This window comes from Adiantum capillus-veneris, chromosome 14 (genome assembly GCF_014529385.1).
Source record: "Adiantum capillus-veneris isolate H3 chromosome 14, ASM1452938v2, whole genome shotgun sequence".
Lineage (NCBI taxonomy): Eukaryota > Viridiplantae > Streptophyta > Polypodiopsida > Polypodiales > Pteridaceae > Adiantum > Adiantum capillus-veneris.
In genome coordinates, this window is record NC_140944.1 from 85,604,711 (window position 1) to 85,676,799 (window position 72,089).

Here is a 72,089-nt window from a genome sequence, read left to right on the forward strand (position 1 = left end):
GCAGTGCTAAAGGCAAGAGTGACATAGAATGCTACCATTGTGGCAAGAAGGGTCACATGAAAAGAGACTGCATAGAATGGAAAGTAGAAAAAGGCAAAGAGAAAGCTGAAGACCATGGTGAGAAGAACAAGTCCTCAGTGAAGATTCAAGAAATAAATGTGACAAACACTGTTGCAGAGGATGACAGTCTAGTGTCAGGAGACATCTACTTCTTGAAGAATACAATGGACTCAGCTCTTCTTACAGCATCTGATGGAAATGCATTGAGTGACTGGATTATAGACTCAGGGGCATCACTTCATGTGTCTCGAAACAAGGAGTGGTTTACCTCTTATGTGACCACTAAAGATCATGTTCGGCTAGGCAATGGGTAGACATGTGAGATCTTAGGTGTTGGAGATGTTCAATTGAAGTTTCAGAATGGCTCTTCTTTCACGCTGAAGAATGTGAGACATGTTCCTACAATTACAAAGAGCTTGATCAGCACAGGTTTACTTGATGATGCTGGCTATGTCACCACTTTTGGACAGAACATGTGGAAGATATCCAAGGGTTCTGTGACAGTAGCACATGGAGTAAAGTCTGGAGGACTTTACATGATTTATGCATCAAATGTCTCTAAAAATGTAATCAATGTAACCGAGCAGCCGAACGTTTCTTGTGGCATAGCCAGTTAGGACATATGTCCAAGAAGGGAATGAAAATCTTGTCTCGTTCTGGCTATTTGCCTGGCTTTTCATTTAATGATTTTGAATTCTGTGAACATTGTCTGTATGGTAAGCAAACACAGCAGCCACATAAGCATAGAAGCAGTAGAAGAGATACACAGTTGGCACTTGTTCATAGTGATTTGTGTGGACCTATGCCTAACCTATCTCTAGGGGGAGCTTCTTACTTCATGACATTTATAGATGATTACTCGAGGAAAGTATGGGTTTAATTTCTCAAGCACAAGGATGAAGCGTTTAGTGTTTTCAAAACGTTTGTGACACTTGTGGAGAATCAGAGTGGCAAGAAGCTTAAATGCTTACGCACTGACAATGGTGGAGAGTATGTTTCAAAGGACTTTCAGGACTTTTGTGAGTCAAAAGGTATAAAACGTGAACTTACTGCTCCTTACAATCCTCCTCAAAATGGTGTTGCTGAGAGATGAATAGGACCATACAAGAGAAGGTCAGAAGTATGTTGTCTAATGCACAACTGCCAAATGGGTTTTGGGCTGAAGCTGTATCAACAAATGTTCATCTTGTAAATAGATCTCCTAGCAAGGTTTTGCATAAGGATTCAGTGCCAAAGATGGTATGGTCAGGCAAAATGCCCTCATACAAGCATCTCAGAGTCTTTGGCTATGAGGCATATACTCACGTTCCAAAAGAATTTAGGAACAAACTTGAGCCAAAGAGTAGAAAGTGCATCTTTCTAGGCTATGGTAATTCTTGTGAGATGGGGTACAGACTTTGGGATCCCGAATCCAGAAAGGTTATCCGCAACAATGATGTTCACTTTATTGAATCCAAATATCATTCTAAACCAGAGAGGGTTGAGGAGATTCGAAGAGTTGTCTTCCAAGAAGATGGACCTGCACGTGCAAGACAAAATGTCAGGGCTCAAGAGGAGCAAGGACATGATAGATTGGAACCACAGGTTGTGGCTGAGCCTGAGCCACCTATTGTGCGTCGATCTGGACGTATCACGCGACCTCCTGATAGGTTTGTTCCATCTATGAACTATGTCATGTTGACTGATTGCAATGAACCTTCATGTTACAAGGAAGCAGTGCAAATGAAGGACTCCGGAAATTGGCAATTGGCCATGCAGTCAGAGATGACAGCTCTGCATAAAAACCAGACATGGAAGCTAGTTAAATTACCACAGGGAAAAAATGCTCTACCTTGTAAATGGGTTTACAGGTATAAGATCACCGCTCATGTTAGTCAGCCAAAGTACAAAGCAAGGCTTGTTGCCAAGGGCTTTAAGCAAGAACAAGGCATTGACTTTGATGAAGTCTTCTCTCCGGTGTTCAAGATGACTACATCGAGATGCTTCCTTGCATTGGTTGCCATATTAGATTTGGTGTTGCACCAAATGGATGTCAAGACAGCGTTCTTGCATGGTGATTTAGATGTGGAAATTTACATGCAGCAGCCAGAAGGGTTTGTTGAGAAAGGCAAGGAAGATTTGGTATGCTAGTTGTTAAAGAGTCTTTATGGCTTAAAACAATCACCGAGGGCATGGTACCATAAGTTCCACAAATTTATGCTTTCTCAAGGCTACAAACGTAGTGAGTTCGATCACTGTCTATATACAAAGAAGGCTAAGGATGGCAGTTGGCTGATCCTTATTTTGTATGTGGATGACATGTTGATTGCTGGCAAGCACTTGGAAGAAATTTCAGCTTTGAAGTCAAAGATGGCAAAATCGTTTGACATGAAAGACATGGGTGAGGCAAGTCATATACTTGGTATGCGCATTGAGAGAGACAGATCAAAGAAGCTGATTTGGTTATCTCAAACAGAGTATATTGACAAGGTTTTGCAACGTTTCAATATGGAGAAGGGAAAGGCATTGAGTGTTCCATTGCCACCATATGTGAAACTTAGCAAACAAGATTGTCATGTGTCTGAGGAAGAACAGGCTGAAATGGATAAGATTCCATATGCGTCTGCACTGGGTAGTTTGATGTATGCAATGATTGCTACTCGCCCAAACATTGCATTTGCAGTGGGAGTAGTAAGTCGATACATGTCAAACCCAGGCAAGAAACATTGGGAGGCAGTGAAAGGAATATTGAGATACTTGAAAGCTACAAAGAGTATGCGTATATGCTATGGGAGTCAAGAGCTAAGTGTAAAGGGTTTTACAGACTCAGATTATGCTGGTGACTTAGACAACCAAAGGTCTATGTCAGGGTATGTCTTTACATTGGCTGGTGGAGCAGTATCATGGCGTTCTAGATTACAAGATTGTGTTACTCAGTCTACTACAGAGGCTGAATATGTTGCAACATCAGAGGCATGCAAAGAATCAATTTGGCTTAATCGATTAGTAACAGATTTGGGAATCAAAGAAGAGCTGCCTGTGTTATATTGTGATAGTGAAAGTGCTATACAATTGGCTCGCAATCCAATTTATCACTCAAAGACAAATCATGTGGATGTGAAGTATCATTTCATCAGGGAAATGCTCAAGGATAAGCAACTTCAGCTTGTCAAAGTTCACACCACATAAAATCCTGCTGATCTACTTACAAAAGGACTTCCCTCAGAGAGCTTTGCGCATTTCCGCAAGCAGTTAGGTGTAGGGTAGTACATCACTTCTCTACATCTCTTGTATATTAGCTTGTATAGTAGCTTCTCTCACACTTAAAGTACCACATTGGACTTTAAGTGGGAGGTTGTTGGGGTATAAAGCCCAATGTGGTCGCCCAGGTAAGTGGGCGGGCCGCCAGGTATGTACACAAATTCTTTTGTAAAAACCTAATAAGAACTCACTATGCTCTACACATTACAGTAGAGCGAGTTCACCATATCGTCGTGCTCTTCTTCTCGCACTCTCTCTCGCGTCACACTTCCGCTCGTACTCCTTCACAACTAAAGGGGGTCACTACAATAAAAAAAACATGTTATGTGGGTTCAACGTTATGGATTATTTTATTACACACTTTTTTTCAGAATTTTATATACAAAAGGGTATTGAAAAACTATATATTCTTGAAAAAAACTTTACAAATTGAATAGAAAAATGCTCCCTTGTATAGGTGAGAAATTCATAGCTAAGGGTTTTATATATAGTGCTTGAACACACGTGATATAGGTTTTACATATAGTGATCTCCCCCCGAGGATTCCACCCTTCATCAAGCAGTGTTATGCTTTCAAGGCTCCTCTCTCTCTCTCTCTCTCTCTCTCATGTTAGTGTTGCACGTGAGGATCTAAAAGATTTTCAACAGGTACTTCCCTCCTCTCTTTGCAAATCATGTCCTCGGGGTGGGGAGAGTAATCTTGGATGTATCAAGCATCCAACTTTTCTACATCTATCATCCACCTTCTATTTTGGGGCTATTCAAAAACAATGTTCACAAAAAACCAAGGTTTATTATGTTTCTTAACCAGCTTAAATTGTAAAATCCCAGATAGTTTCAACTCAAGGGGGTCACTATAGTGAAAAAATACCTATCACGTGGATTCAACGTTGTTGATTTTTTTATTATATACTTTTTCACCATTTTACATACAAAAGGGTGTTGAAAAACGATTCTTGAAAAAAACTTTATAAATTGAATTAAAAAATGCTCTCTTTTACTGGTGAGAAATTCACAGCTAAGGGTTTTATAAATAGTGTTTGAACACACGTGATATAGGTTTTACAGATAGTGACCTCCCCCCGACGATTCCAAGTTTGCCTTGAAGAAAATCATCAAAATTCTGCAAGTTTTAGTAAAATATGATCAATTCTTCAAAAGAGTTATTTCGATCACGAAAAAAGATTTGGTGCCCTCTTTGAGAATCCCCCCCCCCCAACACACACACGTGTCCTTTCATTTGAAAATGTTCAAGTCTGGTGTTGCATAAAAAGTAGGCTTTAGTATATTTTTTATGGTCTAAAATTACAAAATCCTAGCTAGATTCCAAGTTTGCTTTGACGTAAACCGCTAAAATTTTGCTAGTACACATACGAACAATTCCTTGAACTTTTAATTTTTATAGCCATTGGCCTTTGAAAAGCAAAGTTAAACCACCTAAAATTGGCTTTCACAAGGATAAGTAAAGACCTTAAAGTCTGCCTTAAAAGAAAAATTAAAGTCAATCTCTCTTTTTTTAAAAAAACTTGTCAGTTTGAAAGCTGAAATGGTTCACAAGTTCCAAGGTTCAGAAAAATGAACATTTTGCAAAGTTTTCTTTCAAGTGAACTTAGGAATGACATGTGGATGAACTTAGGAATGACATGTGGATACCTTCTCCTTGCTTGAAAAATTTAAGCTGCTTTATATATAGTATAGATTCTCACAACAATTTCCACATTGTGACTTACCTCAACTATCAACATCATGAGATTTTGTGAGGGCGGCACCACATACCTAGTTAGGTAGTGGGGGGGCCGGTGGTCCCTGTCACCAATCGCACCTAGCTAGGTATGCGGTGCCTCTCGAACAAAAGCTCATGATGTTATGCAATGTATGAAAATCACTCACAAAGACTCCATTTTTCTACATGAGAAAATTTCTAAATCTTCTTTTGGTATGGGAAAGGCGATTGGGATGTCGTGAGGGCAAGGTGGCAATTGTAGAAGAGTCTAGGAATCTCGACAACTAATGGTTTTAATTTCACTCTTTTGGTTATGCTAGAGATGTTTTAATAATTATAACATTGACAAGAGTCATTCTTGGTTAATGATAGCAAATTTTTATGGTCATTATCCTATCTAACAAGAGCCAAAATAGGCATTGCCTATGAACAATGCATATAAACAACATGATGATATCATTGCTATGGTCAATGATGTAATGCAAATAGACCAATGCAAAAACAATTTCTATATGGGCTCACATGTTCGAGCAAAGTTGAATGCACCAAGGTCCAAGCTTGCATAGATGCCTATTCCCCACTTATAGCCCAAGACATAAACTCCATGACTCATGAGTCTGAATCCCTAGACAAGCTTACTGAGAGTTATTTTCAATGACCTAATAAAATGCAAAGGAGAAAATATTCTTGAAAGTAAGCAATGTGTACAACATTTTTTCTATTTTTGGCTTGCCCAAGGAGCGCATCCTTAGCATTGCTTCACTTTTTTGGCTTTGGCTTGAAAGACTTTTGATATATTTTCAAAAAGAGACAATTTTGATTGGACACAAAAGACTGGTGATGAACATGGAATTGATGGAAAGGATGGATGCTCTTCTTTCCCAAATTCCTCTCTATCTTTCTTTATTTGTTTGGGTAAAAAGATGTCATTGATTGAGATATGTTTTGTTTTGTTGGATTTTAAAAGAGTACCTTGCCTTGTTTTCAATGAAAAATAAATTGGTTGAACATTAAAATGAGAACCATTCATCCAATAGTGCACCATGTCACAAATTCAAACCCAATTTTCAAAATGAAACAAGGTAAGGAGTCATGATGGCCTGCTGAGGGTAAGGGGAGAGGGGGAAGATTTATCAAAAGTAGGTATCAATCAATTGTGCAATTGTATTGTTTTAATATAGAATTGTATTGTCCATATACACACATAATTAGGTCCCTGTCACATTGAGCCGTGTGCCCATCATGAGTTGGTTGGATGACCTGTTACATTGAGTCGTGTGTCCATCATGAGTTGGTTGGATAATCATGACCAGCATGCCCTTGCGTGAGAAGAGTTTGGATTATTGCAGTCAACACAAATAATTTCACACTAAGCGCATGCGAGAAATTGAAAAGTTGATACGTCTCTAATCAAATTGCAGGATTAGTGTTGGGGTTGAAGTTGGGCAGGCATGGGAGGTCGATACACTTTTGGAAAAAGTGTACCGATGATTTGGACGGCCAACTAAGTTGGGGAAACATGGACAGGGCCCTAGTGTAACAGGTGACTCCGTCGGCACAGCCGTTGATTGGTTTGAAAGAGAATAAACGTCGTCCGTATGTCCCAATGTGACAAGGGCGTTAGAAACTAGAGGTTTCAAACCGAATTGCTGATCGGTATGGTCTCCACCACTGCCTTCAATGACGGATTATGGATTTGAAAAATGCACTTTCCCTTTGTCCCCAGTCCCACACACATAAATGCACACACATTTACATAGAGATGAAATTGTCAACAAATAGTGAAGTTAAAGTTTGTGTCAATGTAGAAAGAAAAGGGGAGTTTTTTTATGACCTTCAAAATGAAAAAAGTGAAATCACCCTTAATATTACACTTGTTTTTTCTAAACTCCATAAAGAAGTAGTAGAGATGTCTTGTCTGTTACGATGGGCCCATTTAAACAAGGTGAAACGATCACATTGAAATTTTAAGACAAAAGTAAAATAAAAACAATAAAAATAAAAACAAACTAAACAAGGTGAAAGATCACAGGGGCCTGCAGGGTGATAAATGAATGGGGGCTGGCAATGTCAAAGGTCGGCAATTGGTAGTAGAATGTATGTTGCGGAGTGATCGGACCAGTACGTGTAGTTGGATCCTGATTCGTATTTGGATATTGCCGAGGTAGCCCAAATATGGTCTAAAGAGGAGCCGTAGATTGTTGTAACATCTTTTATCAATTGTCTGATGTTATATTTGTGCAGGAAACAGAAGAGGTGGTTGCATGAACTGTTAGGAACTTTAGTGTCAATGTTGAAGTCACCCAGGATAATGATTGGAATTTCCATATTGTGTTGTTCAAGTAATGATTTTAATGCATCTATTAAATTTGGTAATCGTGTCGAAGGTGAGTTGTAGAGGGAAACTATCTTGATGATTTTTTTGTTTGTAAATTTGATGGTTGTATGTAGCATCTCAATTCCTGGACGAGAGATGTTCCCATTGGCAAAGTGGGTTAGTGTTTCTTTGTGGAGAATCGAGACACCCACTTTCGCATTAAGTTGGTGATATAGAAAGCCTGGTATTGCATGCGGTATTGTTTTTGTTAGTCTTGTCTCTTGCAAACAAAGCACATGTGCTGTCATAAGAATGGAATTTGTTGTAATCTTTCTTATGTGTTTATTAAAGGACACAATGTTGAGAGACTGAATGATGATATGTGTGTTTGAGTAAGATTGCAACAAGTTTTGGGTGGAGAGCCATTTAGCTTGCACTTTCAGGCGATTCAATTCTTGTAGCACAGTTTGGTCGACTTTGATATGGGAAGGTTGTATTGTTTTGAGCAGGTAAAGATTTGCTGGGTCTCGAAAACGTGACAATGCTGTGTATGCAAGACCATGTGTTCGTATGTTTCCAGGATTGAAGGCTAGTGTTTGCAACGTAAGGCCTTGGGATCGATGAATTGTTCGAGTACTAGCTGCTTGCAACGGGAACTGGTATCTGGAGATTACGTTCAAGTAGTTTTTGCTGACCTGGAATTCACGAACGAGATGTTCTATTGGGGTCCATCGGCTATTAATGGTTGGTGAATACAATGTTTGGTTTTCATAGCGTTTTTTATTTCCAATCACAGGGTTAGAGAAGTGAACCCATATTATTGTTTTTTCACTGGCTTGTGTGAAGGTTTTGTACTCGCCTTCTGCTCCATTAACCAACCCATAAAGAATATCCAACTTTCCTGCGCATAGCTCGATAACAATACCTGTTTTTAGGCTTAGTGTTGAGTGCAATCCTCCAGTGAATTAGGGATCTGTAGGGATGTTAATTGTTTTGTTGCATGAGTTATTTCTTTTATCAATAGCGATGAAAGTATGGGGTGTTCCCTCCATTTGATTGAAAACAACAAGATTATGAGCGTCCTTTTCTTTGTTGGAGTAAAATAGATGAGAAACTTGATGGCTGATTGGAACGGGTCTGTAGTAATTGTTGTTAAGGTATTCCAAATCCTCAGAAGTATGTTCTGCAACGCGAAGTTTGTTAAGAATGTCTACAAACGTTGGATCGTTTTGTCGCATTGTTAGAGTAAGCTCGTAGCATTGTGGGTGAGTGTGCCAATACGATGGAGAAACTGCTTCTAAAAGTGCATGTTTTTTGCGTGAAGATCCAACTATCCTTAACAGGGCTTGCCTGACATAGATCACCACAAAGAATGACATCAAGACCACCGAATGGTTTATTGTGGACACGCTTGATTGCTCGCAAGCGTGAGTCGGCCATTGAAAACACGCTTGACCCTATCAAAGACACCTCATCAAAAACTTCAATTCTCAAGTCTTTGTAAAGGAGAGAAAGGGAATCTAGCTTTTCGGCACTCAATCTTGTTTGTGCAGAAGTAATTAGAGGCAAGTGAAGCGCCGAGTGGATTGTTGTGCCACCAATACTAAAAGCTGCCTTTCCTGTGTACGCCATGAGCAATGCTATTGGAGATTCTGGATTTGAAGCGTTTCTATGGTTGTAAAATCTTTGTAGTCCTTCTACTAACAATAGCAATGTGAATGTTTTCCTTGTTCCTGCACCTCCTGTGAGGAAGAGGTGTATTTGTTTGCTGGGTTGAATTCTTTTTTTCAACATGATGTCGTCAAATATGTGTCGTTGCTGCTCATTTAATTTTTTTGATCCCTGCGTGGAAGTCGTCATTTGTCATGGAGGTGTACTTGAAATGCTATAAGTTGAAAGGGTTTCTTGAGTGCATACTTATTTGGAAGTCATTAAGAATGTCTGCGTGATCTGAAGCATGTGAGTCATTGTTGGTTGTAGTAGTTGTGCTTGGGGTGGAAGTGCAGTGCATCTCTAATTTGTCTATTGGGCTTGAGTCTTTATTGAACTTGATTTCATTTGATTTTATGAGTTGTAGATGTTGGTTATATACATCACTCCATGTAGACAGTTCTATCAAATGTTGGTTTTCATTATTGATCCAAAGAGATATAGCAAGCATTGTTCTGTATAGTGGTCTTCTGGGTTTTTAAGAAGGTTATATTTGACAAATCTTATGATCCTAGGTTTGCGCAATTCTTTGTATGTTGTACCCTCTTGCTTAATTTTTGATGCATATTCAGCCAAACATAGATGATGGAGGCTTTGTGGTCTTTCAGCATATTTGTCAATAATGTTTCGGAAGAATCTGTCTGTGTCGGATGAGTCAAGTTTTTGTAGAGATGATTTTCTTTTGAGGACCAATGCACGTTGATCAGGAGGGTTAGTACTTATGTATACAAAGTCATGAGTTGTGGAATGGAGTGGCAACGATAATGCTATGTAAGATGCTTGTTGTGCGCTAATTTACTGTGTGTTGAGAATAGTGTTGCCAAGCTTACGCATTCGCTCAATTGTTGTTGCGTTGTTGGTGACACAAATATCGAATTGAGATTTTATTGCTCCTATCAATGTGTTGTCGATTTTTGTCATGTATGATGTGCAATAACTTGCTGCGCCATGTGCGTTCAAAAAGAATTGAATGTCGGTGTTTGTGTCCCATAGTGTGGAAATCGTGGGGTTGAAATTGTTTGTGTAAATGTCTGTTATATCTCGTTTCAAGAAGATTGTTGTTGTGGATAGTGAGTTTGCTATTGCCAAAGTATATTCTTTGAATGTCAAATGGAGGTTTCGTATCCATTCTTCAAAGGAAATGGTAGTTCCAGTCGGAAGTGTGTCAAGACTGTTCTTAATGCGTTTCAAAGTTTTCTTGCTTCTCTTTCGATTTTCGTAGTCATTGATGGATGGTATGAGAATGATTGTGAATGGCATGGGGAATCTTGGAAAAGTGAAGCGGCAAGAGTTGCCTTTCTTGAGACAAGTTTTTCTATGGTGATGTGTTTGTATTTCACGAAGGTCTGATGGTAGCTTAGAGCTGTCTGTACTTATGTACTTGTCCACAAATGTCACAATACTATCATCTGTATCATGGTCTAATACAGGAGCTTCTTCAACCCATAGAAGACCATGGTCATGCTGGCTGCCACGACTTTGGAACTCTGTAACAAAGAAATAGTCAAGGATTTTTCCACATAATGTGGTATCGTTAAGTAGTATTCTTTTCATGGCTGTGAAGCGGTTAAGGTAAAAGCGAGCTGTTGTTACTGGATCTGCTCGTACCAAACGTCTACGGAAGCATCTATCGCTCTCATTGCTATCTTGTTTCAGCGGGACTAGTTGTTGCAAGGCATCGAGAAGCTTGTTCCGACGTTTCTCAGGAGAGGAAAATGTCACAAAGAAAGTTGGGGACCCTATTTGTTGAATCATGGAGAAAATCCTTTTTTTTTACTTTTCTTTATAATCCGGAGAGGTACGGAGCGCTTCGAAGTCTCTGTAGCCGAGTCGAGACGAGACTACCTTCTCTATGTTTGTGTCATGACTAACCTGTCCGGCACACAGCGTTGCTCCCTCGAGTTTCGCTTTGCGGAGACGTATCCAAATGGAGGATAGTATTTTTTGTGTCATGATCTTCACTGATTTGAAAAACAAGTTTTCGATGTTGAGCGTGAAATGTCTATCTTTGTGCATTAGCTCCCATTTGGCGACTGCTTGGTAATTTTTAGATACGTGCTGGTGGTATTTTCTAGGCTCTCCAAAGAAGATGGTAGGAAAACTAAGCTCCTCACAAAACTCATCAGCAAACAAACCAAGTGGTGTGTTGCTCTCCAATGGTGCAACGTGCAAAATTTTATCGTTATAATCAACGACCTGCTCAGCGGTAGTGATGCTGTGCAAGAGTACATCAGTGTCAATACTTTCCTCATCCTCTAGCTCATATGTGCTTGTGTGTAGGGGAAGTGATGAGTGCGAGATTTCTTGAAAGTGTGCAAGCCATTTATCATTTATGGTTATGTTTTCCTTTTTATACAAAGAGGTGTGAAGAAGAGCGTGTGTGGCCTTCATTGTCAGTAAAGGTCTAACTAGGCCAGACAAGTAGCAATGTGTGTACTCGAGCTTGCGTTTGAGGCCTATCAAGACTGAAGCCTCATCGTGGATAAAATGAGGAAGCACTTGCTATGTTTTTTCGATATTTGCAAGAACATTGACGACACTCCCTCGCAAACCGTATTGGCCATCATAAGTTAGCTCTCGAATCTTTGCAAACGGTATGCGAATGAAGACTAGGCGTGCCTCGACATTGTTTAGTTGCATGATTGGCAACAGCGGGTCGTTGAAGCCCGATGTATGCAAGCTCTCAAATGGGACCCTAGATTTTTTTGGTTTGCGTTTGCATGCGCGGCAATAGAATAGAGAACAACATCTTTTTCGTTTTGCATCTCCAGCATGTGAGGATGGTAGAGGAGTGAATTGTGTGACTTGCGAGCGGAAAAACAAACGGCCACATTTTTCGCATGGATATGTAGATGTGTCATTCAACCTCTTGAGGAATTTGTTCAAAATTTTGGTTTTTTGTTGTGGAAGAATGGAAGCATGTTGCTTCGATGAGGTAGTCTTTGTCAGCTCTACATGTCGTAGTCGCTTTAGTTTTGTTGTAATTGCAAAGTGTGTATGGACACAAAGTGGTTCCTTTTCGAGAAAAATATTTGCGATTTGAGTAGCCGGCTTATCCATGTTCTCCCTCCATAAGCGCGTTAATTCATCACACTCTACAATTGTCCAGTGGACAAGCTTACGACACGATCTTAAAGTTACGAAAGGACAATAGATTAAGCCCATAGTAGATGCATCCATAATTAGAAGCCCTTTTCTAAATTGCTCGATTGATTTTCCAATTACTTCTCGTTTGCTGTCGCCGCTTGTAGCATTGCGAAGGATTACAACAAGTGCTTTTTCGAATTTGTGAGAGAAAATATTTATCACTTCCATTGTGAGAGTCATTGATGTTTTGCAAGTTTCATATAAAGCATTCAATTGCATAGCTCTTTCACTTAAGGACTCCAACTGTGAAGCAACGAACAATGAAGCTGAAGAGTGCGTGATAAAATTCGTTAAGTAGTTCTCGAACAAGCATTGTTGCATCGTAAGCCTAAATGATCCAAAGCTTAACTTTGTTTGCAACACACTAGGGAGTGCTAGAAACAATTCTTGATTAAAAGGATGTGTCTGCATGAATATCATGTCAACGTCTATCTCTTTTGGAATACTCAAATCAGTAGCATTTTCCATGTCTAGTGGAAATTATGTGCGTGTGTTTGTTTGTTTCTGGGTGTGTGTCTCTATCTTTTCACACGTATGTATGCAAATATCGATATGGCTATTTGTCTATGTGTTTGCGTTTGTATGTATGTGTGTATGAGGGGAGAGAGAGAGAGAGAGAGAGAGAGAGAGAGAGAGAGAGAGAGAGAAGAGAAATAGACAATCTTTTGAGCAACAACCACAATAGTTAGGAGCACAGCTAAAATTGTGCGAAAGCACCTACAAAAAAGTAGAGGATGGGAGCATTGGTTACATCCAATCACAATAGTTAGAAGCACAACCAAAATTGTGCAAAAGCACTTACAAAAAAGCAGGGGATGGAAGCATTCGTTCCATTCAAGCATATAGTTAGAACAAGCGTGCAAAATAATGGACAGCTAATAATGAAAGATGGACATTCGGAACACTAAGTTTCGGTTTGGTACGCCACCACATGCCCACTTGCATTGATTTTGAAGCGGCCAAAGTGTGAGGTTGTTGCCAAGGTGTCTCTTGCCTCAAAAGCAGACTCAATGTAGATTTCGTTGAAGGTCCTATCCAATGCAAGGACTACATCAATTGCTGCACCAATGACTTGCACATCGAGAAGCTTTTTGTCTTTTGTTGCAATACATGCCTCCAACTTTGGTGTCGTGATTATTGTGGTGTTTTTATTGCAAGATCCGCAATAAGGTGCTTGTCTTAGTCTGTAGACTTTTATGGATTTGCAATTTGAACAATGCTTCTCCAACAACACACTATTGAAGTTGACGAATCGAAGCGTGCCAACAACCTGCAGCAGATAACTATGTTAGAGTTTGAGAGGAGGGACTTGGAATATGTCACTTTATTCTACATGAGCACACCTTACGATTGTACCCCAAATTTTCGGTTTGAGTCTGGAAGACAACAGTGAGGCAAACTTTTCCATGCATGGGAACCCCCCATATTTTTTTTTCTCTTTTACCAAAAATATTTCCTATTATATAAGTTACTTTTGATTTTTTCTTCCCTTTTTCACAAACGTTTTAGCCTTTATTAAATAAATAAGACTTATGCTAATCAATCACGATGTAGCACAAATAAGTAAGCTTTTTTTGTTGATCTCTCTTTTGACCTTAAATATTAAATATATATATTCTGAATTACATTATATATTTTAGTATTTTCTAATATATTTTTCATGTATGTATATTATTCCACCCTACCAAATATTTTATTCACTAGTTTTCATTTTCAAACCTCAACCCCACTTTCAAATTTCAATAATACCTCCATCTAGATGATTGCCACTCTTTTCGAAACTCTAGGTCATGTTTTCATACACATGAAGGAGCTTACACTTGAAGGCAAGAGAGAAGTCCACTCAAAGGGGACCACCAAAAGACCTTTGCAGCCACAAATAATACATTATTTGCCTGACTTTTTTAAGTAAAGAAGAACGCTGAATCTGAAGGAGCGTTCAACATGAAAGATGTAGCTCATGATCTCAACTTTTAGCTCAATTTTTTTCAGAATTTTTGGAGTTATGAACACGGAGATATGATTTTTGTAGTGGACCCCAGTTTTCTCGTGTAATGGTGACACAGGCCATCCTCTAGAATTTTTGTAGTGGACCCCAGTTTTCTCGTGTAATTTTCTTCCCTCTAGAATGGCTATGGTTCTACAAGTCTTCAAGCATGATTACAAGAGACAAGGCTCTTTTAATGAGGTATTGGCAAGTCTAGAGTGATTCTATCACTATTTTTGGAGGATCCATCCTCATCAACAACTATCCACCTTTGACAATATCTCTTGTAAATTTCTTACCTCTCTCTTCTCTCCCTAATAAGCTTATGTTTAGCCAAAGCTAGACTATTGTAAATATCTCCTATCCTCTACATCCTACCCACATTCTCTCATCTTCTCTCTCTATTGACTCTGGTATTTTAAATAATGAGGAGACAAGATGGGAGCCACAGTCACATGCACCCCATTTTCCTAGTCATCAAAGTGGGACACTCACCTCAAATAGAAATATTGCTAAATCTTCCCCTCCTTCCCTCTATAAGGAGGCCATGAGAGCTCACTTAAGAGACACACACACACACACACACACACACACCTATCCATACACACTCTTGTGCTACATGCTTGTAGCATGAACCCTAATCACATGATCACAACACCATCATCATCACCATCACCATGCACAAAAGATGAGAACCACACCTCCACACCACTTGTAAGTAAGGGTTGAAGGCACAATTTCAAGAAGAAGAAGGGTGGACACACTCATGATATTCCTCGCCATCAACTCCCATCTCTCCATTATGCCTCCTACGATCTTGTCCCCTTCTCATTTTCCTGCCATACGCTACCTATTGTATTCATCTTTTGCAAGCAATCAACACACTCCATCTTGGTGCCATACTTTGTGTCGCTTTGGATACATCTCATTGTGAGTATGGTATATGCTTGTTCATTGCCCTTTTTTTTTCTGCTTATGTAAAGGTGTGCGGATTCGCCACCTCTTGTATGATAAGTGAGAATACTCGCAAGTTTCCCCTACCTCATTATCTTCCTTACTAACATGCACGAGTAGCGAGCCCATTCTCACTCACTCACCACTCCTCTCACCTTATTCTCCGACCACCCCATTCCACATTTGGGCGTGGATCTTGAAATTGTTTTCCATGGCATGCTTCATTGTGTATATGTATGCGTCCTAGCCGCATATCTTGCTAGGTGGTGCCCCTATTGTGTATCCCCCATGATGAGGCCATTGTGCATAGTCTTGGTGTAGAGGCCACCGGGTCTATTTTTCACTTCCGCCTCTCAGCAGCAAGCTCCTCTCTGAGGCACACACTACGAACGGGCACTAGAATTGTGACATCTAGTATCGACAAGGTGTTTGGTTTGTCGAGGAATGCTCCAATGTTTCTTGCGACACACATTACAGGGCCATCAACAACCATTTCTTGAAGCAACTGTTGACAATCATCTTTGCGAGAGTTCACAAAACTCAGCTGCAAGAGAATATTGAGTATGTAAATCAAATCAAAAAGAGCATGGCTGTATGATGGAAGATTTAAAATCTATAATAGAAGACTAGAAAGTAATAAGCAAGGTAGGTCAATTCTTACAAATGCCCTATCTGATGGGAGAGGACCATCTGTAACTAGAAGGTCACCGACAGGTCCACCAAATCTTGATTGTGAGTTGTGCTTTTGTAAAATAACAAAAGCAAGTGTGCTTAACTGAGAACGTCCGGTTAAAGATTGTTGTGCACCTATGTCATCAAGAAATGCACGTATCTTGCAATCAGGGGCGAAGGTGAGGGACACTGGGAAAGGTTCTGCTGTGCTTACAACAGTTGTAGCATCAATGTACAAGGAATACAATGTTGATCCCCCATCTGCTCTATTTTTGCGCCTAACAATTGGGTTGTCGATGTGAACAAAGTCACCGAGGTGGAGCTTGTCGACGTAGAGCTCTATGTATGGATCATTCACCACCACCGTGATTGTGTCTGTGCATTCTTCATCGACCAGGTCGACCTTCAAGTAGCGGTTGTACTTCAACTGGTCAAGGCCAACTTTGTAGGTGCCATACAGATTCAATATCTTGTCCTTGATACAGAATCGCAGGCTAGAATCAGAGATGTCAGTAATCAAGAATTGTGGTAGAAGACTTTGAGCAAATGGAACAATACTAAGATCAATAGAGTTGCTATGTAGTTGAGGTGATTCATCTGGTGCATATAGCCTAGAATCTTGAATAGAAGGCTCGACTTCAATTGGGCTTGGATCATTAGCAATGTTCAGAGGTGTGCACTCAATCACGTTTAGGCCGATTTTTCCTTGCAGTGGCACAAGAGGCTCAGTAGACAAAGGCGAAACAGGTATTTCAAGATATGCTTCCTTCTTGACATTAATGGGGTCCTCCACAACTTGGTCGCCTACATAATCCGAAAGATAGTAAAATCAGGAAATAGCTCTACGACTCGATAAAACGACTCTCAAAGAAAGGCACTTTCAAAAAACGAAAGGCTCACATCTAGAGTTCACGGAGTCGTTCAAACGAAACAATGCGCGTGCAATAGGCTTGTGGGGCTTATTCAGCTCTTCCTTCGATGTTTGGCGAGGCGGCGATGATGTGCATGCAATTGAGGACACGTCGACACATTTACGACTCGAGCTCGGAGTACCTTCTGTCAACCTTCGAAGCTCTGTAGAAGATCAATTATGAGGACGTAATGCATTTCACATATAAGGAAAAGTTCGACAACGATAGGTAGAAATAGAAGCACTCATTTGCGATAGAAATTTCCTTGCGTGACAACCTTTTCGTATGGTTACTTCTTGCATACTAAAGAAACTAGAAGGTAGAGACGTGCTTGCAATTATAGGAAGATGGGCAATCATAAGAGAGCGGTGAATGTGCTTGTGGTAAAGGTCTACGTACACTTCTGTGTATTACACACACACACACACACGCGCACACACACACACACACATAGAGAGAGAGAGAGAGAGAGAGAGAGAGAGAGAGAGAGAGAGAGAGAGAGAGAGAGAGAGAGAGAGAGAGAGATTCGATGGCTATGTAATGAGAATGAGCATGTAAGCATATTGTGTGCATGTGTTACGCGTGCAAAGCTACTGTGTTGGAGAGAATGCACAATGCAAGGATGCAAAATAAAACCTAAGTGTTTCAAAATCTCATTGTGCATCAAATGGTGTATTCAAGAGGTAGTGCTCATAGGCTCAAGTACTCGAAATATTGGTATGGGAGAGCGGCCTACGCGCTACACATGCGATGTGCTCGATCACTGTTTTCAAAAGCAATGCATTTGACTTTTTCTAAAACCCCCTAAAATGTAAGCCTTCCTCTACTTGTTGAGGTAAACCAATTGATTAGAGCAAGATTACAATTGACCTACTGCTGCATTTTGACTATTTTTTGACAATGTGAGTAGCGATTGAAGACAAGAGAAGCCCATGGAAGGATTCAAGCGTAGTATGACATAGAAACAAGAGAATGACCAAAACAAACATTACATTTGTAAAAGAGTAATGGAAGTAATGATTATCGAATAACGACACTCGCCAATTGATATTCCCCAAATTCAGAACTAGCACCACATTCGCAACACAAGTTAGAGATAGATTTCACAATACAAATTCTTCGAAAGTTTGATGAACCAAAATGAGCAACTACAACACAAAAGGCGTCAATAAGCCTCACCGCCTTCGAAGTCTATGCTGTCAGCACCATCGGAGTCTCCACTGCTTACAAACCATTCTCGTCCTTCGACAACAAGAGAATTCTCACTATGTTCTTTGGAAGCCATTGGCAAGCAAAGCTAAAGGTAATTTATAAGTAAATGAGCTCACAAATTCTGAGATGCACAAAGGTAGAAGAAGGGCTGCTCTTTCACAATTTCATAAAAGCCATTGGCAAGCAAAGCTAAAGGTAATCTATAACTATATGAGCTTACAAATTCTGTGAGATGTAGAAAGGCAAAAGAAGGGATTCTCTTATAGAAGTTGATAACATAATATGATTTTAATATTTGCCTCCACACAGCTTTTGAAATGCACAAGCTCAAATTGAAGTAGTCATCTTCACATTAACTTTCATAGGTGTCATTTCAAGCCTTAGTATATGCATTTGAACATTTTTATTATGGAAATGAGTGAGTGTGTGGGTGTGTGCGCGCGTGCACGTGCATCTCTCTCTCTCTCTCTCTCTCTCTCTCTCTCTCTCTCTCTCTCTCTCTCTCTCTCTCTCTGTGTGTCTCTCCCTACTAAAGTGTTCAGGAAAAAATATCTTTATAGACGTACAAAATTTCTTTTCTTGAATATGCCTAGAGAAAATGTTGAGAATTATATTTATTTTCTAAGTTTTTACATTATTTTCCTCTATTTCGAGGTGGAAATTCTCCTTTTCCGCTTGCTCTCAACTGACATTTTTGAGGTTGAAAATGGCACTAGCGCCAGGAAAAATACGGAACCTAGTCTGCTTTAAATGGTTAAATTTGGAAAATCCCGACTAGATTTCAAGCTTGCCTTTAAGAAACTCGTCAAATTTACACTAGTTTTAGTGTGATTGACGCACGCACGTGCATCTCTCTCTCTCCCTCTCCCCCGATTTGATAATATAATTGTGCAATCAGCTTCCCATCAAGCATTCAATGTCGATGTGAGAGCGGTGTTGTCACGCATGCGCTGTAGAGAACCCCGCGTGCTGCCCTGTAGAAGAGTCGCCTCATGGGTCGGGTCCTGTCAGCGGGCGTGCATCCTGGCGGTCCGAACTTCAACGGCCCAAAAAATGCACGTTTTTGCAACACCTTCTCCTATGGCCTCTGCATGCCAAAAATCGGAAGCTAGTGTATTTTGACCGGTTAAAATTGGAAAATCTCCACTACATTTTAAGGTTGCCTTTAAGAAAACCGTGAAATTTACACAAGTTTCGTTGTAATTGCTCGCTCTCAATTGACATTTTCGAGATTGTAAACGGCAGTATCGTTAGAAAAGAACCGGAATCTGGTCTACTTTAACCGGTTAAAATTGGAAAATCCCGACTACATTTTAGGCTTGCCTTTAAGAAAACCATGAAATTTACACAAGTTTCGGTGCAATTGACGGAAAAAGATTCAAATTTTGAGCTACAAAGCGAGATAATTTCAAGTTTCCTCTTATTTTCATTGTCTAGGAAAAATATATTTTCCTGGCCATGAACACAAAGACATTAAGTTGCAACACATTTTTCTTTTTATACATTATCATACTGTTCGACTACAGAACTTGGTACCATGCATTCAATGCCACAGAGGCGGTGAGGGCCGTGCAGGCAGGCATGCGGTATGCATTCAATGCCACAGTGCGGTTAGGCTCTGAGGCGCTGCGAGCGCCGTGCAGGCATGCAACCAGGATGTGAGAGAGCGCAGTAGCCTTGGTATGCACGTGTTGCACACTGTGAAAGCAGTAGAGACGTGGACTCTTGAAGTAGGACCTGCAGGAACGCAGGGATTGCAAATTTGCATGGACTGCTTATCTTAGGTAGACGCTGTGAGAGTGAAGAAGTCGACGGGCTGCCAGGCTGCACTATGGACGAGGGGCCAGGCCTTCCCCATGCGCTGCAGACAACTCACATCGCCCTGTACTCTCAATCCACCTGGGAGTCGTCCAACCGTCGAAAACAAACGGCCAAAAAACTGCACGTTTTCTCCACATCGTCTCCTATGGCCTCTGCAGGCCAAAAAGTAGATTTAATAAGCATAGATAATAATAAAATAATTTCTTAAGAAAAAGATACGTTTAATAAGAATAAAAATTAAAAGAACATTTTTGTGAAATGTCCTTTTAGGAAGTCTTACATGAAAAGATTCTTTTACAAATCAAAATATTGCATTATTTCACATCACTGGATCAAAATTCTATGAATGTACTACTAGTGCTTTGTTCTTTAAGGCTTTTTTAAGCAATCCAAAAGAACAAAGACAAAAAGAAAAAGAATTCAAGGGAGCTCTTAAATGAAGGTGCCAAATTACAATGGTATAAGGACCCATTCACAATTTAAAAAGAAGATAATACTTTCTTTTTAGGACACGTATCCACCATCGACAACCTCTCCATCAATGGCTTAGAAATTGCACCATTTCTCCACCACCCCGCTATGGCCTTCTTCAGGTCAAAAATCAGAGCATCCTTAGAAATAAAAGCATAGTGGCTCCCCTGATATTCACATTGTTGTGTCCACTCATCAAATAAAGGGAACTTCCATATAATGCATAAGAACTCTACTCTAAAGTAACCTAACATTCATATCTTCCACATTCGTAATTTCTCTCCTTGTTAATCGGCAGGCCTCATGAATTCTTCACTTGTTTTCTTCAAGTTATATAAGCCAACAATCTTCCAATGCAATGTGTTGCGGTGTCATATTCCACAACTCCTGCATTGGCTCAAGCCTCATTCTGGAAGGTGATTGCCAAAGAATAAAAATTTTGAAATACAGAAGATAGCTCTAGATATCAAACATGGGTCCTTACACACCCACACTTTCACTGTGAGAGACTCGGAACTAGCACATGCACATGTCATAAAATCTAATATCTAACCAACCCAAATGATTTTCTCATATTAAATTGATCATTTAATGTGGGAGAATAAATGGGAACAAGGGTTAGAATATAGACATGTGCTTACAAATCTATCTCAACACGGGGCCAATGGTAAAGGGGTCCAAATGAGAGATGGTCTGTCAAAGAGAAAGGCTAGCCAATGGAGCTTAAAGAACTTAGGGTTAGCTTCATTGAAGACCTCCAAAAGTTAGTGTTAAAATTCCTATGACCTTAGGTAAGCTAGGGTTGTGCTTGAGGTGGGAACCTGGCCCAAGCTTGAGGTGCTTGTCGTGCTTGTTGACTAAGATGCTTGAGGTGCTTGTCATGCTTGCGACTAGGGAGCTTGAGGCGCTTGTGGGAGCACTACCCAAGCTTCATGTGCTTTGTCATGCTTGCTGACTAAGGTGCTTGTGTTCCAAAAGTCAACAAATCCCTACAAAGAAGGGGGCGAGCCCTAAAGATAGGGGATTGAGAGAGAACACCCACACACACACAAAAGGTAAGCCCAAGCCTCAAGAGGCAGCAAGGATACATTTGAAGCCCCTACCCGTGTTGCCCTCATGGTGTGCCTAAAGCCTATTGGTTAGCCTCCCAGGGGATCCAAAGATAATTTATTGATTTAATTAATTGTTTTTGCATTATCAAGTCCTCTCTCTCAAAGGGGAAAGGGGGACACTTGTCCCAAGACTACCCTTGTTGCTTGATATGCATTCTGCATGTGATTGGCTAGGCTTGCAAGGGTCCAATGAGCTTCCAAGTTGAGCTAGAAGAGGGGATCGATCAAAGCAAGAAGGGGGGTTGCTTGGCGGGTATACTCTCCCATACACACTCACACACACTCTCATTGTGTGAAGTGCAAAATGCAAGAGCCCATCTCCCTCTCCAAGCTAGTAGGAAAGTTGAGAGTCTACACCAACACTCTTGGCTATGGAATCCAAATCCAACCAAGAGCCATGCTTCAATGCTTAAGATCTCCATCTTCTCCATCTTCATTACTATGCTATTATAGATGCTAGCAAGAAGAGTGATGATAAGTAAGGAATTGCTTCTTTCTCCTATGAATGTTTCTTCTTCCTCTTCCCTACCCTCATTCCCCGCTAGCTCTCTCCACCTTTGAAGGTGTTTGAGGCATTGGGACTGAGGCTTGGAATAGTTAATGCTTTTTACAAAGTCTATGTTATGCTCGTGATGCATGAAGCTTTCCATCTTCATTGCATCACCTAGGTCACAAGGAACACAAAGATTGTATTGTACCAAGTCTTTCTTGATGGGAGAAATTATAATACAAAAGCCTATTGGAGGGGGGGGTGGCTCCACATAAATCCCGTCCTCAAATGTTGTGAATGTCTATAATTTTGAGCTAATTCTCTCTCTCTCTTTTCAAGTTATTGCTCATGCCATGTTAGCTAGGAAATGTGTTTAATGTTGCTCTCTCCATTCAAGCACTCTCTCTACTACAAGAAGGATTTCCTTAACGAAATGCTCACAATGCTATTCTCTTTCCGCTGCAATCTAAGCTAATAGGCCAATTCCATTACATTGGTATCAGAGCATTTGGTTCCTTTTTTCTTGCTTGAGAAAAGAGGTCCTTAAGTAGCCTATTAATGGTTGGTTTTGTTAATTATAGAATAAGTGGGGTTGGGATCTATTATGAGTTTTGTTGAGCCCACTATGTGAGATATGGTGCACACCTCGAGAACTTTGGTCTTAATAATGGGGTCTTTTTAGACTTGCCTACGGCTTTACCATTATTGAGCCATAAGAAGTATGAAAAGAGCTATCCCTCGGCAATTATGGAATATTAGATACACTCCACTACTCTTTATAATTAACCAATTCGAGCCATGGGTGAGATGCTTAAGTGCTGATTTTCAAAGGCTAAGAGGAGTAGCAACTAAGGTTTTGAATTGCCAAAGAATACACTAAGTAAGCACACAAATTTTGTTAACATGGTTGACAATAACCAAGAGAGTAGAATGAACATTGATAAACTTGATTTTTCACATGAAGGTGCTAATGATGATGCCCCCATGTTTGTCAATTATCTTATTACTAGGTTGCAGCAAGCTATGAGCAACCTTACTTTGCAAGCCGAAGTTACTTAACAACTTCATGCTCATGGGATTTCCCTTCCTCTCCAAGAGGAGAGAGAGAGAGCCTAGAAGGCCTCTTGATGAGACCCCAAAAAGAACACTCTCTCCCATTGACGGACGCAAAGCGGACCCAGAACCCCGACGGCCTATAAAACGCTGGGGGCCGAATGGCTCGCCACGAGCCTGCCACAATAAAGCGAACAGGAGGGGCACCACCTAGCTTTGAGCGGCCAGGACACAAAGCCCACGATGATATGAACACCGCAAGCCTACATACCGAGAGAGAGAGAGAGAGAGAGAGAGAGAGAGAGAGAGAGAGAGAGAGAGAGAGAGAGAGAGAGAGAGAGAGATAGATTTTATTATCGTCCTCGGAGGTCAAATATGACCTATGGGACCAAAGTTACATGTGATGTAGTATGTGTATGGCTGATGAGTGACTCTCGATGCTCCAAAATTGTAGTGATGAGAGTCGCAATGGAGAGCCCACACTTTGGCTGGGAGAGGAAAGTGTGTAGGTCTAAGTTATGGCTGAAAATGTGAGAGAAGCAAGTTTGGATGTGATCAAAAGCTGAGCACTCTAGTAGTGTGTGGTACTCAGACTCTCGAACTTGCAGTGAGCATAATGTGCACAATTGATTTGACTCTTCTCCATTGCCCCAACGCCCTATCTCGCATCGAAGGAAATGGGAGCTAAGACGAATTGCTGCGATAGTGCGTATCGCGGACAAGGGAATAGGCTCAAGCATGTAAGTGTGAGTACGGTTTCCTCTCTCAGCGAAGAACATGGTTTTGTAGTTGGGGGCAATATAGGTGGTGTAATGTATGAAGCGTGACCCACCGGATTTCTCCCAAGCCGTAATACATTGGCGTTGTAGAAAAGCTTCATTCACTTGAGAGTCAATTGAAGCATCATGTAGCAAGTGTAATGCATCCCATCTCCCAAACCACTTCTTTATGTCTTGCATCCATCCTGTGCTCAAGATCTTGCTTTTATGCGTCTTTTGAACTTTTTTGCTTGCTTCCCATGCAATTGTAGGAAGTCGATGTGAGGGGTTTTGACGCATCTTTATCATGTACTCCACAACCCTTTCCATGCCCATAACCTCAATTGGAAGAGATCCCGACTCAAGAAGTAGGAGCATATATGGTGTTTGTGTCTTAACTTGGAGAAAGTTTGTAAGAAAACGCTTTTGGACATTCTCAAACTCTTTCCAAGTAGACTTTGAGATGCTCCCGCCCCACACTTCAACTCCATAAAGAAGAACCGGTGTCACCAATGCATCAAAAAGATACTTCTTGAGAACCCAACACTTGATGTTTCCCGCATTACACATGTTCTCAAATGCATAATATGCTCTCTTTCTCGCTTACAAACGACGCATAGCACATTCATGCCACTTGTGATTGGATGGAACCTCAAGGCCAAGGTACTTAAAGCTCTCAACAACTTCAAGTGTCTCGTTGTTGTACACAATGCATGGCTTCTCCTTATGGTTGGTTTTCACAAGCATAACCTTTGTTTTGGATTCATTTACAATCAGCCCACTATGCAAGCAAAAGTTCTCAAGGACAACCATAAGCTTTTGTGCATCTTCTAAAGTGTGTGCTAGAAGAACTACATCATCCGCATACAACAAAAGCATGATCACCGCATTGCAAATAGTGACCTCTTCAATGCCTTCTTCTTGCATAAAGTCAAGTACCATTTGTTCCAATTGATCAATGCATAGACCAAAGAGAGTTGGTGACAATGGACATCCTTGTTTAACCCCAATAGTGCTTACAAATTTTTTTGAAATTTCTCTTTCCATGCGCAATTGACAAATCACCTTCTCATAGATTCGAGAAACCGCAAGCATAAACTCACTTGGCACTTGGAGTTCTTCCATCCTTCTCCACAAATTGTTACGTGGAATCATATCAAATTCTTTCTTAAAGTCCACAAAACAACAATACAATCGCTTTCCTTTCAACCGACTTTCCTCCATGAGAACACGAAGAGTGACAAGATGATCAATGGTGCTATGGCATCGACGAAAACCCGCTTGTCCCTTTGCACGCTTGTCATTCTCTTCAGCCCAATCACTCAATTTCATCTCCATTATGCACCCAAACAACTTTGCCATAAGAGACCCAATCATCATAGTCCGGTAGTTGCTTACATTCTTTACATCCCCTCCTTTATGCAAAGGCTTAACCCAATTAGTACTCCAATCATAAGGCATACCATGTTGAAGTGCAAGGTTGAACATATCACACATCCACTCATGGGTAAAATCTCCCGTCCATTTGATCATCTCCGGCTTGATACCTTGAAGATCTCCCGCTTTGCGAGTGGCCAACTTTTCAAGCCCACCGCATACATCCTCAATAGTAAAAAAAGACGACATACATGGGAGTGAACCATAAAATGGCATTTTTTCAGTATTTGCTTTCTCATATAATTGCCTACAATGTGTGTGCATATCCACTAGACTCAAGTTACCAAAATCTCAACCCGCTTTCCTCTCAAGTTTCTCCAAAATCTTCCACATGCATGTGCCTTTTCTTGGACTTGAAATTCTTGTTGCTTTACTTCCCATCTTCTTCTCTTCTTTTTAATCAATGCCTTGTATGTATGCAAATGACTTTGATAGTTGTCTTTGTCCATAGTTGCATCAAGCTTTATCAAGGACTTTCGAGCATCTTGACATTCTTTATCAAACCACCTTTTGCGTGATCTATCTTTGTTGATACCATGGAGATGCTTTATGGCAAAGCATTCTTCCGCACAAGAACAAATAGCTTTCTTGAAAGCTTCCCATTTAGTTTCCAATGGTGCATCACATTGAAGCTTTGTCATCCATAATTTTTGCTCAACCATTTCAATGTACATTGGTGCCCGTTTGAAATCCATACATAGTGATAACTTCTCTTTCCTTTGGCTGAGATTATCATGCTTAGTTGCTTCTCCACATGAAAGGTCGATACATAAGGTGCGATGGTCGGATTCCGGGTTCCATTGACCAAACATAAAACCCTTTATGCGATACATGATGGCTTCAGAGAGTAGCATATAGTCAATCACGCTATCCCCATTATGTCTCCTACATGTAAATCCATTGGTTCCACTCCACAAAGATACACCATTGGCAATGAGCATACCCGTGCTATTACACATGTGTAAAAGTAACTTTCCATAGTGATCCGGCTCTTTCTCATCCATTGAAATACGATCATACAAGTGAACTTCCTCCAACTCCCTTGAAATGTATGGCATATCAAATTGTTGAGTATCATGTTGCAATGTTTTTGTGCGAGCATTCATATCCCCAAATAAAATAATATCACCTTCACCTTTGAAATAAGCAATGTCCTCTTCCAAATCAGAAAATGGTTGATCTCTATCCATGCAAGCATAAAAGGGAGAATCATGATGAGGAATGTAGCAACCGGCTACAAAAATGGGTGCTCTTTTTGGTGTCATAATTTTCAGCCATACATAACGTTTGTACTTGTCATCTTTCACAATTGATAGAGAGAGAGAGAGAGAGAGAGAGAGAGAGAGAGAGAGAGAGAGAGAGAGAGAGAGAGAGAGAACACTCGCAATTGATGAAAACAACCTTGGGGGTGTGAGGGTGAGTTATTTCTGCAATATTTACAAGGTGGCATGCCGTGATGGTAGATAGATAGATAGTTCTATTATCGTCCTGGGAGGTCAAATATGACCTATGGGACCAAATGAACATGTCACGTGGTGTGAGTGGAGTTCATAAGTGACTCTCGATGCTCAAAAATGGCTGAAATGAGCGTCGCAATAGAGAGTCCACATCGTGGGTGGGAGAGGAAGGTATGTAGGGAGAGCTCATGGCTGAATATATGGGGAAAAGAGGACCTAATGTGGTCAAAAGCTGAGCACTCAAGTAGTGTGTGGTACTCACTCTCTCGCACTTGACAAGGGCATAAGGTGCAAAGTCGATGACACTCCTCGCCAGTGCCCCAACGTCCTGTCTCGCAGCGTAGAGAATGGGAGCTAAGACGAATGGAGGCAATGGTGCGGATCGCACTCAACGGGATGGGCTCAAGGATGTAGGAATGGGTTCGGTTACCTCGTTCCGAGAAGAAGAGAGATTTGTAGTTTGGGGCAACGTGTGTGGTGTAATGGCTGAAGCGAGAACCTCCGGATTTCTCCCAAGCCATGATACATTGGCGTTGTAAGAAGGCCTCATTAACTTGGGAGTCGATCGACGCATCCTTGACCAAGTGACATGCATCCCATCTTCCAAACCATTTCTTGATATCAAGCATCCACCCCGAACTTAGTATTTTGCTCTTGCATGTCTTTTGAACCTTTTGACTTGCTTCATATGCGATTCTAGGAAGTCGATGCAAAGGGCTACGTTGTGTCTTACGCATGTACTCCACAACCCTTTCCATGCCCAAGACCTCAATGGGAAGCGATCCGGACTCAAGAAGTAAGAGCATGTAGGGTGTTTGTGTCTTGACTTGGAGAAAGTTGGTGAGAAAACGCTTTTGGACATTCTCAAACTCTTTCCAAGTAGACTTCCCGATGCTTCCACCCCACACCTCCACTCCATAAAGAAGCACCGGTGTCACCAATGTGTCAAAGAGGTACTTTTTGAGAGCCCAACACTTGATCTCTCCTGCATTGCACATGTTCTCAAATGCATAATAAGCCCTCTTTCCGGCTTCCAAGCGACGCATTGCACAATCCTTCCATTTATGATTGGATGGAACCTCAAGGCCAAGGTACTTGAAGTGATCTACCACTTCAAGTTTCTCATTGTTGTATACAATGCATGGATTTTCGTCATTGAGGGTCTTTACAAGCATAACCTTGGTTTTGGATCCATTCACGATCAGCCCGCTATGTAGGCAAAAGCGTTCCAAGACACTCATAAGCTTTTGTGCATCTTCTAAGGTATGTGCCAAGAGCACTACATCATCGGCATAAAGCAAAAGCATGATCACCGCATTTCCAATCTTAACCTCTTCTATGCCTTCTTGCTGCATAAAATCAAGAACCATGTATTCCAATTCATCAATGAGTAGCCCAAAGAGGGTTGGGGAAAGTGGGCATCCTTGTTTGACACCAATAGTGCTTGCAAAAAATTCTGAAATTCCGTCTCCCATACGTAATCGACATATCACTTTTTGGTAGATGCGAAAGACTGCATGCATAAATTCTCTCGGCACTTGAAGGCTTTGCATACGTCTCCAAAGATTTCCTCGCGGTACCATGTCAAAAGCTTTCTTGAAATCCACAAAGCAACAATACAACTTTTTTCCTTTCAATCGAGACGCTTCCATAAGAACTCGAAGAGTGACAAGGTGATCAATAGTGCTATGATGCTTTCGAAAACCTGCTTGGCCAAGCGCACGTTTGCCATTCTTTTCAGCCCATTCACTTATCTTCATCTCCATGATACATCCAAATAACTTTGCCATCAAAGAACCAACCATTATAGTGCGATAGTTGTTCACATTGTTTACATCTCCTCCTTTGTGCAAAGGTTTGATCCAATTTGCACTCCAATCATGAGGCATGCCATACTGAAGTGCAAGGTTAAACATATCGCATATCCAATATCGTGTTTTCTTGCTTGTCCATTTAATCATTTCAGCCTTGACACCTTGAAGGTCACCTGCCTTGCGAGTAGCAAGTTTCTCAAGCGCGCGGCATACATCTTCAATGGTAAAGAAGGGAGACATAAATGGAAGGGAGCTACAACCCTCCATCTTATCAACATTGGGTTGCTCATAGAGGTTCTTACAATGCATATACATATCCTCAAGAGTCAAGTCACCAAAGCTCTCAACGCGCTTGCCTTTTAGATTTTGCCAAAACTTGCCACATGCATGTGCTTTCTCTTGTGCTAAAAGAAGTTGTTTTTCGACTTCCCACCTTCTCCTCTTCTTTTGAACAAGTGCTTTGTATGTGTGTGAACATTCCAAGTAAACTTCCTTGTCTTTGATTGCATCCAATCTTAGCAAGTGTTTTCGGGCTTGACTACATTCCATGTCAAACCATTTCTTCTTGGTGCTACCCTTCTTAGACCTTTTGCAAGACATGTGTTTCACCGAAAAGCATTCCTTCGCACAAGAGAAAATTACTTCTTTGAAAACTTTCCACTTGCATTCTAATGTTGGGCTCCCTTGATGCTCTATCATGCTTAACATTTGGTCCACCATATCAGCATATATAAGTGCTCGTTTGAAGTCTAGACGTAGGTACAAATGATTCACATCATGATTGGAGGCTACATGCTCGGGCCGTTTACCACACTTGAGGTCAATACATAACATCCTATGATCCGATTCCGGATTCCATTCACCAAGTGTAAAGCTTTGTATGCATTCTAGAGTGGCTTCTGAGAACAACATATAGTCAATCACGCTAGCACCATTGTGCTTTCTACATGTAAAGTCATTGGTGCCTTGCCATAGAGATACACCATTTGCAATGAGCATTCCGGTACTATTGCACATATGTAGAAGTGACTTTCCATAGTGATCCACTTCTTTTGCATCATTAGAACTTCGATTATACATGTATGAGTCATCCACTCTTCTTGATACATGCGGCATGTCGACTTGTTGTGTGTCGTGTTGTAACATATTTGTGCGAGCATTCATGTCTCCAAAAACAATGACTTCACCTTGATCCTTGTAATGAGCAATGTCTTCCTCTAGTTCAACAAAGGGCTGATCTCTATCCATATTCAAGCGAGCATAAAAGTTGGAGTCATAGTGAGGAATGTAGCAGCCGGCCACAAACATGACTTGACCATTTGGTGGGTTGATTTTCAGCCATAAGTAGCGTTTATACTTATCTTCTTTGACAATGGAAACATCTTTCAAACCCTTTTTGGTCATACATGCTACGCCTCCTTGGCCTCTTCGTTGCTTTGCATTTTTGGCCCACATCAAAGAATGTACATCGTATTTGTCAAATCCAAGAATTCGTTGCGCATCATGCTCCCATGTTTCGACAAGAAGTATCACATCGGAGTCATTGGTAAGCTCATCAATGCCAATTCCCGCATTCCATGGATACCCGTTACAATTCCAAAAGCTTATTCGCAAGCGTGAGTTGGTCTCATAGATCATGTGTCCCTATTTTTTGGATGGACTTGCATCCTCCTCAAGTGACTTTTCTTCTTGAGATGATACCTTAACCTTCTTGCTTCTTTCCTCGTATGCTTTGCGACGTACATTTTGTTGCATAAGAGTGCGGTCCTCATATACATTACAACCCGTTCCTTTGAGGTAGATCCAACCATTGTCAAGGATGATCTTTCTCTTTACCTCATCAGCCATGGTACATACAATAGGTCTTTCTCCCGAGCGAGGGACTCCTTGTTTTCCAACTCGATGTGCACCATAAGCCATGATTCCTGACATGCCAAAGTGTGTAGCAAAAAACTCTTCAATAGCAACCGCAAGAGATTGGGGTGTTTCCATGCTTTCCTCCTTGATTCCACGAATGACGATGTTCTTTGAGCGTTTTTGTCGTTCTTGCAATTCTTGAGTGTCCACATTCTCTACATTCTTTGCTTGGACAACGGCTTGCGTGATAGGAGATGTAGAAACCACATTATCCTTACATATATCAGCCCATGATTTGGATGCATTTCTCATCTCACATACATCATGTCGTATTGTATCTATCGTTTCCTCTTTCAATACATGATCACTCTCAACTTTGCTCAAGCGCTCTTTCACTACATTCATGTCCACAAGAGAGCGTTTACATTCTTGAACTTCATTCTCAAGATGCATCAAGCGTGTTGTTTGCATTTCAAGAACCTTCTTGAGGTGCTCATTCTCCACAACGAGAACTCTTAAAGTACCATTCTCCATTGCAAGTGCGCGCAACTCTTCACCTTGCTTGTTGACGGTTTCTTGTAACGAGATCAAGTAAGCCATGATCATTGCTTCCGTTGTTGTAGACGATGTGGTTGGATTAGCATCCAAATTCCTTGGAGATTTTGCATCAGTCTCCATGGCGAGTGTGGCTTTTCCACCCTTGCGAGTTTTGTCTGACATTGCCTTCAAGTCGGCAACAAAAACGCAAAGTTTTGACAGTTTTTTCAGTTCTGAGATGCTGTTACAGCAAAGCCTTCCATTATACAGAAAAATTCTGTCTTTACATCAATGCGTAGAGGGCTTCGTGCTCTTCGATTGAGGCTATAGATCACCTAAATCGGAGTTCGGATGAGCAAGTTATGGTCAAAAGAGTGAACTGCTGCCTACTAGGTCAAAAAACGGCTGTGAGAGAGAGGTAGGGAGAGGAGATGGTGCAACCTACTTGGTGCGTTCTCTAGGGCGACTCAATGGCTGTGAATACTCATTGCCAAGAGCGTGCATACGTGTGTGCATCGACCATTGGAGTTGAGAGATGGGTGTGGTTCCCTTCGCATGGTGCAATTTCCAAGGCAAACCCAACACACAAGACCCCCTCCCCGTGATGGTGATGGTGTCAATCCCTCCTACTACACTGTACCCAATTCTTGGTTCCACATAAGTTGCCCCCTCGATAGTGACCTCTCAGTGCCAATTTATAGGTGTTGGCTGCTTGGATTATGGTAATCCCAGTGTGGTTAGGGTAATCTTAATCGGGGAGACAAAGCAAGTGGTGGGCCCGGTGTGGTTGACCCTTGCTTTGTTTTGGGGAAGGTTATTAAAAGATGGGAATCTCTAGGTGGGCCTTTGTCACCATCACCTAGAGAGAGGATATTTACAAAATGGAAATTTACAATGGCTCGGGTGAAAAACTGAAGATAACGGTAAAATAACCTAAAAATTACTGGGATGGCGTCGTGGTTGCGTGTTGCCGGCGAATGGCGTGCTGTCGGTGCGTCGGTGTCGAGCGTACTTCTTTTCGAAGTCGGCCGGGGCATGCCTTCGACGCATTTCTGTTTTTTGTTGTTGGCGGCCCGTGCTTTGGATCCTTCTTCCTTTTGTTTGTTGATGTCGTAGCCTTTTCCTTCGTATTGCCGTGCGGTGCGTATATACGTGTGTGTATGTATTTGTGCATGAGGCGGGTGTGTGTGTGTTTTGTATAGGTATGTGTGTGCGAAAGCGTGCGTGGGAAGGGGGGCCATATATATATATATAATGTATATATATAAATTTTTTTATTTTTTTTTCCTTCTGCGGATGGCCGGCGGCTTACTCTTCTGCGCAAGGCGGAAAGGGGGGGGGGGTAGGATAGGGGTGTGGGTGGTGTGATGTGTGGGTGGGTGAGTGTGTGTGTGTGTATGTGTGTGTGTGTGTGTGTGTGTGTGTGTGTGTGTTGTGTTGGCGTATTTGCTGCTGCCCGCATGGTGTGTGTGTGTATCGAATGCAGCGTGCGGCGCACAGCGCATGGGGAGAGAGAGGAGAGGGGGGGGGGGTGTTGTGGGGTGTGTGTGTGAGTGAGAGGGAGTGTGTGTGTGAGTGTGGGACTGCAGCGCTGCCTGCGAGAGAGAGAGAGAGAGAGAGAGAGAGAGAGAGAGAGAGAGAGAGAGAGAGATTTGTGTGGTCTATGGCATCCGGATGAGAGAGAGAGAGAGAGAGAGAGAGAGAGAGAGAGAGAGAGAGAGAGAGAGAGAGAGCTTGGCGTGGCCGTGAGAGGGAGAATGAGGGAGAGGGGGAGGGGATAAGAGATAGAGAGAGTGTGTGAGGGAGAGTGAGGGGAGAGGGGGAATGGCGGGGTATGGAAGATGTGTGGGTGAGAGGGAGTGGGGGGGGGGGGGGGTGTTGTCTTGCATGGGGCTTGAGGACGAAGGGGAAATAAGTCAATGGGGGGGGGGGGGGGGGGGGGGGGGGTGTAAGGGAATATATCTGCGGGCCAAAGAGGGGGGGGGGAATGAGGCCTAGGGAGGGTGAGGCGAGCGGTGAGGGGATAAGAGGGAGGAGGGGTATGGGGAGGGAATATTGGCGGCCCAAGGAGAGGGGGGGGGGAATGAGGGTAGAGGGTAATGGGAGAGGGGTGATTAGGGTGAGTGTAAGAGTGAGGGGGGGGGGGGGGGGTTCTCACGCGGCTCACACCGAGGGAGCATGAGAGAGGGGTTGGGGGTTCCTTCTCTGAGTTTCTGCCTGGCCGGGGAGGGTGAATCGGAAGAGAGAGATATTAGGGAAGGGGGTATGCAGGGAAAATGGGGGGAGAGAGTGCGAGGGTTTTATCTGATGCCCGAAGGACGGGAGGGGGGAAGAATGAGTTACGGTGGGGGGGTACTGAGAGTGGGGGGGGGGAGGTGAAATGAGTTTTTTTTCTTTTTTTTTTACTTGATTTCCGAAAGTCGGCTATCATTAGCCCTCTCTCTTTTGGCTAGAGGCATTCATGCTTCTAGCCCTTCTTCAGTTTCTTCAGTTGTAGAGTTAGAGGGTTCTCCCTCTTCTGGAATGTCTAGCACGAATTCTGGGTCAAACCTAAGGAAGTACCTCTTCAGTCTCCATCCATTGACTTTAGTCTTGTGAATTCTCCCATCTGCTTCCATCAGCTTATAGCTGCGTTGTCGTAGCGCTTCTTGATGATGAATGGCCCTTCCCATCTGGGTTGAAATTTGTTATCCTTCCTGGTATCAAATCTATTGTCGTATCGCAGCACTAGCATGCCTTTTTCCAGTCCTTTCTCTTTAAGCCCTTGATTGAAAGTGAGTCGGCGTTGTTTTGCCTGTGCTGCATAGTGATTGATTGCTTCTTCCCTATCCAGTTGGAGTCTCTCTAGATCCAAGATGTGGTTTCGAAGGACCCCGAACCCCGGCGGCCTCTAAAACGCCGGGGGCCGAATTGCTCTCCTCGAGCCTGCCATGGTAAAGCGAACAGGGGGGGCACCACCTAGCTTTGAGCGGCTAGGATGTAAAGCCCACAATGATATGAACACCGCAAGCCTACATACCGAGAGAGAGAGAGAGAGAGAGAGAGAGAGAGAGAGAGAGAGAGAGAGAGAGAGAGAGAGAGAGAGAGAGAGAGAGAGAGAGAGAACACTCGCAATTGATGAAAACAACCTCGGGGGTGTGAGGGTGAGTTATTTCTGCAATATTTACAAGGTGGCATGCCGTGATGGTAGAAGTTTTTATGCATGTGCTTCAAACAATTTTTGGCTATGGCTGAAAATGTCTCAAAATGTACTATGGGCACCCTCCGTTCCGATCGAGGGGGAGAGTATATGTCTCATGAATTTAATGCATTTCCGGCTAGTCGTGGGATAAAACACCAATGTACAGTGCCTTATACACCTCAGCAAAATGGTGTTGCTGAGAGGAAAAACAGGTCACTAACGGAAATGGCACGATGTATGGTCAAAAGTCAAGCTTTGCCGCATTCTTTTTGGCTTGAGGCCATCATGTGTGCCACTTATGTACTTAACAGGTGTCCTACGAAAGCTTTGCAGTCTATTACTCCATATGAAGCATGGCATGATAGAAAACCTTCTATTGAGCACATGCGTGTTTTTGGCTGTTTGGCATATGCTTTGGTGCCACAAGTGCAGCGCAAAAAATTGGATGATAAGGCTGTCAAATGTATTTTTGTTGGTTATAGTGCTGAAAGCAAAGGTTACAGGTTGTATCATCCGCAAACAAAACGTATTCTGGTTTCACGAGATGTAGTGTTTGTGGAAGATTCTGTTCAACCCTTGCTGTCATGTACTAGAGACAGTAATGTAAGCTCACAGGACATTTATGACACTTTGTTGCCTCTTTTCAGTGGTGGAAATACGAATGTAAGTTCCAATGAGGCAAATGTACAGCCTATGGGGGTTTCTAAAAATGTTTTAGAACAGCCTATTACTGATGCAGATGTACATGATGTACTTGATGAGGAAAGGGCTGAAAATGAGCAGGCTAGAGGTATGCCAAAATGGCTGGTGCACACTTTGCGTGACAGTAAATTGGATGCACCTTTATCTAGTCGTACTCGTTCAGGCTCTCGCCATGCATCTTATGCATCAGATTGTTATGCTTTGGCTGTGTCTAGTTTACATGATGCTGAGGAGCCTCTGTCTTTTGATGAAGCACAGAATTCAGAAAATTGGATTGCTGCCATGAAATCAGAATATGATGCACTTATAGAGAATGACACATGGACTTTATGTGATTTGCCTCCTGGCAAAAAGGCCATTGGTACGAAGTGGGTTTACAAGTTGAAACGCAAGCCGGATGGTGAGATCGATCGCCATAAGGCTCGACTTGTTGCAAAGGGTTATGCACAACAAAAAGGCATAGATTATGAAGAGACTTTTGCTCCCACTTGTCGTATGACTACTGTGCGTTTTCTGTGTGCATTGGCAGCTCATTTTGGTTGGGATGTACATCAATCAGACATTGTTACTGCTTTCTTGAATGGTGACATATTTGAGGAAGTTTATGTAACGCAGCCTCGCGGTTTTGTCATAAAAGGACAAGAGGACAAAGTGTGCAAATGTAAGAAGGCTTTGTATGGGTTGAAGCAATCTCCTCGTGCTTGGTATGAGAAAGCTGACACTCATTTGGTTAAACGAGGCTTGCGTAACAGTCCAACAGAAAGCACATTGTATGTAAAGCGTGAGGATGATGTATTTCTCATTGTGGTTCTTTATGTTGATGATTTGCTGATCACTGGACCAAATGAGAGACATATTGCTGAATTTAAGGCTGATTTGAATGCTACTTTCAAGATGAAAGATTTGGGGCTGTTGCATCATTACTTGGGTATACAGTTTAAGCAGTGTGATGGTGGTATTGCCTTGTGTCAGAAAAGTTACATAGAGACATTGCCATGTAAGTTTGGACTTGAGGATTGCAAACCTATTGCCACTCCCATGGAAACAGGTTTGAAGTTGAGTCTACATGATGCTGGCGATCCTGCTGATGTCACTCTTTACCAAACTGCTGTTGGCTGCCTCATTTATGTATGCAACACGAGGCCATATATTCAGTTTGCAGTCTCGCAGGTCAGCAGATTTATGCATAGCCCAGGGTCTAAGCATTGGCAGGCTGTCAAGAGGATTTTCCGCTACCTTAGTGGCACTTTACATCTTGGCTTGTTTTATCCCAAGGGGGGATCATTGCCGCCAGACTTACATGCTTTTTCGGACTCAGATTGGGCTGGTTGTTTTGACACGCGAGTGTCCACAAGTGGTTTTTGTTTCATGCTTGGCAGTTCATGTATATCATGGTTGAGCAAGAAGCAACCTACTGTGGCCACTTCGAGTTGTGAGGCTGAGTACAGGGCAGTCTTCACAGCTACGGTTGAGTGTGTATGGCTCAGACGCCTTATGGCTGACTTGGGTGTTGGACAGGACACTGCCAACACTATCTACACTGACAGTCAAAGCGCATTGGCAGTTGCGAGGAACCTAGTTTTTCATGCTCGCACAAAGCACATTGAGGTGCATTACCACTATGTCAGGGAGAGGCTCTCAGCAGGAGAGATCAGCTTGGCTTATGTGCCAACACAGGACAACCTTGCAGATCTTTTCACAAAGGCATTGTCTCGTGAGAAGCTTGAAGCTTTCCGCAAAGCTTTGGGCTTACTCCCCTTTGTGGACTAATCCTGTCCTCAGGGCATGGCACTTCCCTTTACTCATGTGCCAGCTCTCGTTCACCGCATCACTCCAGGGGGGATTTGTTACCATATACATGTGGTAGTGATGTGTGTGAACACACTAGGACTTCCGGGGCATTTTTTCCCTCTTTAGGAGGTTTTTTCCCCCGTGCATTGTATATATGCCCATCACTCTAGGGCTATCTATCTTTCCATTGCACACTAAGTAACACACTCTCTATTGTGTGCCTTGAGCTCCCTTCGTCTTCTCCAAGTTGTGTGTGTTTCTCTGCAACCCTAATTCCAACAATAAGTCAATGGGGGGGGGGGGGGGGGGGGGTGTAAGAGAATATATCTGCGGGCCAAAGAGGGGGGGGGGGGGGGGGGGAATGAGGCCGAGGGAGGGTGAGGCGAGTGGTGAGGGGATAAGAGGGAGGAGGGGTCGGGGGAGGGAATATTAGCGGGCCAAAGAGAGGGGGGGGAAAAAATGAGGGTAGAGGGTGATGGGAGAGGGGTGATTAGGGTGAGTGTAAGAGTGAGGGGGGGGGGGTTCTCACGCGGCTCACACCGAGGGAGCACGAGAGAGGGGTTGGGGGTTCCTTCTCTGAGTTTCTGCCTGGCCGTGGAGGGTGAATCGGGAGAGAGAGATATTAGGGAAGGGGGTATGTAGGGAAAATGGGGGGAGAGAGTGCGAGGGTTTTATTTGATGTCGGAAGGGCGGGAGGGGGAAAAATGAGTTACGTTGGGGGGGTACTGAGAGTGGGGGGGAGGTGAAATGAGTTTTTTTTCTTTTTTTTTAACTTGATTTTTGAAAGTCGGCTATCATTAGCCCTCTCTCTTTTGGCTAGAGGCATTCATGCTTCTAGCCCTTCTTCAGTTTCTTCAGTTGTAGAGTTAGAGGGTTCTCCCTCTTCTGGAATGTCTAGCACGAATTCTGGGTCAAACCTAAGGAAATACCTCTTCAGTCTCCATCCATTGACTCTAGTCTTGTGAATTCTCCCATCTGCTTCCATCAGCTTATAACTGCCGTTGTCGTAGCTCTTCTTGATGATGAATGGCCCTTCCCATCTGGGTTGAAATTTCTTATCCTTCCTAGTATCAAATTTGTTGTCGTATCGCAGCACTAGCATGCCTTTTTCCAGTCTTTTCTTTTTAAGCCCTTGATTGAAAGTGAGTCGGCGTCGTTCTGCTTGTGCTGCATAGTGATTGATTGCTTCTTCCCTATCCGGTTGGAGTCTCTCTAGATCCAAGATGTGGTTTCGAAGGTTTACGATTGGACGGTGGGTCTGGCTGGCCAAGACTCGTAAGCTGGCTATTTGTACCTCAATGGGTAGAATTGCCTCCTTCCCATAAACTAGATGGAAAGGGGTGAAAACTAGTGATGTTCGGAACGTTGTTCTGTAGGCTCAAAGAGCTGCCATGAGATGTTTATCAATCTTCTGTATGGTTGTTCACCTGTTTTGTGATGATCTTGCAAATCATTCCATTTACCTTCTCTACCAGACCATTGCATTGTGGATAGTATGGTGTGGAATGCCGACGTGTGTTGCCTAACTTCTTCATCAATTCTCCTACCACATCACCTTGGAATCCTGGTCCTCTATCTTATATTATCTCAAGAGGAGTGCCAAAACGGCAAACAATATGCTCAAAAATGAACTTTGCCACCTCTTGGGCTGTAATGCGGGTGGTGGCCGTTGCTTCTGCCCATCGCGTCATGTAGTCTACACCCACTATGATGTATAGTTTACCTGATTGGGCCCTTGGTAAGGGACCAATTGCATCTATTCCCCATTTCTCAAACGGACCGTATGAAATGATAGGGGTTTGTGGCTCGTAGGTTAGTGTGCGATCACTGGCCACTTGACAAGCCCTACATGTTTTACACCAATGGTGTACATCTCTGTTCAAACTAGGTCAAAAGTATCCTGCTTGTAGAATCTTCCTACTAGTGATATCTAGAGCATAATGACCACTGCAGACGCCGTCATGGCAGCTTGAAATTACCTCTGTGATTTCACTGGAGGTTGGCACCCGCCTGAGAATTTGATCCTTGCCCTTACAATACAAGTGGTCATCTATAAGGCGGTACCTAGTAGCCTTCCTTACCAGCCATTGTTTTTGGCCTTTAGTGTGTCCTGTTGGACATTCCACTGTATTCAGAAAGCTAATGATATCAGGCATAGCGTCACTACCTTGGAAGAGGGGTAGATTTAATTTGATTTCTCCTATGGAAACATCTTGTATTCTTTCTTTATCTAGTGCATCTGCCTCTTGATTTTCTGCTCTGGGAATATGGAAGAGTTTTACTGCTTCAAACTTCTTCAAAAGGTCCTTAACTTGGCGAAGTTGACCAAGTAAAACTTGATTTTTGCACTCCCAGGTGCCATTTATTCGCCTAATCAAAAGCAAAGCGTCGCCGAACACATTCAAGTGCTGAATTTTTTGTGAAATACATTGTTCCAACCCAAGGATTAGGGCTGCATACTCTGCCTCATTGTTAGAGTGAGAGTGTAATAACTGTCCCATGGAGAGTACTCTTTCCTGCTGTTCATTGAAAATGACCATGCCTGCTGCAGACTGATCCATTGTTCTCTTGTATGCTCCGTCAAAGAAAAGAGAGTGAGATCTCCCTAGCTTAGGGCTCTCTTTATCTGGTATTCCTTCCTTTGCTTCCGTGTTGACCTTCAGCTTCTTCTCGTAGTGGCGATGAGTGAGAATTCCTGCTAGACTAGCCCTGGTGGAGTTTTCTATTTGTATGGTGTAATCAAACTCTTGTAGTCTAATTAACCACTTTGAGATCCTAGATGAGACATCCATGTGTCGCATTACATATGGAAAAACCTCTTCCATTGTCAGGATTACAAATGGTCTAGGCAAGAGATAGGAGCGGAATTTCGTGGTAGCAAACATTAGTGCCAGAACCATGTGTTCTACTTCGGTGAATCCCTTTTCTGATGGGGTCATGACTCGACTAGAGAAGTAAATAGGGCGCATGAAAGAAGTTTTGGGATCCTTTTGCATTAGCACTGCTCCCAGAGTATCATTTCCCACACTAGGGTTCACATAGAATGGCTCATCCCACTTAGGAGGTGAAATAGTGGGAAGCTTAGATAGGACTTGCTTTACCTCAGTAAACTGCTGCTCATTCTCTTCACTCCATGAGAAAACATCCCTTTGGGTGAGTTGTTGTAGGGGAAGGACCACTTGAGATAGCAGGTGAATGAACCTGCTTAAATATCTTACCTTCTGAAGGAAAGAAACCAACTGCTTGGCGGTGGTGGGAGATGATAAAGATACCAGAGCTTGAATTTTTCTGGGGTCAGCCTCGATTCCTTTCGCTGAAATTACATGACCAAGGAGAGTGACCTTGCTCTCACCAATGTGACATTTGTCCACGTTGAGTTGGCCACCTAGGGTTTGTAGCCTGGTTAAGCCGTCATAGACTTTGCTTAGATGAAGGGCTCGTGAGCTATAGATGCAAATATCATCTATGAAAACCCGTATTGATGTTCCAAAGTAGGGTTGGAAAACAAATGTCCCATAGCGTTGAAATGTGGCTGGGGCGTTGGTGAGGCCAAATGGCATCACTCTGTAAGAAAAACATCCCCAAGGTGTGATGAAGGTTGTCTTCTTCTGATCCTCCTCCGCAATGCTAATCTGGAAGTATCCTGAGTAGCCATCGCATACTGTGTAGCGTTCGTGACCTGCCACTTCATTGAGTATTTCATCCTGGAATGGGAGGGGAAAATGGTCCCTCTTCGTGGCTGCATTGAGAGGTTTATAATCCACACAGAGTCTCCATTTACCATTTTTTTTTGGTGTGACTACTACTGGGGAGACCCATTCTGAGTCTTCGACAGAGTAGATGAAACCTGCTTGTAGCAAACTCCTTACTTCTTTAAGCAATGCCTCTTGTTGGATTACTCCAAGTCTTCTGAGCTTCTGTACTACGGGTTTACTGCCTTCCTTGAGCTTTATGTGGTGTTTCACTACTGTAATTCTTGTGATCTTATCATAGCCATCAATGAACAAAGTAGTGAAGTTTCCTAACATGGAGACATACTTCTTCCTTTGTTCATTGGTTAACTCATTTGAGAGCATTTTTTGTAGCTTACCTGCATCCTCCAAGGACAAGGGCTTCAAGGAGTCCTCCAAGCTACTCCATGTAGCTATGCACTTGGAAATGGTGGGCTATAGCCTTCATGGCAAGGTGAAGCCCCAAAGACATGGAAAACTCTACAAGTTTCCATCATGAAGCAATTCCTTACAAGCGATGCAAAGGGAAAATTTCTTACCAAATGGCGCAGTTTGAAGCTTGTCTCTCACGAATCTTTCCACAAATATGTAGACAAGTTTTGGGATTTACATCTCAAGGCTACTGTCTTTTAATAGATAGACTTTGTCGAGCAAACGCAGCAATTCTATGCGGGATTACCTGAAGAGATGGCTGAGTACGTCAACTCTCAACGGTCTGGTTCTATCATTGAAGTAATCCACCACACTATGGTTGCTTCGCACATCAATTTCCAACAAGGGGCTAGACGGGCATTCAAGCTTTGGAGATGGGAGATATTGTAATGGGTGACACAACTTTCAAGGGACAACAAGCCTCTGTTACTTCCTTGATTGGAAAGTTGAGGATTCATGTCCAAAGCTATGTCGACAAAGAAGACTTTTTCATCTCTCCTCTCCAACATGAGGATGCTATCCTAGGGGCACCATGGTTCAACCGCATGGCTGCCAACATGAAAGGAGAATCTACTTCACCTACAGGGGTAAGAGCATGTATATAGATGCTAGTGAGTCTGGTCGTACTATACCATTCCCTGAAAGGAGAATCTACTTCACCTACAGGGGTAAGAGCATGTATATAGATGCTAGTGAGTCTGGTCGTACTATACCACTTGTAAATCCTCCTTCTTTTGGTAAATCAATGAAGAGCCCAGTTTCTACGTACATAATTTTTATCGAAGATTCCCCAAAAAATCCTAATCTTTCATCAAATGTAAATGGTAGGAATCAAGAAGAGTTAGACTTGTCTAATTTTCTAGAAGGATTACAAGATGTGTTCATCAATGATATCCATATGGACTTACCTCCTGTCAACCACTGACAGACACCTTATCACTTTGTTTTAGTCATGGACCGGGCTTGTCGGTCCTATAGGTGTGTAGATGATCACTGATGAGAGACGCACTTCTAATCCCATTTTTACATGACTTTTGCTATGACCGACCACTGTGGGCACCCATGTGTGAATGGGTCAAATTCATATAAAAGGTCCATTTTGGCCAAAAATCCTCATTCTTTGAGGTGCATGCTAAAGAAGTGCTCTTGCTCTACCTTCTTCTCCATGGTGTGCTCACATATGTGTGTGTGTGTGTGTGTGTGTGTGTGTGTGTGCGCGCGCACGTGCATGCTTGAGAGAGAGAGAGAGAGAGAGAGAGAGAGAGAGAGCATTGAGGCGGCATTGGCGGTGGCGAGGCATTGAGCGCGGCAGCGATGACGGCTCCTTCTTCTTCGCGGCACGGGATCCTTCACGATGGAAAGAATTGGGCTATGAGTGCAACACCATTGCCTCTTTGAGCTTGCTAGGAAAGTCTAGTTGTGTGCTTGCAGCCATTCGTGGCTCGCACACAGTGTTTGGCAAGTTCCCAGACTCCGACATGTGCGATAAAAGCTCACATTGCACTAAGCTTAAGGAGCACTCAGTGCTACCTCATGAAGTCATTCACTTATGTCATTTCCGGTTTTTTCTGAGTTGTGTTAGATCTGTTAGTGTTTGCAATGTGCAGGTTTTAATAGGATTTGTTACCTCTGTTAAGTGCTGCAATGTACATGTTTTGTTAGATCTAGTAAGCTCTGTAAGGTGCATATTTTAGCAGGTTTGTTTGTTAGTGTAGTTCTGTAATGTGTAATGTGCAGTAGACAGTGAGCAGGTTGACTATTCTATCAGTGTGCATTTTGTTGTGTTAGGCAGTGTGTGTGCAATGATAATTAGTGTTAATTAGTTTTGTTAGTTGTAGATAGATTAGCTAGAGCTTTTGGGTGCAGCTACATGCACGCGTTAGGCAGGCTCTGTGCGCGTGAGTTCGGCGTCCACAAAGCGCAACATTATCCACATAGAAGTTTTTTTAAAGTAAAAAAAATAAAAATAAAAATAACATCTGAGACCAAAAAGAAAATTCAAAAACAAAAGGAAAAAAGAAAAAATCTTGTATTGAAAGGAAGGGATCGGGATCTTCCCCCAAGCCCAGGCCTCAGTCCTCAGTGTTATGATATAGTATAGTCACTACTATATATACAAATACTAGCCCCTCAAGTGAAGGGAGGGTATGTGGGACAAGTCCTTCAAGTCCTCCACCCTTCTCTTCACACTTACCCCTTGAACTTACTAATTTTAGCCTTCTTTTCGATTAGAAAAAGATTGTTTTTAGGATTTCGAGGGCTTTAGGTAAACGAAGTGAGGGTTGTAAATCACAGTACGTCCCTCTGACTAAAACGTTCGCTTTGAGCTATCACATACCATATTTTGTGGCTTGATTAGGAAAAGGACAAAAATAAAATAAAATTGAGAGTAACTTTGGGTTGCAAAACACCCAAAAAACTAGGTGGAGCGGCCTTCACAGGCACTCACCAACACTTCTAGGGTGTTGAGGTCACATACACCTATGCTTTGGTTGTGTGCTAGAGGACAATCATATAGAGAGTGTCTTCGTTTACGGGGGAATTCATTATTCCTTTACATTAGGCTCTAGGTCCTCAATGAGAACCCAAGGTAGTACCACTTAGGACCCACATATTGCATCTAAAGACTCTTCCTCTGACTACGACGGCATGGAAGGTTACCCGACGCCCAATCTCGATTGTTCAAGCCAAAACATACATGCCATGGGCCCATGGTCCGGGCCGAGCGTGTTTAGCCACTTGAAAGAGACTTTGAGTAGAGCCACTCACTCCGAACATGGAGCTAGGATGTAAATGACGGGGGTGGGGAAGTAAATTCACCATTCATGACCAACATAGACCCCATTCTCCTAGAGAGTGTGCATGTGAATACTCCATTCATTGCACTCCCCGACTCTTCAGAGCTATTCCCCTCCGAGGTTATATTACCTGATGGTAGAAGCCTTGCCAAAGTGCAAGAGGTTGAGCGATATATCATTGCGGGTACGGAAAAGGAAAGCGAGATCTTACGCAAGGTAGAGCAATGCAGAGAGCTAAAGGCAAAGACCCCTATGTCAACATCCATGCTAGTCAAGCAATCGAGTCTCCTAAATTAGCAACCACTAAGGGTCAACCCATAGAGAGCCACATTGGATCTAGTTCAAAGGACATACCTAGCACCTCAATCCTAGATGGAGCGGTTCTAGCGGAAAAATGAGAGTAAAAGCTACAAATGAAGACATTAACCGACCTATACACATGTCACACCTATCACGTGGGTTGGTTAGATGTTCTACAATCCACAATGGGTTCTACTAGCGTAGAGGATCAACAACAAAGAGTTTTTGATGTCATCCATAGGGTTATTGAGTTGGAGAGACAGAATAAAGGGATCCACATGGATTCAATGGGTCTCATGAGATTCTTGGATACAGGGAAGGCTAAGCAACCAACTTTATCACAAACAGAGACTCCCTCGTTAAGCCCGATGGATCCTCCATATGTTAATTTTGCCAGGGGTCTCAGTACAATCTGAGCCCACAAGTGATAGCGTTACCTTTCCAAGTTTAGCTCATTTATCCATTGATGACACCACGGCTACCATGCATACCCCAGTGATGGGCTGACAAAAAACACGCCGTGGACCTCATTTATTAGTAAAGCACCAGTACATGGTGGCCCAATGTCTACAATAGTACCTACAAGTGTGTATCAATCATATGCACCTATGGGCCCTCGTGATCATGTAGCTCCTACCCCACCCATTGTTTCAACAACATATGCTCCACGAACACAACATGTAAGCCCTTATTTCAATGAGACCGTCCCAGCTAGCGTTAGCATGTCGCATCCCACGTCTGCTATGTCTAGGGCCACACATATGAACTTTGGGCCACCACATGGCACAACTTCGTATCCAGCTTGGGACCGAGGATCACTCGTATGCCTAACCCAATGCCAACCCCCATTCCACATGTAGTCTCGAGAGCGCATGTCCCCACTATACATGCTCACTTGGGTGCCTTGGAAACATTTTCTCAAGCTATCAGTCGATCTATTGTTGAAAATATGGGTAACACGCTAATAGAGAGCCTAGAAGTAAGGCAGTACAAATAGGCAAGCTCACACAAAAATTTAGTGGAGACGGGGATGTGAGAAAGCATATCAAAGTATTTGAACAAATATGCGATTCCCTAGGAGGACACAATAACTTGCATAAGAGTAATGCTTTAAGCCTGACCTTGAGTGGAAAGGCTGGGGATTGGTATAGGACCCTAAGGATGGAAGAGAAAACGATTTACCCTACTCTTAGGAGAATGTTCTTGAAAGAGTACATACGAGAGGGAGTGCTTTGGGGTGTAGCCTATCAGCTCCAAAAAGCCCAACGAGAGGAAGGGGAGTCTGTGAGAGACTTTATTAGTTGCTTGAAGCATTTGAATTCTCATTGTAATCGAAATGACTGCTTCAATAATAACCAATTCCTCGATAGATTCATTAAGGACACAAGGATGTCTACATTGGCCTACTCATTAGAGGTATCACCACTTGGGAAGCAGTCACCACCAATGCGATCCACTTGGAGGACAATTTAATGATACAAGGATAAAGAGTGTTTGTTGAGCCTAAATCTACTAGTTCGCAAGCATTGGGGCATGAGCCAATGACCTAAATCCTATTGCTAAAGAGTTAAAGATATCTGAGATTACTTTAGAAGATCTCACCAAGTCCATTCAAGAAAGTCTTAGAGACAATCGTGCTCCACAAAACAATCATATGCATCCAAGAACGGAGCAACAATGGTGCTGAGTTTTCTATGGTCCACATAGTACCAATAAATGCCCTATGTTTAGAGTAAAATTTAATGGGAATTGTAATGCATGTGGGAGGTATGGTCATCAAGCCAAGGATTGCATAGTATTTAAATGCGCGATGGCCAATAGACCAACCTTAGCATGGATAGACACACCTCGAGTGCCTACTTTGATGCCGGCTCCACCTCTTGAACATTCGTCACAACACATGGTCCCTAGGGCCCAAAATGTTGTTCAAAAAACACCGTTACCACCTCCAATGATAAGACCGCAACTCCCACGTTCGAGAATTACTTTTGTGAATCAAGTGGATTGTGAGTCATCTATTTATTGTTTGGAAGGTTGTGAGGAAGATACAAACCCTAATATTGTGTATGGGATTGATGCACTTGAAGAAAATACACAATACTACATGGAGGACTAATGGGGACAAGTCAAACATGTCTATCAAGTAGCTTCTCTTGCAGCAAGAGGCCAAAATATCAATTTCACTGCCAAGAGACCACCTCTTCAATGCTACGAGTGTGGGGTCCCACATCGTGTAGCCGAGTGTCCTATTAGGCTACAAAAGAATGCCACACTAATGAAAACTAATCAAGTGAGCACATCTAGAATGCCAATACTCATGTGTAATCAATGTGGCATAGATCATTTGATTGCCCAATGTACGAATAATTTGAATGCGCCAAAGGTCACGCCATTGAACTTAATTGAGGTTACCGAGGAGCCATCAAAAAGTACACCTGTGGTACCCGTAAATGTACTCACACGATCGATGCTCCAAAACCAAAATTATATTCTTGAAGAAAGAAACACAACATCAATTGCCCAATCTCAAAAGAAGGAAAAAACACAAAGGATGGGATCACAAAAAGCAACGAAGTCAGATCCCAATTCAAAGACCAACATAGGGACTGGTGATGACCCTATGAAGATCGTCATGAGCCACAATGGCCAGGACCCAAGAAGAAGATAGGAACTTACCCAAACCCTATAGAGGAGCTTGAGTGAGTCAAGAAATTAATGAGTTTAGTAGAAAAGACCCAAAGGGATCTAGAGCCATCACCTAGGTAGATCTAGATTACCAACATAGTGTTCCCTACGCGAAATCAACCTCACAAAGACCATAGACCACTAAGGTATGGCTATCCAAGAACAAAGTGACTTTAAGTCATTGGGAAGTGGATGTACTCCCTTCTTGTTAGAGAGAATGTTTATAGAGGGATTACCTGACCCTATCAAAGAAATGGAGATCCCATCTTCCCTATGTAAAGGGACTGAAGCCCAAAAAGTACCGTTAAATATTGTCAAATTAATGGATTTCATGGCTTCAAAAGTTAGAACCACCATCATGTCTAAACTATATGGAGACCCCGAGCTATTCTTAGCTCTTTGAGCTTTCCTCAATGGAAAAGTGAAAGTCGGGCTACCACAATTTGCACAAATGGATGGAGCTAGGGAGGTACCAATCGAGGAGGAACACTTAGATCCACAACCCAAACTAGATGAGAACTTTGTTGTTGAAATAGTTGTCAACAAGTTGGGACAATACTTTGAACGTGATGAATCCAATGCGACCATACCAGTCACTACCAAGGGATTAATTGTAAAGGGAATCCTTGATGGTGGCACTGGGGTTAGCATTATAACTAAAAATTGTTGGGAAACTATGGGAAGACATCACCTTGGGACTACAAACATAGTGGTAAAGATGGCCAATGGGACTATTGTTAAACCTATTGGGATGCTACAAGATCTCAAGATCAAGTCTTTGGACACAAAATAAGGTATACCTTCATTGTTATGGATTTTTCCAAGCACACTATGTCATCTGAGATGATCTTAGGACGTCCTTTCATGAGGGAAGCAAAAATGGTGCATGACTGGTCTAAAAACCATGTCTACTTGCAGTTCCAAGACTCTGTCATTTGAGTTGACCTTGTAACTAGTTGAGCACCTCCTCTAGGAAACAGATTTATAATTGATCATAGATCTGACACTACAATTCACTCGGCCCCATTGCAGTATTGTTACACGTGTAAGAAGGACACTGATGTTGGGGAAGATTCCCTCATATGGATGTTCTACTTGGGATGATTGAGTCTGACAATGTGGATTGGATCCACCTAGTAGCAACAATAGACACTTGGGAAAATAGAGGGACGATATGGGTAACATTTGAGGGGATGAAATGCCACACATTGTACCTTTAAATATGATAGGAGCAATGCATGTAGCTTCTGATGACCTACCAGATGAACTCTTGACTATAGCCCACATGATTCAGAGTTAGAATCATGAACTGAAATTGACTCTGAGGGAAAAGAGTCTAAGTTAAATCTTGGTGCAAATGTGGATACTGTTGGAATTAGGGTTGCAGAGAAACACACACAGCTTGGAGAAGACGAAGGAAGCTCAAGGCACACAATAGAGAGTCTGTTACTTAGTGTGCAATGGAAAGATAGATAGCCCTAGAGTGATGGGCGTATATACAATGCACGGGGGGAAAAACCTCCTAAAGAGGGAAAAAATGCCACAGCGGTCCTAGTGTGTTCACACACATCACTACCACATGTATATGGTAACAAATCCCCCTTGGAGTGATGCGGTGAACGAGAGCTGGCACATGAGTAAAGGGAAGTGCCATGCCCTGAGGACAAGATCAGCCCACAAAGGGGAGTAAGCCCAAAGCTTTGCGGAAAGCTTCCAGCTTCTCATGAGACAATGCCTTTGTGAAAAGATCTGCAAGGTTGTCCTATGTTGGCACATAAGCCAAGCTGATCTCTCCTGCTGAGAGTCTCTCCCTGACATAGTGGTAATGCACCTCAATGTGCTTTGTGCGAGCATGAAAAACTGGGTTCCTCGCAACTCCCAATGCGCTATGACTGTCAGTGTAGATAGTGTTGGCAGTGTCCTGTCCAACACCCAAATCAGCCATAAGGCGTCTGAGCCATACACACTCAAACGTAGCTATGAAGACTGCCCTGTACTCAGCCTCACAACTCTAAGTGGCCACAATAGGTTGCTTCTTGCTCAACCATGATATACATGAACTGCCAAGCATGAAACAAAAACCACTTGTGGACACTCGCATGTCAAAACAACCAGCCCAATCTGAGTCCGAAAAAGCATGTAAGTCTGGCGGCAATGATCTCCCCTTGGGATAAAAAAAGCCAAGATGTAAAGTGCCACGAAGGTAGCGGAAAATCCTCTTGACATCCTGCCAATGCTTAGACCCTGGGCTATGCATAAATTTGCTGACCTGTGAGACTGCAAACTGAATATCTGGCCTCGTGTTGCATACATAAATGAGGCAGCCAACAACAGTTTGGTAAAGAGTGACATCAGCAGGATCGCCAGCATCATGTAGACTCAACTTCAAACCTGTTTCCATGGGAGTGGCAATAGGTTTGCAATCCTCAAGTCCAAACTTACATAGCAATGTCTCTATGTAACTTTTCTGACACAAGGCAATACCACCATCACACTGCTTAAACTGTATACCCAAGTAATGATGCAACAACCCCAAATCTTTCATCTTGAAAGTAGCATTCAAATCAGCCTTAAATTCAACAATATGTCTCTCATTTGATCAAGTGATTAGCAAATCATCAACATAAAGAACCACAATGAGAAGTACATCACCCTCACGCTTTACATACAATGTGCTTTCTGTTGGACTGTTACGAAAGCCTTGTTTGACCAAATGAGTGTCAGCTTTCTCATACCAAGCACGAGGAGATTGCTTCAACCCATACAAAGCCTTGTTACATTTGCACACTTTGTCCTCTTGTTCTTTTATGACAAAACTGCGAGGCTGCGTTACATAAACTTCCTCAAATATGTCACCATTCAAGAAAGTAGTAACAATGTCTGATTGATGTACATCCCAACCAAAATGAGCTGCCAATGCACATAGAAAATGTACAGTAGTCATATGACAAGTGGGAGCAAAAGTCTCTTCATAATCTATGCCTTTTTGTTGTGCATAACCCTTTGCAACAAGTCGAGCCTTATCGTGATCAATCTCACCATCCGGCTTGCGTTTCAACTTGTAAACCCACTTCGTACCAATGGCCTTTTTGCCAGGAGGCAAATCACATAAAGTCCATGTGTCATTTTCTATAAGTGCTGATTGCATGGCAGCCATCCAATTTTCAGAATTTTTTGCTTCATCGAAAGTCAGAGGCTCCTCAACATCATGTAAGCTAGACACAGCCAAAGCATAACAATCTGATGCATAAGATGCATAGCGAGAGCCTGAACGAGTACGACTAGACAAAGGTGCATCCAATTTACTATCATGCAAAGTGTGCACCAGCCATTTTGGCATACCTCTAGCCTGCTCATTTTCAGCCCTTTCCTCATCAAGTACATCATGTACATCTACATCAGTAATAGGATGATCTAAAGAATTTTCAGAAACCCCCATAGGCTGTACATTTGCCTCATTGGAACTTACATTCGTATTTCCACCACTGAAAAGAGGCAACAAAGTGTCATAAATGTCCTGTGAGCTTACATTACTGTCTCTAGTACATGACAGCAAGGGCTGAACAGAATCTTCCACAAACACTACATCCCGAGAGACCAGAATACGTTTTTTTTGTGGATGATATAACTTGTAACCTTTGCTTTCAACACTATAACAAAAAAAAATACATTTGATAGCCGTATCATCCAATTTTCTGCACTGCACTTGTGGCACCAAAGCATATGCCAAACAACCAAAAACACGCATGTGCTCAATAGAAGGTTTTCTATCATGCCATGCTTCATATGGAGTTATAGACTGCAGACACCTGTTAAGTACATAAGTGGCACACATAATGACCTCAAGCCAAAAAGAATGCGGCAAAGCTTGACGTTTGACCATACATCGTGCCATTTCCGTCAGTGACCTGTTTTTCCTCTCAGCAATACCATTTTGCTGAGGTGTATAAGGCACTGTACATTGGTGTTTTATCCCACGACTAGCCAGAAATGCATTAAATTCATGAGACATATACTCCCCCCCTCGATCGGAACGGAGGGTGCCCATAGTACATTTCGAGACATTTTTAGCCATAGCCAGAAATTATTTGAAGCACATAAAAACTTCGGACTTGGATTTAAGCGGAAATACCCATGCAGGCCTAGAGTAATCATCAATGAAAGTCACGAAGTACAGGTAATTGCCCAAGGACGGAGTTTGCATGGGCCCACAAACATCACTATGCACAAGCTGCAACTTGCATGTGGCCTGAACAGAACCATCCTTTGGAAATTTAGAACGCTGCATCTTACCCAAAATACAGCCTTCACAAACATGTTTGACAGGTGCTTCAAGAGGTGGCAAAGAAGCAACCATATCAGATTTCTGCAAACGCAGCAAACTGGCAAAATTCAGATGACCAAAACGTGCATGCCAAAGTTTTGCATCTGAAATAGCCCTTGAATCTGCAACACCATTTGCGAAATTTTGTCCACACTTGTCATACAAAGTGAGCTTATACAGCCCACGGCACAAAAGCCCAGATGCAACCATTTCATCACCAAAACTGAGATCATGAACTGTACATCTGTCATCCACAAATTTGACTACAAGTCCAAGTCTAGCAAGTGCGGATACAGACAAGAGATTCTTCTTGATCCCAGGTACATAAAGTGCATCAACAAGTGTGAAGGAACTGCCATTAGCAGCAGTGAGCACAATCTTTCCAACTCCCTGAACTAGATAAGAGGCGTTGTTGGCACAAGTGACTAAATTCCCATGAGGGACAGACTCGAGAGAGGTAAAAAATTCACGTTGTGAGGTAATGTGCTTTGTAGCACCACTGTCGAAATACCACACATGTGAATCTGCAGCAACTGACAAGCATGCATCATGGACAGCAGGATTGTAAGTGCACTATGCGCTAAAAGCCCATTCTGCATCAACATCACCAACACAGTCTCCTTTCACAGAAGACTCAGCAATGGCTGCATTTGTAGTGGAACCAGCATTTGCAGTGGAACCACCCTCTTTCTTCTTAGCCTCTTTGGCCTTCAACTTAGTGTTAAGTATGGAGCCTGATTTACCCTCGTAATTTTCTGTGGTAAAAGCGCACATTTGTAAGGCCCCCATTATGAGGAGAAGCCATCGTGCGTGAAGGAAAATCACTCACCGGAAACCAAAATTTTCACGGACAAGAATCAGGGGTATTATGGCCGGAATATTATGGCCGGACGGCGGCCAAAATTTTCACGGACAATAATTTTCGTCGGAATATTATGGCCGGACGGCGGCCGAAAAGTGGTCGGAAAACAACCGGTCGGTTGGCCGGTGGCCGGTAGTCAATGGTCGGTGGCCGGTGGTCGGAAGTCAATGGCCGGTGGCCGGTGGCCGAATTCAAAAGCAGACTTGTCTTCTCAAGGGCGGCCACACATGGGCGGATTGGAGGGTCCGATTTGGACTTATTCGCACAAGGGCGGCTACACATGGCTGTCTCTCATAAGAGAGGGCAACCCTTTTGGCCTATAAAAGGAGGCCATTTCTACACACATTTCATAGTGTGAAGTTGATGCAACAAGGTGAGTGTGAGGTGGTGAGAGTGAAGCAAGGCGGGAGCTCCATTAAGGGTATAATCCCTTTGTAAATTACTTCTTGTTTTGAAGTACTAAAGCCATTGAGTGGCTGCTTTCCCGTGGACGTAGCCCACATTGGGTGAACCACGTATATCGTGTGTACTCTCTCTCTCTCTCTCTCTCTACTCTATAATCTCGTGTATGTAAATCTGTCTCTCTCCATTAAGTAATCTACTCACTTATCTATTTAGCTACGTCTTATTTCCTAACAACTGGTATCAGAGCAAGGTTTGCTCGTAGCTAAATTATCTCAAGGAAAGGATTCCTTGAATTGAGTGGGAGTTATGGCGGAGGAAGGGAAGCTCAAGATTGAGAAGTTCAACGGCAAAAACTACCAACATTGGAAGATGCAGATTGAAGACTATCTCTACCAGAAGGACCTCTATTTGCCACTAGGCGGTCTTGCGAAGAAGCCCGCAACAATGGCAGATGAAGCATGGATTGTCCTTGATCGAAAGGCACTGGGAACAATCCGGTTAAGCTTGGCGTCAACGGTGGCCTTCAATGTTTCGGAGATGAAGACCACGGAGGACTTGATGAAGTCACTTGACGATTTCTACGAGAAACCATCGGCATCCAATAAGGTATTTCTTATGAAGCGCTTGTTCAATCTAAAGATGGCAGAGAATGGTTTAGTTGCAGAACACCTAAATGACTTTAACACAAACATAAGTCAACTTCGATCAGTGAAAATCAATTTCGATGACGAAGTACGAGCTCTCCTTATACTATCATCTCTACCGGATAGTTGGGACAGCCTTGTGATGGCTGTAAGTAATTCTATCTCTGGCACAAATACTCTTAAGTTTGATGATGTTGTGGGTGTTCTCCTAAGCGAGGAAATGCAAAGGAGAAGCACAGGAGAATCATCAAGTGCTGCACTATCAGTGGAAACAAGAGGAAGGCCTAAGGAGAGGTTCAAAAACCAAAAGGGTCGTGATCGCTCAAGGCAGAGCAAGTCACGCACAAAGTCAGTTCTTGAATGTTGGAACTGCGGCAAGAAGGGCCACGTCAAGAAGGATTGCTGGTCCAAGAAGAAGAAGGAGACAGAGTCTCAAGACAACAAGCCAACATCGGAGGCCAATGTGGCAAGTAAAGTAGAGCAAGATACTGTAATTCTCTCATTAGACAATGTGTCTAATTCCTGGATAGTAGATTCCGGGGCTTCATTCCATGCGACACCACACAAGCAACATTTCCAAGACTACACTAAAGGTAATTTTGGGTATGTATACTTGGGAGATGATGAAGCTTGTGAGATTGTCGGCAAAGGTACAGTTTCTGTCAAAACTGCTAACGGAAATGAATGGAAGCTTAAAGATGTTAGGCATGTTCCTTCTCTTCGCAAAAATTTGATCTCTACAGGACAATTGGACGATGAAGGTCACAACATTGCATTCGGAAACAAACGGTGGAAGATCTCAAAGGGATCTTTGGTGGTTGCCAAGGGTGAAAAAGTCGGTACACTTTACTTGTGTGCTGTTAGCACGCAACCTTCAGCTTGTCCAGCAACTACAGAAGTTGACAGTGCGGTGTGGCACTACCGACTTGGGCATATGAGTGCCAAAGGAATGCAAATCCTTCAAACAAAGAAGCTTCTACCAGGTTTGAAAGAAGTGGACTTAGAGTTCTGTGAAGATTGTGTTTATGGTAAACAAAAGAGGGTAAAATTTCAAAAATCAAAAAATGAAAGAAAAAATAAAAAACTTGAGTTGGTTCATTCTGATGTTTGGGGTCCTGCAAGTACACCATCACTTGGTGGCTCATTGTACTATGTAACATTCATAGACGATGCGACTAGAAAAACATGGGTTTATGTCATGAAGAATAAATCCGATGTATTTTCCATATTTCAAAGGTGGAAAGCCTTTGTGGAGAATGAAACAGGTACCAAGGTTAAATGCCTCAGATCCGACAATGGAGGCGAATATTGCAGCCAAGCTTTTGAAAGCTTTTGTGCTAGCAATGGCATTCGGAGGCAAAGGACAACCCCAAGGACACCTCAACAAAATGGAATTTTGGAAAGGATGAACAGGACAATCATGGAATGAGCACGAAGCATGCGGCTACATGCAGGCCTACCGCTTGAGCTTTGGGCAGAAGCTGTAAGTACGTCTGTGTACTTAATCAATCGGTCACCCTCAATGGCATTGGATGGGGGAGTTCCAGAAGAGGCATGGACAAGTAAACCGGTGAATTATGCATTTCTCAAAGTGTTTGGGTGTGAGGCTTTCATGCACATAGATAGAAGCCTAAGATCAAAGTTAGATGCAAAGTCCAAAAAGTGTTTCTTCATTGGCTATGGAGAAGGAGACTTTGGGTATCGCCTATGGAATCCTGAAGATGGTAAAATCTTAAGGAGTAGGGATGTAATTTTTAACGAACAAAATATGTACAAAGATTACTTGGAAAGAAAACAAACAAAAGAAACAGGTGATGAGTACATGGACCTTGAGGATGGTGAAGACTCAAGGACTGCAAACGGTGACAATGTGCAACAACGTCAACCAAATGAGGAGCCTCAACCTATTCCCCGAAGATCTACAAGAGCAAGTAGACCTCTAGAAAGGTTTGTTCCTTCCTTCAACCATCTCTTGATCTCAGATTCTGGAGAGCCGGAATCATATGAAGAAGCTATGCAACATGAATCCAAAGAAGAATGGACGAAGAGCATGCAAGTGGAGATGGACTCACTATATCACAACCAAACATGGGAGTTGGTTGAGTTGCCTAAAGGTAAGCGGGCACTTCAAAACAAATGGGTGTACAAGATAAAGGAAGAAGAAGGTGGGAAGAAAAGGTACAAGTCTAGGATTGTGGTAAAAGGTTTTTATCAAAAGAAAGGTATTGACTTCAATGAAATATTTTCTCCTGTTGTAAAAATGAACTCAATTAGGCTTGTCTTAAGCCTTGTGGCTGCTCATGATCTAAATCTCGAGCAAATGGATGTAAATACGGCATTCCCTCATGGTGACTTAGAGGAGGAAATCTACATGCTTCAACCAAAGGGGTATGAAGTAAAAGGTAAGGAGAAAATGGTTTGCAGATTAAAGAAGAGCTTGTATGGTTTAAAGCAAGCATCAAGACAATGGTACTTGAAGTTTGATCGATGGATGTTGGATCATGGATTCACAAGATGCAACTCGGATCACTGCGTCTACACGGAGAATTTGGGAGATGGGAAATTCATCATCCTAATGTTGTATGTTGATGACATGTTGATTGCAAGTGCTAACATGCAGGACATCAAAGACCTAAAAGAGGAGCTGTCCAAATCTTTTTCAATGAAAGATTTAGGTGCTGCAAAGAGGATACTTGGTATGAAAATATCAAGGGACAGGACGAAGAAGACAATAAAGCTATCTGAAGAAGATTACATCAAGAAGGTACTAGAAAGGTTTGCAATGCAAAATGCAAAACCAGTTTCTACACCTTTGGCTTGTCATTTTAAACTAACGAAGGATATGTGTCCAAAGACACAAGAGGAGATAGCCTATATGTCTAAAGTTCCATATGCTGCAGCGGTAGGTTCTCTAATGTATGCTATGGTCTGGACAAGGCCAGACATTGCACATGCAGTGGGAGTTGTGAGTAGGTTCATGGACAACCCAGGTAAAGAGCATTGGCAAGCTGTGAAGTGGATACTTAGGTATCTAAAAGGGACAACAACAAATGCTTTGTATTTTGGAGGAACTGATATTTTTCTAGAAGGGTATGCTGATGCAGATATGGCAGGTGACAAAGATACTCGAAGGAGCACTACTGGCTATGTGTTCACGGTTGGAGGCACAGCAGTAAGCTGGGCTTCAAAGCTGCAGAAAGTGGTTTCACTTTCTACCACGGAAGCAGAGTATGTAGCAATGACGGAGGCAAGCAAAGAAATTCTGTGGCTTCACAGATTCTTAGAAGAGCTTGGATTCAAACAAGACAATTGTGTCTTGTACAGTGATAGCCAAAGCGCTATCCATCTTGCAAAGAACTCAGCCTTTCATTCAAGGACAAAGCACATTGAGGTGAGATATCACTTCATACGCACTCTTTTGGAAGAGGGACAACTAAAGCTAGGAAAGGTGCATACAAGTGAAAATCCTGCAGACATGTTTACAAAGGTGGTCAACAAGGAGAAGTTGAGATTTTGCTCATCTTCAATTGGCATTCAAGGATAAGAAGCCAGAATGGAAAGCAGTCACAGGTTTGGTTTGGAGATCAGTCTCCAAGTGGGAGATTGTTAAGTATGGAGCCTGATTTACCCTCGTAATTTTCTATGGTAAAAGCGCACATTTGTAAGGCCCCCATTATGAGGAGAAGCCATCGTGCGTGAAGGAAAATCACTCACCGGAAACCAAAATTTTCACGGACAAGAATCAGGGGCAACTTTTTTCGCCGGAATATTCTTTTTCGTCGGAATATTATGGCCGGACGGCGGCCGGAAAGTGGTCGAAAAACAACCGGTCGGTTGGCCGGTGGCCGGTAGTCAATGGTCGGTGGCCGGTGGTCGGAAGTTAATGGCCGGTGGCCGGTGGCCGAATTCAAAAGCAGACTTGTCTTCTCAAGGGCGGCCACACATGGGCGGATTGGAGGGTCCGATTTGGACTTATTCGCACAAGGGCGGCTACACATGGCTGTCTCTCATAAGAGAGGGCAGCCCTTTTGGCCTATAAAAGGAGGCCATTTCTACACACATTTCATAGTGTGAAGTTGATGCAACAAGGTGAGTGTGAGGTGGTGAGAGTGAAGCAAGGCGGGAGCTCCATTAAGGGTATAATCCCTTTGTAAATTACTTCTTGTTTTGAAGTACTAAAGCCATTGAGTGGCTGCTTTCCCGTGGACGTAGCCCACATTGGGTGAACCACGTATATCGTGTGTACTTTCTCTCTCTCTCTCTCTACTCTATAATCTCGTGTATGTAAATCTGTCTCTCTCCATTAAGTAATCTACTCACTTATCTATTTAGCTACGTCTTATTTCCTAACACTTAGGACACGACTTGATCAAGTGATCATTGGCTTTACAATAATGGCAACCCATCTTTTTTGCCCTTATCACCAGAATTACCAGACGAAGTACTGCTAGCAGAAGCATTAGGAACATAATTTTTGCCACTCGCAGCAGAACCATAAGAAGTGACTGCATTACTGTTACCACCCTTTCTTTGAGAAGCAATAAAAGCCTGTTCAACTGCACGTTTCCTAGTTCTGTTTTTTCTGGAAAGTGACTCTTGCAACAGTAATGTGCATAATGCATCAAACTTGACAACTTCAGGAATTCCTTGGGTCATGAGTCTCCAAGTACTAGCAAAAGTCTGGTAGGAATCTGGTAAGGCATCAAGAACAGTCTGCACAAGGGAACTGTTTGAAATGACTTCACCTGCAGAAATAAGTTGCTCATTGATATCCTTGACACTAGCAAGGAAAGTGTCCATATCATCTTCCTCATGCATAATCTTCGACTCCAGCTCTTTACGCAGCAAAGCAATTTTAGCCTTATTGCGGCTTGCATAAAGACCTGCTAAAATATCCCAAGCCTGTTTTGCAGATTTTGTTGAACGGATGTGAGGAACAATGGTGTGCTTCACACACAACGCAATCAATGCATGAGCCTGCGCATCCTTAACATTCCAACGAGCTTGTTCTGCCATAGGCAAAACAACTCTAACAGCTGAAAGCTTGGCAGCAAGACCTGCAACATCCTCAACATTGCCTACATCCTCAGAACCGGACGTACATCAATGCCCTGCACAATGTTCCAAACACCCTTTGACACAAGAACATGTTGCATCATATAAGCCCACATAGGGTAGTTGTCCCCATCCAACCTGTCCTCAGCAGCAAACATCTTGAACACATCTATGTTGTTGTTGTCAGCCATGGTAAATGCTGCACCTGATGTGAAAACTGCCCGAAAATAGGAGAAATGGAGCGGGAACAACCTGTGCTATATAGCACAAACCGTAGAAGACTATAAGGCACCTGTTATGCAGAAAATGGCACTGACAAAAATTCTGTACAAAATGACAAAATTGCCTGTGCAGTACTGCCTGTAGTGGAAACGGAGGCCGAAATGAGCCGAAATCAAAATTCTGAGTAGATCGAGCCCAAAGTATTTGTCGACCTGCGAACGCTTGCCAAAGCTCACTGAAATCGGAGAAAGTGAGAAGGCGTGTGCTGGAGCAGCTGGCGACTAAGCCCGGGAGGACGTGACCTGCTCTGATACCAATTGTTGTAATTAGGGTTGCAGAGAAACACACACAGCTTGGAGAAGATGAAGGAAGCTCAAGGCACACAATAGAGAGTCTGTTACTTAGTGTGCAATGGAAAGATAGATAGCCCTAGAGTGATGGGCGTATATACAATGCACGGGGAAAAAAACCTCCTAAAGAGGGAAAAAATGCCCCGACGGTCCTAGTGTGTTCACACACATCACTACCACATGTATATGGTAACAGATACAAACCATTCAAGGCCCAGTGGTACCCTAGATGACAATCTATAGTGGAAAGGAGAAGACACAAGTAGAGATTCATCTAGTGACTGTTCACTGTAGATTGGTCGTAATAAAAAATTAGGCAAGAAGAGTAAGAGATATAAGAGGCGACAATATAGAGCCAATGTACGTGCTAATATAAATGGAAAGAAATCTACCGCAGAATGGCTCAGTTATATGGGGGCATGTGATGCTTATCGTAAGCTGGTAGATAATTGGGGTGAATATCTTCAAAGCGTCATGTGGTGCAGTCAACAACCCAGTGACATCGCACAGTTAGAAGCTACAGGAAGCTAAAGTTGAGTCGTATTGTAAAGAGATGACAAAATCGAGAGCTAGTTCAACAACTAAAGGAAGTGGAAGAGAAATCAAAGTCCACGGAACAACAAGGCCCCACATATTTACATTTTTCACCTAAGCATTTCAAATCCTACACCACGAAGGAGCGTAAGGTTGTGTATACAAAGGCCTAGAGAACACCTATTGATGGAAGTAATGGAGTCTATGATGGTTTAGTGATAGTTAAGGAAATAGAGTAGCAGACCCGCGTGATGAGTCCAAACCTTTTTTCATTGCCCAAGATCTGACAGAGACTGAGGAATATGTACTTTAAGGATATTCTCAAGGAATTCAAGGATATGTTTTCTTGGACATATCATGATATGAAAGGTGTTCCACCTTCTGTGGTGCAACACACAATTCCCATGAATAGCATGGCTAAACTAGTCCAGCAACGACCCTACCCAATGAATCCTAAGTATGCAAAGATTGTTCCAGAAGAGATTGAAAAGCTTGTCAAAATGCGGATTCATAGACCCTATTGAGCACTCAGAATGGGTGTCTCCAGTAGTTATTGTGCCAAAAAAGAATGGGAAACTCAAAGTGTGCGTGGATATCAAGAAGGTCAATGCCACCACTAGGAGAGACCATTACCCCTTGCCATATTCGGAATGTGCTTGAAAGAGTTGCAGGGAAGGAAGCTTATAGCTTTTTAGATGGGTACTCTGGCTACAATCAAATCACAATTGCACTAGAGGACCAAGCTAAAACTGCTTTTATAATCAAATTTGGAGTATTTGCATTTCGTGTTATGGATTTTGGCTTAACCATTGCCCGTGCTACCTTCCAAAGATTAATAAACACTTCTTTTAGAGAATATTTGAGGGAGTTATGTAAAGCTTTCTTGGATGACTTTTGTGTTTATTATTCTTGGAAAGAACATCTATCATGTTTACGAAAAGTGCAGATTGTATTGCATCTCATTAAACCCTTTTAAATGCCAATTTTGGGTTAAACACGGAGTCATTTTAGGGCATATAGTGTCCAAAAATGGGATTTCCACAGATGAGAGAAAAATTAAAGCCATTTTCAATTTGCCCCCACATACAAACTATAAAGAATTTCAAAGGTCCATGGGCCATGTTGGTTATTACCGCCGATTTATTTTAAACTTTGTCGAGATAGCTCGCCCATTGTATAAGCTTCTTATTGAGTTCCACTGGACTGCTGATTGTAACCATGCTTATGAGTTATTAAAAAGGCCTTGAAAAGTAATCCCATCCTATGAGTGCCCAGTTAGAATGTATTTTTCCATGTGCATATTGATGCATCGAACTTTGCTATTGGGTGTGTTCTAGCTCAACTAGGAGAACATAAATTGGACTATCGCATTAGCTTTGTAAGTTGTCAATTTAATGATGCCGAGAGGAACTACACCACTACAGAGCGAGAAGTTTTAGCTATGATTTACGCAGTAAAGAAATTTTTCTACTACCTTCTTGTGAACAAGTTTGTTTTCTATGTGGATCATCAAGCATTGTTATATCTAGTAAATAAACCTTGTTCCACGAGAAGAATTACATGATGGTTGTTAATTCTTCTTGAGTTTGATTTTACTGTTGTGGTGAGACCTGATAAAAGACATGCCATGGTGGATCATTGGTCTTGCAATGGTGAAGCCCCTACTGGAATCGATGATGAATTTCTTGAACTTCCCTATTTTTGGTCGAGACCATGCCTAAATGTAGTGAGAAGATTGTGAACTTTTTAGTTAATGGTTTTCCACCCAAAGAGCTTTGTAAGGATATAACTCAAAAAATAGTAAAGGAATGTGAACCTTATTCTCTAATTGAAGGAGCTTTCTACAAGCTAGGGAAGGACGATATTCTTAGATGCTGTGCTCGTAAGGATGAGTATTTATACATACTTCAAGAAGCCCACATGGATATAGCCGGAAGATATTTTTTAGGGATATTAACTGCTAAAAAGGTGTTGCAATCAGGCTATTGGTGACCTACCTTATTCAAGGATGCATCACTTTTTTCAAAAGGGTATGATAAATGCCAGCGTTACAAGATCATACAACGAAAAGATAAGATGGGGTTTAGACTTTGTAGGCCCAATTAGTCCGGCAGCTCGTAACACTCAATCACGATATATTAGTATTGCCACTAACAATGGAAGGAAGCTAGGGCGAGACGCAAGGCTGATGCAAGGTCAACTACTAAGTTTCTCTTTAAGAACATTACTACACAATTTGGTTGTCCCCTTGAGATTGTGAGTGACAATGGTACTCATTTTATTAATGGAGTGATAAAGGAACTGATGAAAAACTTCATGATAGCCCACCATAAGTATACACCTTATTATTCACAAGAAAATGGCCAAGCTGAGAGCATTAACAAGACCTTAATTTCTATCTTGACCAAAATAGCGGAAGCTCATCGCATAGATTGGGATTTGAAGCTGACATCAGCTCTATGGGCTTATCGTACTGCTTACAAGGTGGCTATTAATTGTACACCATTCAAGATGGTATATGGCCAAGAAGCAATTATGCCATGGGAGTTTGTAATTCTTAGTCTGCGAGTAGGAACACAAGAAGGTTAAAATGGTAACCCTTGAGTTGAGCGTTATATATCCTTGAGAGGTTATATGAAGAAAGACAATTGGCTGTACAAAATGCACTTGTGGAGAAAGATAGGAGAAAGAAATGGTTTGACCGTCATTTAAAGAACAAGTATATCAAGGTTGGGGATAAAGTCCTTATGTATGGAGTGCATAATGAGAAGAAAAAGTTGAAATATGCAAGAAAAGGACCATATAGAGTATGCGAAATCACCCCACGATGTACCATTCGTGTGGAAATGCTTAATGGAGTTGAAACCATTGGATTCCTCAATGGGAATAAATTTAAAAGATACTATGATCCTTTAAGACAATAGGAGCTATGTGCCATCCATCAAAAAAATGCAGCCAAGGCACAAGCAGAATTGAAAAGATACAAGCTCAAGCTGAGGCTAAGGAGCGATAGCAACGTATTAGATGCCAACAAGAGGCCAACCTTGGAGTTACACATGCATTTCAAGTTAAAATAGAGGATGATTGGTTGGACTCTGACACACCTCTGCGATATCCTATTGAGTTAAATAGCACTTATGAAAAAGTGATATATAATGTCTTATTGGACGCAAGTGCTCAATATAATCTGCTATCATATGGAGTGTGGTGTCAGTTAGGAAATCCATCTCTATCCGAGAGTACTATCCAAGTCAAGGGTATCAACAAGAAAAAAACTACGGTTTTTGGAATCTGGCTCACTTCTGTTAGTTATTACAATGGGGTTGTAGCTCAAGACTTTTTGGTCATGCACGCTGGAACTATGGAAGGCAATATAGACTAGGACGTGCGTGGATGATAGAAACCAAATTCACTATTGATTGGGGGATTGGGAGTGTCACGACACAAAAACCAACTCTTAACCATACCACTTAAGCGATAGTCCCTGAAATATCACCTCTTGAAGAAATACACCCAAAACATTGCATGTCCAAGAGGTTGAACAATCTATACCTATACCCCAATTCTCAGAGCTTCAACTTCTGCTGCTGAAACAAAGCATGAGACACACACGACTCATCATGATATGACAAAGAAAACATACAAATTGGTCCCTAAAGCTTCTTTAGCGCGACCATTTTTGACGCTAAAAAATAGAAGCCTTGTAAGAGGCGCCAAAAAACAGAAGCCTTGTAAGAGACGCCCCCTTCGCTCCAAGAAATGTAAGACAACATTGCGTTGGATTCGTAAATGAGTATTGGAAGCCCAAGGCTACTATGAAGGGAATGATCAAATATGGGTGCCTAAATGCAACTTGTGTTCTTACCTGTCACCTATAGACCCATGTGAGTCAAATCTTGTAGCGGTAAAGCCGATGGAGGACCGTGGGAAGGAAAAGATTACAGAATACTATACACCTGATTCAGAGGCTAGTTTGGGTATCGAAGAAAGAACGATTTATTCCACCAAGCTCAAAAACAGAGAAGTCAAATGAAGCTTCCACCTCTTCATGTAGTTCATATACGAAAATACAAGCTTCGACACAACCTCCACCTACCATTGTAAATATCCATACAAAGAAGAAAAAATTTGCACGTCCCATTGTAAGTTCACCACCTACAACAACGTTGCAAGTAAAATCATGGGAGAGTACCTTACTGCCCTTGCAACTAGATGAAACGTCTAGTGTGGTGAAAAACTATTGGTCAAAGTCTTCACCCTTTACAACTTAAAACAATTGGTTTCAAAAGGTGACAACATCATTCCAAAAGGTATGATCTACCCAAGAAGAGGGGAGTGTTTGCGGACATCCATCATTCACTTGCTCCCCTCTTAACCTTCCTCCCCGACCTCTCAATCTCCCAATCTTAGGGAATGTATATATATAGCCCTATACTCAAGAAAAAAAAAATTAAAAGAGTAAAAGAGCAAGAGCCACAAAACAAAAATCTGGAAACCTACAAATTCTAGTACATGACCCAAAATTCATAATAACGCATTATGCACAAGGACATGACCTTTCGACACGACCCTTCATAATATTTGCACACTAACCAAAATCTACCTGTGTGTACAGATATGGCTAGTACGCTAGAGTCATCCACTCCTAACTTGGGTGAGAGGTACCCTCTTTACTTTTCACAACTGTTTGACATAGTCTACCCGATGCTCGCCTGTGAATGGGATTTGGTAGATACACTAGCGTGTGAGAAGAATTTTGAGGAATTAGAATGGCTGATATGTCTCTTGACCATGACTGATCCCTACTTAGTAGAGAATGTCTCTCCGATTGCACAAAAGTACCCCTTTGACCAAGATGACTATACACGCCTAGTGACATTCTTAGTGAACATATGTGCATCTAATGATGAGGAATATTTACATGATTACACGGATTACACATATGGTCTCACGGATGATGACTTTATTTTTCTCGACGATGACGAGGATAGGGGTTTAGACTTAGGGCTATCCGCCCATCTATTCAATATGTTGTTCCCTTGACCTTCTAGGGGGGTGCAAATAATTAGGTTAGGGTTCTTTATGTTGTTTTGATTGTATTCAATAAAGAATGGTGTCTCTTCCCACTGATGTGCCTCCTAGAGGTATTCCTTGTGTTTTCTAGTGTGTACAGGAATGCATTATGGTGTTGGGATTTTGAACTTCATGCAATCTTTGTCTAGTTCACTCTTTCAATTGAGTCTGATCATCAACACAAACAGGTGTTTCTTGTCCATTATCATTGCCTCTTGTCTTTTTTAGCATCCATATTTGTCTGCTGTAACTGTGATTGGTAGCACAATATGCAGCCATTTTCTTAGTATTAAACATTAGATTCAATATAATTTTATGTCATAGTCCCTTGTATAGGTTTATGAATCAAGCAGTCTGACTAAGCCAGTTTGACCAAGAAATACATTAGCGATCTTCTTTTAATACCATGGGAAATGCCTTCCTATTTGTCAATGGTTAGTTAGGTTCTTAATCTGATACTATGAAGCATTGTGTGTAATGTACTAGTGCTTTCTAGTGGGCCAAATTCCTGCTAACCTTTAGCCTAAGTATTATAAAGAGAGTTTACTATTGTGGTGAGCCTAGGGAGGTAACAATGTCAATATGACTCCCCAAAGTTACAAATTGAAATGCAGTGAAAACAAATAAACAAAAAAAAACAAAAGTACCAAAAATGTATCTCAAGCTAGAAGAGCAATGCCAGCTTGATTTGGTACCTCACTCACATGTATTGCCTATGGACTAGAGCCCTAGAGGTTCCCAGTGTGGGCACTTTTCCTTGAAAAGCAAAAAGCCCAAGGCATACAAAATAAGCACACATGTCAAAAATTGAATCAATGTGAAAAATACTTTGGGGGCTCTAACAAAGGGAATAACTTAGGCGATGATTTCATATGCAATTACTTTTATCGTAGCTTAACTAGAAGGTCTTCTAGGTATAGCCTCTAGCTCGCCCTCGGACATGAAATACTTTGCTCTCGTGATTAAACAGCTTAATTGACCAGAGATAATTAAGAAGCATGCCCATGGTATTAATAGTTGACCTCTAGTGCTTCTCGATCTTTAAATTAGTGACCCTAGACTTGTTTATTCTTTGACCTTTACAAGTGCTTATGCGTTTTATTATATTACAGTTTAATGTTACTCATGAAAAATTGTTTAGTATTGTTTTACCAATCAATCTGTGTGCCTATTTACTGCATATGCTTTTTAATTACATATGAGAATGCAATTAATGTGCCATTTTTGGTTGATTTTGTAGTGTTTGAAGAAAGCTAAAGACATTCAATCTCACATGCTCTTCCACCTCGACGAACGGGCTTCATCTCACTAGCTCTCGAGGACGGAATCTACATCAGGAAGGGGGGCAATGTTAACCACTTACGCATAGCTTATCACTTTATTTTAGTCATGGATCGGGCTTGTTGGTCCTACAGGTGCGTAGGTGATCGCCAATGAGAGACGCACCACTTATCCCATTTTTACATGACTTTTGCTATGACCGGCCATAGTGGGCGCCAATGTGTGAATGGGTCAGATTCATGTAAAAGGTCCGTTTTGACCTAAAATCCTCATTCTTTGAGGTGCATGCTACAGAATTTCTCTTGCTCTACCTCTACCTTCTTCTCCATTGTGTGCTCACGGGTGTGTGTGTGTGTGTGTGTGTATGCTTGAGAGAGAGAGAGAGAGAGAGAGAGAGAGAGAGAGAGAGAGAGAGAGAGAGAGAGAGAGAGAGAGAGAGAGAGAGAGAGAGAGTATGTGTGTGATCAAGCATGCAGGTGGCATCGGGCGACAGCGAGGCGGTTGAGCGCGGCGGCGACAATGGTGGCTCCTTCTTCTTTGTGGCACACGGGATCCTTCACGACAAAAATCATTGAGCGGTGAGTGACACACCATTGCCCCTTTGAGCTTGCTAGGATAGTCTAGTTGTGTGCTTGCATCCATTCGTGGCTCGCAAAAACTGTTTGGCAATTTCCCAGACTCCAACAGGTACAGTAAAAGCGCACACCTCCAAAACGAGGGGATGATGACCATTGAATTGAGCTCCTACCAGGAAGCTCACCACCTAACAAGCCTCCTTATCGAGTTTCCCAAGCTCAACAAGACGAGATCATGAGCCATGTACGAGAATTGGTAGACAAAGGGATGGTGAGGCTTGGCTCCTCTCCCTTTTGTTCTCCAGTCCTTTTAGTGCAAAAGAAAGATGGTACATATCGTATGTGTGTGGATTATCAAACACTAAACCATGTCACTATCAAAAACAGATTTCTAGGCTCTACCTACTTCAGTAGGATTGACCTTAAAAGTGGCTATCATCAAATAAGGATAGTGGATGAATATATCCTAAAGACCGTATTTTGTACAATGTTTGGTCTTTCTGAATATCTAGTCATGCCTTTGGCTGGACCAATGCACCAGCCACGCTCAATCATCTAATGGAGAAAATCTTTTAGACCCTACCGCAAATTCATTGGAGTGCTCTTTGATGATATCATCATCTACTACAAGTCCTTGGAGGAACACAAGCAACATCTCCAAATGACTTTTCAAGCATTGAGGGAGAACAAGATTTTTCTCAACCAAAAGAAAAGCAATTTTTTCCTTCAAGAGATTCAAAACTTTGGTCATATTATCTCTCAAGATGGTATCCGTATGGATCCATTGAAGTTAGAGGTAATAAAAGCATGGCCTAATCCAAGGAATCTACATGAGCTAAGAAGCTTTATTGGTATGTGTGCGTACTATAGATGCTTCATAGCAAAAAAATCTCAAATAGAAGGACCATTACATGACTTAACAAAGAAGAAGGTTAAGTATTCATGGCTGCTAAGGAGTAGAATGCTGTTGACAAGCTCAAAGAGAAGCATATGTCCCAACCAGTTCTCATGCTTCCAATCCTCATGATTTCGGATCTCACAAAGCCATTTAAGGTCCAATGTGATGCTTGTGGTAATTTCCTTCGAGCAGTTCTGCTTCAAGAAGGGCATGCCATAGCATATGAGAGCCGAAGGCTCAATACGGATGAACGAGTCTTAGGCATTTATGAGAAAGAGCTTTTAGCTGTTCTACATGCCCTTAGCCCTAGACACATGGAAGCACTATCTATTTGGGACTCCATTTATTTTATGAACCGAACATATCATTTTGTTGTACTTCATGACGCAAACAAAGATTTTTGACAAACAAATGAGGTGGAAAAATTTTCTTTCGCAATTTATTTTAAATATTGCTCCACATTGCTAGTAAGCACAATCAAGTGGTCAATGCACAACGACCAAAAGTTAATGCGGTGTCTATAGCAACTCACAATGATCTATCTTCTCAATGATATACGAGTATGCTACCAACCCTGACTTTAGAGACATAATGTCAGCCCTTGATTTGGGGAAGAAAGAGGAACCATTCACCTTGCAGGATGGTTATCTTCTCCAGGAAAATAGGCTATGTACTACCCACTCCCTTCATGAGAAAGTCATGTATGAATCCCATGCTCCTCCCTATGCGGGAAATAGAGGCATTTAACTTACTCTTTGAGGAGTAGAGACGTACTTCTATTGGCCTACTATGAAAGTGGACATACAAGAGTATCTTTCAAAATCTGTGGTATGCCAAAAGACTAAGTATGATAGAGGGAAGCAACCTGGATTACTCCAGCCATTGTCAATTCCTAATTTACCATGGGAGAGTATATCCATGGATTTTATCTTTACATTACCCAAGTCTATCCATGGGAATAGGGGAATATGGATAGTAGTCGACAGTTTAGCAAGCAAGCACAATTTATTCCTATCAAAAAGACTATTAAGGCAGACCAAATGGAAACTCTCTTAACTCAAATTTTCAAACACCATGGATTTCCAACATCCATTTGTCAGATAGAGATCCTAGAATGACCAATAATTTTTGCAAAGGTCTCTTTGAAAATCTAGGTACAAGATTGAATTTCTTTTTGGTCTATCACCCACAAACGGATGGCCAAAGTGAGATAGCCAATCTTACGATACTCGATCTACTAAAGACTTATGTTACAATGGTAGATTAACACTCACAATGAAAAACGTACTTACCTCTTGTAGAGTATGCGTACAATAACACTATCCATATTCTTATGGGAAAAGCACCTTCTAAAATCATAGAGGGAAGACTAAAATCCCCTTTCTACTTAAATTACATGGGAAGACCTTCGCTGCTGATGAGTATAGCCATGACCTACAAGAATCTTTCCAAAAGATTAAGGAGGCTATATCCATCTCTCGACAAAGGAAAAAAGCTGATCTTGAAAAGCACAGAAGGGCTTTAAGGTTCAAAGAAAATGATTGGGTCTTACTTAAGTTTCCCAAATTGCTTGATTGAGGCAAACGATGAGCAAAAATCCTACGGGCCATCAAAAGTATTATGCTAAACTAGCAAAAAGATACTTTGTTCCTTTTCAAATCTTGAAGCCAATCAATGAGATGGCTTATCAACTCAAGTTGCCCAACCATTAGCTCATACACAATGCTTTCATGTCAGCCTACTCAAGCCCTACAAAGGAGAGCGACTAAGTGAACCAATTATTAAAGACCCTCCCGAAATTGAAGACCTAGAAGACGTGCTACAACCCGAAGCTATCCTTCGGTATGAAGACAGGTACTATGATATGGTAAGATCATCCAACGGTATCTTATTAAGTTCAAAAATTATTCTTTTGAAGATGCTAGATGGATGCAAGGAATACAGCTTAAGGATAGTATGAACCTTGTCAATGCTTACAATGCTACCTTAAAGTAAGCAAATGTACAAATTTCTTTCAAATGACCAATATTTTTGTCTTATAAGACTAATTCTCTTTTTATTGTGCACATATTCAAATAGTATGCATGCTTAGAATCGTGTTTGTGATGACGACGTCTCTCAAACACCAAGTAGAATTTGTCACTCTAGTTTGCAAGAATGAAATAGACTAAAGAGAAAACATGCTTGTGGCAAATATGTCTCCCAAGCACCAAATGGATGAGTCATCCATCTTGGAATGATGTCATAGGGTAAAAAGGGATCCTCTACCCGCTAAGGAAGATTGACTAATGACTAAGGCTTTATAATCTCTTCTACCTCATAGACAAGGACAACCATGATTTCAAGAGAGAGGTTATGTCACAAAATCTAATATCTAACCAACCCAAATGAATTTCTCATATTAAACTGATCATTTAATGTGGGAGAATAAACGGGAACAAGGGTTAGAATATAGACATGTGCTTACAAATCTATCTCAACACGGGGCTAATGGTAAAGGGGTCCAAATGAGAGATGGTTTGTCAAACAGCAAGGCTAGCCAATGGAGCTTAAAGACCTTAGGGTTAGCTTCATTATTGAAGACCTCCAAAGGTTAATGTTAAAAGTCCTTTGACCTTAGGTAAGCTAGGATTGTGCTTGAGGTGGGAACCCGGCCCAAGCTTGAGGTTCTAGTCATGCTTGTGACTAAGATGCTTGAGGTGCTTGTCATGCTTGCCGACTGGGGAGCTTGAGGTGCTTGTGGGAATATTACCCAAGATTGAGATGCTTTGTCGTGCTTGCTGACTAAGGTGCTTGTGTTCCAAAAATCAACAAATCCCTACAAAGGAGGGGGCGAGCCCTAAAGCTAGGGAGATGAGAGAGAACACCCACACACACACACACACACACACACAAGGTAAGCCCAAGCCTCAAGAGGTAGCAAGGACAGATGTGAAGCCCCTACCCATGTTGCGCTCATGGTGTGCCTAAAGCGTATTGTTTAGCCTCCCAAGGGGTCCAATCATAATTTAGTTGATTTAATTAATTATTTTTTGCATTTACCAAGTCCTCTCTCAAAGGGGAAAGGGGGACACTTGTCCCAAGACTACCCTTGTTGCTTGAGATGCATTCTGCATGTGATTTTCCAAGATTGCAGGGGTCCAATGAGCTTCCAAGTTGAGCTAGAAGAGGGGTCAACCAAATCAAGAAGGGGGGTTGCTTGGGGGGTATACTCTCCCACACACACTCACACACACTCTCATTGTGTAAAGTGCAAAGTGCAAGAGCTCCATCTCCCTCTCCAAGCTAGTAGGAAAGTTGAGAGCCTACACCAACACTCTTGGCTATGGAATCCAAGTCCAGCCAAGATCCATGCTTCAATGCTTAAGATTTCCATCTTCTTCATCTTCATTACTATGATATTATGTATGCTAACAAGAAGAGTAATGATAAGTGAGGAACTACTTCTTTCTCCTATGAATGTTTCTTCTTCCTCTTCCCCATCCTCATTCCCTGCTAGCTCTCTCCACCTTTGAAGGTGTTTGAGGCCTTGGGACTGAGGCTTGGTATATTTAATTCTTTTTACAATGTCTATGTTATGCTCTTGATGCATGAAGCTTTCCAACTTCATTGCATCACCTAGGTCACAAGGAACACAAAGATTGTATTGTACCAAGTCTCTCTTGATTGGAGAACCTATAATACAAAAGCCTATTGGAGGGGGGACCGGCTCCACACAAATCCGGTCCTCAAATGGTGTCAATGTCTCTAATTCTCTCTCTCTTTTTCAAGTTATTGCTCATTCCTTCTTAGCTAGGAAATGTGTTTAATGTTGCTCTCTCCATTCAAGCACTCTCTCTACCTACAAGAAGGAGTTTCCTTAATGAAATGCTCACAATGTCATTCTCTTTCCACTACAGTCTAAGTTAATAGGCTAATTGGGTGAAAGCATGTATAGGTGGACCTTTTGCCACTATATAGTATATGGTTTTTGGGGTTGAGAAAATGGGTGGTTTAGGCATTTGAAACAGTGGGATTAAATTCAAAATTTATGGAAAAAAAGGGTTAAAATTTGACGTGTACTAAGTGAAAGCGCTTACTCATTAATGATCACCTCAAGGTACGTTCAAGCACTTAATCAAATATTCTCTCGAGTCTCATCCCTCCCACTTTGTCTCACTCGTTCCTCCCCCCTCTCTCTATCTTGCCAACGCCATTCAGGTTTCTGATTCCCTCTTTCCTCCCTCCTTTGCGTTTCTTTGCTAGCCGAAGCAACAAGCAGCAACATCACAACAACAACAAGCAAATTCAGGAGGAGTACTTTTTGCTAGGCTAGTCATCAACTTCAGTAAAAATCCCCTGAAGCAGCAACATGTATGTGTCATCATGTAGCTTGAAGCATTCTATCTCGAATGTTGGTTGAATTTGAATGTGGCTGGTTTTCCTAGGTAGCATTTCCATGTAGCATTGATCCATGTTTTAACATGCTTCATGCAGATGTAGAAGCGCTGTATTCTTGTCTCTGAATGTGTGGCAAGATAACCAAAGGGGGCTTGGCCTAGTGGTTAAAGTGAATGGGTGGGTGCGTAAGGACCCAGGTTCAACCCCTGGCGATATGGTCTGCCCTCTTTTGGGTGGCAAGATAATCATGGATTGTAACTATTAATGATGCATGTGTAAGTTTAGAATTTGTTTCTGGAATGTATATGCATTGTGCACATCTGATTGATCACCCTTGTGAATGCTTTATAATAATGCATCATGTAGCTTGAAGCATGGATGCAGATTTTATCAACTGTGTGTGCATGCTTATACGAATGCATCATGCAGGTTCAAGCATGAATGCATTTAACTATTGATCTTGTATCTATGTGGCATTTGTGATTTTTTCAGGATGAAGAACCAGGCTACAAAAGGACCTTCAGACTCTGACAAGGGTACACCTAGGAAGGGAAAGAGCTCTATGCAGGAGTCGCCTATCAAAACAGGTTAGATGCATCATGCATGCATTTCTAAAATTGGTTTTATGTCTTGTAAAATTTCTGAATTTTTTGCACATGCATGCTACAAAAAGAACTTTCGAGTCCCCCAAGGGTACACCTAAGAAGCAAAATGTTCAGCAGGTTAGATGCAGGTATTTCCCCCATGGATTCAATTAAAGTGTTGCTTTATTAGGAAAAAGTAGTGTGCACACCACTAGTAAATATCAAGTGGGTGAACCCCACTTTTTATGGGTACAGCACCATTGATAGGCTGTGTTGAAGTGCCTACAACACCCTTTAAAGTTGGGCAGAAACCATGGTTGCATCACTACATAGTTATGCTGATATGGTGCACCATCTCTTAAAAGTGATACTGGACCACTTTAAAGTGCTGGGCAACACTAAAAAGAGGTAAGGTTCTAGTAAAAAATGGCGATACAATGGGTGCATCACTTTCCAGTGGAAAACCCTAACTATTTTGTGGTGAAGCATCACTTTTAAGCGAAGCATCACGATGGTGCACCACTTTTCAGTGGTTTTACACA

General features: G+C 42.1%; 1 pseudogene; it reads right to left on the bottom strand.

Moving 5' to 3' along the window:
- Positions 1 to 10,823: 10,823 nt before the first annotated feature.
- LOC147442709 (uncharacterized) lies at positions 10,824 to 18,006 on the bottom strand (annotated as a pseudogene).
- Positions 18,007 to 72,089: the final 54,083 nt, after the last annotated feature.